Genomic DNA, 72,089 nt, shown 5'->3' on the forward strand with positions numbered 1-72,089 from the left:
TCAACCCACCTTCCTCCAAGGGGCCCTGGTGAGGAACAGCCAGGAGTGGAGGCAGGAGACTCTGCTGGTATATAAGAATAAAATTACTTTTTGTTTTGTGTTGAGGGTCACACCCGGCAGTGCTCAGGAATTATGCAAAGATGTGTGCTCAAGCATCACTCCTGACAGCGCTTGGGGGACCATATATGGTACTCAGGATTGAACATAGGTTTGTTGCATGCCAGGCAAACACCCTACCTTCTTGACTATAACTCTGACCCTATAAAACTAAAATGAAAGCATGTGGCAAAACTCTCCACAATCTTTATGATTGTTTGTTGTTTGTTTGTTTTCTGTTTGGGAGTGCTGGGGACAGAACCTGGATAGGCCAGGTGCAAAGCAAATGTCTCCCTGGACCCCACCCCAAACCCTGTACCGTCTTAATGGGATGGTGAAGATCTTAATGTTTTAGAGACTCAGAGTAAGGAAGATCAGAGTCAAGAACTTGACTTTGCCAACGCTTATCAAACCGAGCCTTAAAGTGAAAGTTGATCCAGGTGACCCATATCTCCAGCAGTGGCCCCTGCGCTACCTGAACACCACTCGCCTCAGCAAAAATTTGAGTACTCACCTAAAAATTTGACAGAAAAAATTGACAGTATTCACCAGTACTGTCAGCACTGTTCTAGCAGCAGAGATGCAGTGAGGACCTGGCCAGAGGTAAAGCAGAGAGGACACAGTTTCCCTGTGACACAAAGGAGCACAGGTGAGACACAGTGAGGAGCTGCAAGGACAGAAAAGAGGAATTTGCTGAACATGTCGGCATCCTGTTACGTCTCTTCATGACTTGTCAAAGGTAGCAAATGCTATAGAGTGCCTATGTTATTTTTTAATGATGTTTTAACTAGTGATGTGTCTTTGAGACACAGGGTCCTTCATAGACAATAAGGAGTGAGCGGGGAAGGGTTTTGATTCTTCATGATAGTGTCCTTCTTAGGAGAGGGAGGGACACCAGAAACCTCCCTGTATGTATGCCCACAGAGAAGAGGCCACATGAGGACACAATGAGAAGATGGTCATCTGCAAGTCAGAAAGAGAGGCCTCACCAAAAACAACCATGGCATTAGTTTTGAGCCTTTCGATCTGTGGGAAAACCATTATCTGCTGTGTTTGCCTCCTAGTCTGTGTCATATTGTGATGGCACCCTGGAAAATTTAGAATAAACTAAAAGGTTGAATAAATGTGCTGATCTTAAGCATATCTGCACCTAGGAGACAGTGGGGTTGAGTTGTAGACACCACAATAAAGCAAATGTTGTAATAAAGTGAGTCACATCACATCAACCTTTTGGTCCATGAAAGCTATGTTTGTGCAAGTCCATACTCTGGTAATTATGAAAGAGGATTAAGACTAAAACAACCATGTCTATGCCTTAATTAAATATGCCACAGAGATACAAAGCAGGCGCAGGCCGTTGGAGAAATGGCATGCCAGGTACAGGGTGGACACAACCCTTCCATTATAACAAGGTATATAAAGGTTGTCCTAGAGTCTTTAGTTCATGGAAAGGGTTTGGCAAGCATGATCTTTCAGGAGAGACTGCTGAAATATCACCTGTAAAATATGGAGGGATGATAATACGTAGAGGTGGCCAAGGGATGAGCGTGGAGAGGTAGGACCTGTCACCAAGAAGCTACCTTTGAGATAGCAAAATTCACAGCCTTGAGGCCACCTCTTCATTGAACTTTGATGTCCAAGACCCACAGGAAAGTTGGATTTATGAGATTATGTCTTGGAGGAGCTGGAGGGTTCGATACACAGATACACCCATCTTTGGTGGAGAATTCCTCAATCATCACCTTCAATCCTCAGTACTTCTTGAGCAAAGTCCCTGCACTTCCGATTCCTTCTGGATCCAGACCCTTCTGGATTCTGGCCCAACACTGGCAGTTTGCTATGGTAGTGTTACCATAGGCAACCCTCAAGGTTTCATTACTTGAACTTTGCCTTCCTGGGCCCCAAACTCTGTTTCGGTCCTCTTCCTTTTCAACTTTCAAAGCTACTTGAGTAGATATGGGTAAGTGGGAGGTAGAGGCCAAAGTAATTTTACATGTTAGGATCAAGATACTGAAGGATATCTCAACAACATAAACTACAGGATACCCTGAGGTACAGTGACTCATTATTTTAAATTGGGCAATAAATTCTGTGGAGCTCTGGCAAGGGTCAGGAGCATATCTCTGACTATGCCTTGGGTTTTTGATTACATGTGTTGTTTGTCTTGCTTTGCTTAGCTTGATTTTGCTTTTGTTTTTCACTTACTTTGGGCATAAAATGGAGTCATTAAGAAAAAAATGACTCAATAAAAGTAGCAATTTTTTATTGAAGATCCGGTGATATTATAGATACTTATCAAAGTATAATCATTTATACTCATCTCCAGAATGGTAAGTGAATTCTTTTAAAATGCAGCTGTAGAAATGCATGACACTTCTAAGGGAAAAAGGTAAAGGAAAAAAAGAGGGAAGTAAAGAAAAATGGCAGATGTATTATTGTTAAAATATTAGTTAGATTACACAAGGATCCTAAGGAGGGGTGGGGGAAAGAGGCAGCCTAAGAATTTGGGAAAAATTAAAGTAAAGCCATATGGTATCCAAAAGTAGAGAAATTTAGAAGGAAGATTCAGTACTTGTCAATGGTAAAGAAAGAAAGGAAAGAAAAAAAATATATGCCAAAATTGGCCATTAGGGCATTGTTGATAAACATAACTGCATATTCAGTATAATCAGAATGGTTCAGCTTCATTATTTATATCAGCTGGGGTATGCTTGAATGCCAAATGAAAAAAAAAAAGATCTACATGGAGGTTAGTGTGTATCTGAAGGAAACATGGAAAAGAGCTTATTGTCAGTAGGTAGAGGATAGATAGGGAAGGAGTGAAGGCTCAGTGGAGAGAGAGGGAGCTAAACCCGGGTCACAGCCAGACTGGCTGACTTGAGGAAGAAGAATATGCTCTTTGCTCTAAAATAAAAGCAGGACAGATATAGAAAGAGAATCATTTTGCAGGACAATGAGGAAGTTCCTGCCCGAGGGATTTCATTGGAGCAATACCGAAATGAAAACCACTTGCTGAAGTATTTAGTTATAATCTACAATTTAATCGCCTTCTGCAAATATTGGGGGATGAATGGGCAATATATCAGCGACATGTTATGAAAATGGAGTTTTTAATCATCCCACATAAACCTCTTTCCAAGAAACAATGTTATGCAGCCGACTTGCCAGGGGAGAATAAACAAACTGCTTATTCAGCACTATGAAATATAGCATCTTTTGAATATTTCATGGCAAGTCTTCAGGTATAAAATTTCAGGAGTTGAAATCTGTGGAGTAATAAGAAACTGGAAAAAAACAAAGGAAGGAAAATTATCAGCAATATGGGAGTGGGAGGACAAATGATTCAAATAACCAAATTACAGAAAAGAGAAGCTTTTATGATGAGATTGGAGTTGGAGGTACAAGCGCACACACACACACACACACACACACACACACACACACACACTCACTCACCCTTTGACATTTCTATTTCTATGTAAACACATAAAGTCCCTAATAAAAGTTGCCCAACACAGATCACCTAATGTGACTTGAAATCAATCACTTGCTATTCTAATCCTATGATTGGGGAACCAAAATGCCCCCTAATCAAGTTAGAAGCATTTTTTAAAGAATATTTCATCCACTTGTTCAGTTACCTAAAATAGTTACTTTTTTGAAGTTACAAAAAGAAGTGGAGAGGTGGGGACTTCAACTCTCTAACTTCTTCTAACTTCCTCTAACCTTACCTAGAAGGCATTGCAGTATCTATGGAAATTATAAAATACCAGCATCACAAATCATCGAACCAAAATGAAAACCTGCCAGAGAAATTTCCAATGACAAGAAGGCCAATCTGACCAGATTAGGAGAACTGTCAAGGCAAAGAAAGGACAAAACTACTTTGCCCTTCACCTGCTGACCTCTTGAGGCCTCCCAGAAGCCCTCCACCTCTCCTTCTTGCCCACCCCATTCTTCACTGAGCCCACCTTCTCCAGGGAAGAGTAATGTTGCAAGGATGTCAGAGAAGCAAGCTATGAGAACTTTGCTTGAAAATAGAAAAATTCTGACTGTTTTACTAAGCCAATTTTTTATTTCATTGCTCTCCAGTTGAATTGTTCTTTGGGGTTCTCTCTCCTCTCATACTCACATACACGTCTCTTCTTAGATATCTAACTTAAATCTTAGAAGATAAGTTAATGACCTTCCTAAAAGATCAGTGACTCTTGAGTAGAATTCAGGAGAAAGAAGGTAATGACAGAAGGGCACTTTGGCCTGGTTTGATTGGTAGACTTTAAGTTCAAAAAGAAAGTGAAATTTCTCTCTCTCTCTCTCTCTCTCTCTCTCTCTATATATATATATATATATATATATATATATATCCAAATCCACGTCTATATATATAGGCTGTAGGGATAGCACAGTGGTAGGGCATTTGCCTTGCGCGCAGCTGGCCTGGCCGAGCCTGGTTCGATTCCTCCGCCCCTCTTGGAGAGCCCGACAAGCTATCAAGTGTATCTTGCCCTCACAGCAAAGCCTGGCAAGCCAACTGTGACATATTTGATATGCCAAACACAGTAACAACAAGTCTCACGATGGAGATGTTACTGGGCCCGCTCAAGGAAATCAATGAACAACAGGAGAACAGTGACAGTGATATAGATATATATATTTTTTAATTTATTTTTTCCTTTTGTTTTATTTTTGGGTCACATCTGGTTGTGCTCAGGGCTTACTGTTGGCTGTGCACTCAGGGATCACTCCTGCCGGGCTGGGGGACCATATGGGGTGCTGGGTTGGAACAAAGGTCAACTACATGCAAGGCAAACACCCAGTTAGCTCTACTATCTTTAGCCCTACATCTTTAACTTCAAACAAAGTTTGTGGAATTCAGGTCCCACTTCCCCCACAGTGTGTCTATGATTTTCTTAATTCCTATGAGCTTTAATATTTTTGATTTTCTATTTTAGTAATTTGATGGTTAGTTTAAAAGGAGATAAATTAGTTGTTTCTGAATAAGCAGTAGCATATTTTCATAAGATTGTGAAAGTTATACAAGTTAAGTTTTATAAAATAAATGTTTTCTCATTTCAAAAGAATATCACAGGAGTCCAATATGTAACTAAGTGGCAGAATAAATTCTGTCTTTGTTTGCGTGTGTGAGCCTCTGGGTTCTCTACCTAGCACTAGAAAAAGAAAAGGGAGGAGAATGAGAAGGGGAAAAATAGAAGAGAAAGAAAAATAAGGAAATAACATCACATAAAACCATGCCTTGGGCTAGAGTGATAGAAAAGTGGGGTGGGCATTTGCCTTGCACGTGGCTGACCCGAGTTCGATTCCCAGCATCCCATCTGATTCCCCAAGCAGTGCCAGGGGTAATTCCTGAGTGCAGTGCCAGGAGTAACCCCTGAACATCACTGGGTGTGACCCAAAAAGAAAAAAATCTTTGCCTTATCTGCATTTTTATGATATAAATGCTTGACAAACATATTATTTGACATTAAGAAAGAAAAAGTGAGAAATGTGAGTATAGATTTCTCTCTAATCCCAACTGCCAGAATGCAAGAAGTGATCACTCGATCACTTGATATCCCATTACTCATCGATTTGCTCAAGCAGGCCCCAATAATGTCTCCATTTATCCTTGTATCATGCTAGTGTAGCCCAGTGGTGTCTGCTCACTCCAGGAAGATGAAGAGCCTCAAACAGATCATCCAGGGTCTTGACAAAGAAGACTGACCATCTTGTAGGTGAGTGGCCATGCATTCTTTTGACATCATGTGGAATCCAGTCAGTAATGACTCTTGTCCAGCAGTCATCTCCAAATCGCATTACGTGTCCAGCCCATCTGATTTTTGACACCTTGGCAAATGAGACAGCGTCCCTGATTCTTGATCATCAACGATGGTTGGAACTACAGATTCCTTCTCTCACTTGAGTGAAGTGTGATATTCTAAGTATAGCTCTTGTGATTCGACCTGAATAGCGTTCTCATCCTGTTTTTGTAGGGTCCAGGTCTCTGAGGCGTATGTTAGTGCAGGAAGAACAGTGGAGTTGAAGAGATGTGCCCAGAGCCATTTGCTCTCAATCTCTTAGCTTTTTCTTCGATGCTCTTGAAGGCAAGAAGTGATAGTATGTTTGAATTACTATTTAGCCAAATTTTCATAAAGTTGTAAAACATTCTATATGTTCCTGTCTACTGTGATTTTAAAATTAAAAAAAAAAGATTGAGCACACTAGACTCTAGAGAAGAAAGATGCAAAAACTAAAATAGCTAACTAGAAAATATGATATTTTATTACATAGGAATGAACTCCGTGGATCTCCCAAGGGTGATTTATATGAGGTGAAAAGGAAAGAGAAGTCCACTTTCTCCAAATCCACGTCTGACACTCCCTGGGAACTAGGAAGGCTAGTACTTATAAAGTCTGTAATGAGCAGCCTCTAATCCCCTTTACAAGTGTTCCTGGTCAGGCATATATGCAGACAGGATTCTCTCGGTATCCTGCTGGGTTCTCTGAGAGTGAGAACTAGACAATAAGAGGTCACACAGCCATGAAAGCGGCCGCGCACTTCTGGGAGCTTGGTTTTATAGTCTCTGGATCTTGGTCGTTGATGGGGTTACAAAGCAGTTGATATAACAGTTAGTTATAGCAGTTCTCAATAAATATGATAATAAAATTCCAGATGTCTTTAGCAGGAGTCTAAGAAAATTCTTGCATGGTGTCTACTATTAGAAGTCAGACTACAGCTGAATCTCACGAAGACAGTGTTTATGAGAAACGGTCTCATTCCTGACATTCCATTCACTCTCAACAGAATGAACATCTCCGAATGCAATAGTTATATGTACAGAGGTCGAGAAGTCAACATGACGAACGACCTGGCAACTGAGTTGCTCAGGAGGAAGAGAGTGGCTTGGAACGCCTTCAAGAGTGTTGAAGAAATTGCTAAGAGGACGAAGAACCTCCAGCTCTGGGCTTATCTCTTTGATTCCACTGTTCTTCCTGCATAAATATACACCTCAGAGACCTGGGCCCTACGAAAACAGGATGAGAACGCTATTTGGGTCTCCCAAAGAGGAATCGAAAGAGCTGTGCTTGGAATATCACGCTTCACTCAAATGAGAGAAAGAATCTGGAGTTTCGACCTCCATCGACAATCGAGAATTCGGGATGCGACTTCGTTTGCCAAGGCATCAAAAATCAGATGCGCTGGACACATAATGAGATTTGGAGCCAACTGCTGGACTAGAGCCATTACTGACTGGATTCCATGGGACATCAAAAGATCGTGTGGCCACCCATCTATGAGATGGTCAGACTTCTTTGTCAAGACCCTGAATGATCAGTTTGAGGCTCTTAGTGTTCCTAGAACGAGCAGACGCCATTGGGCTACACTAGCACGCAACAGGGATGAATGGACACGTTACTGGGGCCCGCTCAAGCAAATCGATGAGTAATGGGATGTCAAGTGATCAAGAGATCAAGTGGTGCCTACTATCATCTCCCAAAATTATCTCTTCTGAAGGATCCTACAAGATGAAGATTGTCTTGAGAGTAAAATAACAAGATCAGAACAGAGGATTAAATCTCAGCAGAACTGGGTTGCTAGTTTATTTCTACTGTGTATAAAACCTGCAATGTTGGAGGGGTGATATGTCCTTCTAATCTTCTAATCTGCCTAATTCCATTGAAGTATCAAATAAGACTAATATTTATGCTTTAGTCATTATTGGACTTTGATAGGTAAATAATATAATAAGTCCTAAGCCAATACTTGGGATGGAGATTTTTTTTTAAGTCATCTCTTTGACTTGTGGATTCCACTTTGGATGTGCTTATGAGAAAAACAAATTTCAGGTCACACACATCATAACTAGACTCAATCACAGAACCTTCATATCAATAAGAGTATTGACAGAGAGAAAATAGATTTTATAGGAAGGCCAGGCCCACTAAAAGAATCTCCTGGAATGGGCCAGCATCCAGATTGGGAAGTGTCCTCAAGGTCCTTCCTAAAAATTGTAAAAGAGTTACCTTTTCTGCTGGGGGTTGGGTGTGGGGGAACACAACACCCAGCAGTGCTCAGGATTTATTTCTGGTACAGAGTATCCTGCCCCCGCGCCTGGCTGTCCTCACGGGGGCCCCTTGGAGGGGAGCGGTTTGAGTTTTCCTCCCCACCCCAACCAGAGCTCTGGCAGCCGAAGACCTTCAGAACCAGCCACCACCATGCTGAGACCACTGTCCGCACACTTGAAGGTACTGGTAGAGGAACAAAGGCACGCGGGTCCCGGGGCTGAGATCTCCAAGCCTACTCGGATCGGGACTGAGCATCCTTCACCCAGATCCTCCAAATTCCAGTAGGGGGGGGTCACACCCACCAACTGGCCCCCTGGCGCCGTGTAATTCACGGCCGAGTGACATCTTATTATCTCATTCCTACTTTGGACAAACTGGCAGGCTACCGAATGTAACCTGCCACACGGCAGAGTCTGGCAAACTCCCCGTGGCGTACCCAATATGTCAAATACCAGTAACAATGATGGGTCTCATTCTCCTAAAGAGCCTTGAATATAATCTCAGGGCTAGGATGAAGGAGACGTTACTGGAGCCTGCTGGAGGCAAACAGGATGGTACAGATCATGATTGTGATCATGACAGCTGGGGCAGGGTAGGATCAAGCCTGAGTCATCCCCCTGCAAGGTCAGAGAGTGCACCTTCAGCACTATCTCTCCAGGAGGTCATTTCCATAAGAAAAGCAGCATTGTCCTGCACTGGTTCTGGTGGGCAAAGGTTCTTTTGCAATTTAAAATGCTGAATTTCCGTATGCTTAACCTCCAAGATACTAAAGTTCTTCTTAAACAAATGCTCCAGTCAGGGTCAGCAAGTATCAATGAAAGGGTAGCTGTGTATCTGGAACCCCCCTTCCAAGCTTCTATACTTTTATTGCTGTTTCCTTCCCAATCAACTCTAACCTTAGTCTTCAGACCCACAGATAAAAATACAGAAGGCAAGTGTTGAAAAGAGTTAATGATGAGCTTTTATGTCTCGTCATATTTAGAACCCAATATTTTGGGGGTAGGTGGCGGAGGAACATAGAGCCAGGAAGAAGTTTGTAAAAAGAAAATTCAGGATGGTGTGGCTTTGCATAGGTTCTTACAGTTCCGAAGATTTCATATATATTTATATGAGACGCAAAAAGGCTTGAATTTGAGATACTGAGTAAGGAAAACAGAGAGATCATGATAAAATAAAGATGGGTGAGCAATGGAGGTAGTTAACAGAAATTAATGATGAGTGACTGGTAATATAGAGTAAGATCCTCAAAATTCAGTATGCAGAATTTTTATTAGAGGGGTTTCATCCCCATGGTTAAAATCAATGCTCCTTTTCACTACTATTTGCTACAATCCTCTGAAGCCTTTCTACTAACTTAGATTATGATAAGAAAAAGCCAGGTTCCTATTGCTAACTGATTTCCAAAAAGCAGCGCACAATTCCAGGAGACATCCAGGTGGAAAATGCTTGCTATAATTGCCCAATTTGGTCAAATGAAATGAATAATCCTGAGAACAAGAAATGATCTCTCTTCCTCCATGCTTCTCCCCAAATTTAGTATTTATCTGTTGCCCTTGCCTTCCAGGTTGTCATTCCAAGATGATAAGAACCTTAATTACCTCTGTTTGATAATTCAACTGCAAAGCAGAGGAGTCTTTTGTTATATGAAAATTGGCATTATTATGGAGCAAATTGTTGTGGGATTTGCTGTGTTTGTGTTCAAATTAGAGCAGTAAATAGAAAGATCCATCTAGGCAAAACTGAATTAGTGATGTTGAATAAGTTCCAATACTCCCCTACATTTGAAATAGAGGAAAAGGAATCAAAACAAAAAGCAAGGAAAGAAAAGATGATAGAAAAAAATAAATAGACCAAACTGCACAGTATTAAAATTATAGCTTAAATGCAGAAATATAAAAGAGGTTATGATAAAAGATTACTATAAAAACTTTGCTAACATGTTGGAGAACCTAGAAGAAACTGACTAGACACCTACAACATCGCAAGACTGAATATTTAGAAATTTAACAACCTGAAAAGACAAAATATCACGATCACAATCATCCTGTTGTTCGTCGATTTCCTCCAGCAGGCACCAGTAACATCTCCTTCTTCCTAGCCCTGAGATTTTAAAAAAGCCATTTCAATGCTCCTTCAGGATTAGGAGAATGAGACCCATCATTGTTACTGGTATTTGGCATACTGAGTACGACACGGGAAGTTTGCCAGACTCTGCCGTGCGGGCAGGATACTTTTGGTAGCCTGCCAGGTTCTCCAAAGGAAAAATAAGATAAGATGTTTTATTTTCCACTTCTGGGAGCTGGGTTTTATAGACTCTGCGTCTTGGCAATTGATGGGACCAACCTGGCACTGGTGGCAGCTGGTGGGTGTGACGCCTATGAACTGGAAGAGGGGGGGGTCTGGTTGGAGAAGGCCCAGTCCCAATCCGAGTAGGCTTGGAGACCTCAGCCCTGGGACCCGCATGCCTGGGTTCCTCTGCCAGTTCTTTCATGCATGAGGCCCGTCCGGACGTGTGGAGAGTGGTTCAAGACTGAATATTTAGATATTCAAGACTGAATATTTAGAAATTTAAAACCTGAAAAGACAAAATATAAGTAAGGATATTGAAATAGTTGTCAAAACTCTTCCCAAGAACAATATAGGTTCGCCAATGCATTTAACCAAAACTTCAAATATTTATTATCTATATTTCTCAAGCTCTTCCTAACTACCAAGGAAATAGAAATTAGTCCTAATATCTTCTATAAAGCCAACATTGCACTAATCCCCCAAACAGGCAAAGATACTAATTTTAAAAAGAAAACTTTGTATCTATATCTCTAAAAACCATCAATGCAAAGACACTCAGTAAAATCTTAGTGAATCAAAACCATACACCATGATCAATTGAGCCTCCTTGTAGGATTATAAAGATGGTAAGTCAAATGTTGTAATATACTATATCACAAAAGCATATATAAAACTCAGGATTTGATCAATTGATGCAAATAAATTTTTGACAATATTTAATATCTATTTGTGATTTTTAAATACCCTTAATAAAAAAGATAGAGGGAACAAATCTCACATAAAAAACACATATACATAAATATATACATATACGTGCATATATATTGTCCATATATACCATCACCCCACAACCAACCAATATCATACTTAGTGGTGAAAATCAGAAAGCTTCTAAGATCAGGTACATAGAAAGTTTTCCCCTTTATTAAGTATAGTTAGGGAAATCTTGATTTAACAATCAAGCAAGAAAAAGAAGTTAAAGGCATTCAAATTGGAAAATAAGGTCTTAAGATATTATTATTTGTGGATGACATGACATTGCACAGAAAATCTTAAATATTCCATTGAAAACCTTTTAACAACAACAAACCAATACAGCACTGATGCAGGCTATTGATCAACACACAGAGCCTGTTGCATTTCTATATTCAGGCAATTAACTAGAAGAGAAATTAAAAGACAACTTTATCTAAAATATTTTCCAAAAATATCGTAGGTTAAAAAATAAGTTGGTTAAAAAATCTATACATCAAAAGCTGTAAAATTACATTTTAAGATTCGTTAAAAGAAGGTGGGAAAATACCATACCAACATTCATCCAGTGAATAAAATTTAGAAATAGTACGTGTGATGCAGAGCTAATCTAAATTAGGCTCACTGAAATCATCTCTGCATACATCACATCAGTCTCATAAGGGTAGAAGAGCATTATAGAATTTTTAAAGAAAAATATAAAGGATCAAGAACATCAAGACTTTTATTTTGTGCATGTTTCTGAAGTGAAGGTAACAGAAATCTAAGATCTACATGACTCATAAAGTACATCACACATTTTGTCATTCTAGAAAAATTCTGTAAAGTGTTTTCAATCTAACCAAGATGTGGCACACAAATATGAGAAATTTGTTATAGAGAAAGACTATTGGAAAGAAGTTTATAAACAGTTACACATAGATTATGTCATGAAAATAAATTGGTTGAAAAATCTATACATCAAAAGCTGTAAAATTACATTTTAAGATTCGTTAAAAGAAGGTGGGTCCAAGAACAGATGACTGGTTAAAGAAACTTTGGTACATCTACACAATGGAGTACTATGTAGCTCTTAGAAAAGATGAAGTCATGAAATTTACATACAAGTGGTACAATATGGAAAGTATCATGCTAAGCGAAATGAGTCAGAAAGAGAGGGATAGACATAGAAAGATTGCATTCATCTGGGGGATATAAAGTAACAAAGTATGAGATTAATACCCAAGAATAGCTGAGATCAGCACCAGGAGGATTACTCCATAACTTAGAGGCCAGCCGGGTATCCTAGAGGAAAGGGCTATTCAGATAGAGAAGGGAGCACCAAATAAAGGATGTTTGGAGGATCCTCCCAGGAGGGGAGATGCATGTCGAAAGTAGACTATGGACTGAACATGTTTGCCACTCAATGCCTCTTTTGCAGACCACAACACCCAAAAGGAGAGAGAGAACACAGGGGATTGCCCTGCCACAGAGACGGGGGGATGGGGGGATGGGGGTGGGAGGGATATTATCCATGGTGGTGGAAAATGGGCACTGGTGGAGGGATGGGTATCTGATCATTGTATAATTGAAACCAAAGCACAAAAAATTGTAAATCTACAACTTTAAAAAAAAATAAAATAAAATAAAGGGGAAAAAAAAAAAAAAAAAAAAAAAGAAGGTGGGAAAATACCATACCAATATTCATTCAAGTGAATAAAATTTAGAAATAGTATGTGTGATGCAATTTGAAAATTGTAAAGATAAAAACAGTTATAAACTTAATTTAATGACAATAATTGTACTTGAGGAGAAATACTTTAATAAAAAAAGTACATGCATAAATCTGTTATAAATAAAGTTAAAAAGAAAAAACCTGAGAGACAGATACATAGAGCAAGTTTTGCCCACATATGCCAAATGTCTATACAGAAACATTTCTCCAAATGTATTAATTTCTTATTGGATTTCATAAAGAAAAATTATATGAAGAAAAGTAAGAAGGTAACTCCTAACAGAGTTCAAAATTGAAATGTGATTCTACATAGCAAAATATCAAAAACATAGTTAACTTAAAGGAAATTTAAAAATCAAACAGTAGGCACAAAATGGTAACATGTGCACTTTGATAAATGATTTATATCCCCTATTAAACAGCAAAACACTAATAGGCGATAAAACAGATCCATCAATATTTTTTATATAGAGAGAACACACCAGATTAAAATATAATTGTATAGCTAGTTGTAAACAAATGTAAATATTAGATAAAAATATTTTGTGATATCATCTCCAATTACATAAAAGTTAAGACTCAAAAAATGTGTGTAAAAATAATGTTATATTGGGAAAATGTAAAACTTGCAGTAACAATTATGTGCCAAATATCATTTTAACAAGATATTAGGATAAAAATTCTTAAGATTACAAGTAGAAATTAATAGCAACAACACAGAAAAAATTAACATAAATATAAAGTATTAAAATAACTTTATTTACGAACCTAAATTGAATTATGTTTAAGGCAAAATATATCATTTGCAAATCATGTAATTTCTCATAAAATACACATAAAAATAGATTTTATAGGGCCAAAGAGGCAATAAAACGGGTAGAGCACTTACCATGCACATGACCTCCTTGGGTTCAATCCAGATACTCCAGATGGTCTCCCAAACCCTGCCAGGAGTGATCCCTTAGTACAGATCCAGAAGTAAGCCTAGAGCGTTGCTAGGTGTGGCCCTACAGAACCAAAACCAGAACAAAAATATACATAGACTTTATGATCTTAATAGAATAAAATGGGAGGGGGACAAACACAAGCCTTTGGTCCAGCACAACGAATAAAAACATAAAAAACAAATCTACGAATGTTTTTCAATCTCCAAAAGTAACTTTGTAAATGAAAAGATAGAAAAACTTCAGACCATGGCACTGCATATGGTTCTCAAGTCTCTCTAGGAATGACTCCTGAGCACAGAGTCAGGAGTTGCCCTTAAGCACTGCTAGGTGTGATTCCAACATATTCTACCTCCCGAAAAGAAAAACTGCAGATGTAAATTTTAGAAAAAAAATCTTAAGTTTTATAAATATATTCCCTAAAATATATCTTAAATAGATGACCAGACGTTCCCTAACTTATTTGGCTTTTGACCCACCTGAAATCCACCTTCTTTAAATAAAGAGGTAGAAAGTACTCTCCCCTCCCCTTCCATTTATACCCAACGATTCTACCCTCTCACCTAGATCCTTCCAGAACTCCAGCGGGAGCACTTTAAGAAAGACTGAGAACTAGCAATGCGGTAAAACGCCAAAAAGTTCTACTCCAGGTATTTCTATGTATTTCTCTGTTCATTTCCCCAGAATGTCCAATTATCCCTTGCGTCTTGCTCTACCTAAGGAATTCCCTTTGAATGTTTTCATCCTGACAAGACGAAAATTTCAAGTTCCTTCTTAAACTGAAGATTCCTAGATGATGCCTTCCTGACTATGATTATTCTAGAGCCACTTTCTGCATTACTGTTTTCTGCTCAAATACTGGAAATGCAATGGTTACACTGGATGCAATCTGAAGTCGCCGCCTTATTTGGTACAGAATATATGAATGCATATAACATATTATATAGCACTATGTGTAACATATATATAAAATCACAGATTCATGAATATACATACATATATGCAGATACACATATACACATACATACATATAAATAATGTATGTCCTAGTTAGAATATAGTACAGTTAACTTTATCCAGTACTATAATTAATTAAAATAATTTTCAAACCATTTAGATTAAATCAAAATCCTAATTTAAATACAGAAAGATAAATAGAATTCATTAAATATCTTTTTAAGTAAGTAAGTAAGTAAAGTCCCTCCCGTTGATCATCGATTTGCTCGAGCGGGCCCAGTAACGTCTCCATTGGAGACTTTGTTGTTACTGTGTCTGGCATATCGAATACTCTCGGTAGCTTGCCGGGCTCTCCGAGAGGGGCGGAGGAATCGAACTCAGGTCGGCCAGGTTGGCCGCTTGTAAGGCGAACGCCCTACCCGCTGTGCTATCACTCCAGAGCCTTTTTAAAGTGATTAAAATTTATTTTTTACTACAATATATTGCTTTTACTACTATATATTGTTAAAGTTTATGATACTGATGTACAAACTATTGTACCAGATTAAACTATTATTTAAACCTACAAATCATCTTCATTGCTATTGGCGGAAACAGAGATATGTTCTAAGACAAAGACACTGAGAATTGTTATTGTTTTCTTCATCTGTCTAAGTGAAACTAGACATGAGATAGAAATAGGTACTCCTCAAAAGGCATTATTTATACATTATAACTTTAATTAGAAAACACAATTGAATAAAATGAAAACTATTAGAATTAACAAAAAGGTAATGTTTGGGAGAGGTAAAGGTAAAGGTAAAGGCCCTCCCGTTGATCATCGATTTGCTCAAGCGGGCCCAGTAATGTCTCCATTGGAGACTTTGTTGTTACTGTGTCTGGCATATCGAATACTCTCGGTAGCTTGCCGGGCTCTCCGAGAGGGGCGGAGGAATCGAACTCGGGTCGGCCATGTTGGCCGCTTGTAAGGCGAACGCCCTAACCGCTGTGCTTTGTTTGGGAGAGTGGAATAAAAATTTGAGTATCTTAATTTACTACATGCTAACATGTTTCAGTGCTAGAAAATATGTCAAAATAGAATCCATTTATAATAGCAAACACATAGGAAACCCAATGTAATGAGGTGTATCAACATTACCAAGGGACATAGAAAATATGTGAATAAATAGGAAATTGATCCACATTATTTTACTGCATAACTGAATATATGCAATCTACTTGGTTATATCTAAGATGTTTAATGCACTCCTAATTAATGCTGTATTAGAATGTTAAGGGCAAGTTTATAATTCTAGTGTTCACCTGAAAATTTTCAATATTACAAATAAAACTAAGAAGAAAAAAAAGAAGTGTATACGACGTATATTTAAAAGTCCACCTGTGTAAAGCTATGAAAACTCAAGATAGGACACAAATAGACAGAGAATGTGTTGATGCTTAAACAAACAAAAGAGAGATAATAATATCATCCTGACATACCATATAAATAATTTATCCTAGAATAATCGATTGACTGAAAAATCACACTACATGAACTGAACTGAAATAGTCTTAGGAATGTATATATATGTTTTTTTTTTTAAAAAGAAAAGGAAGACATGATAGAGTCAGCTATCTATCTTGCTCAAAATAAAATTGGGTAAATGACATTTAAAATCAGCAGATTAGACTGCTAATTTTTTTGTTTATATCTTAAAACGTAATGTCGGGCATCTACCTTCCAGAAGAAACTTTTTTGACTCTCTCAGTAGGTCCATGAGACCTTTACCTCGAGGTAAATATAAAGAAAGGCATGCATGTCTCTAAGAGATTCTAAATTCAACTTGTGTCTAGGGTTAAAATTCATACACCCCCCCTCAAAAAAAAAGAAGAAGAAAAGAAACCAAAAAAGCAAAAAACCCCAAACCGCGCACTACCTTTAACCTGAAATCCAAATCCAAAATTTTTTATTTTTATTTATTTTTTTAATTGAGTCACTGAGAGATACACAGTTACAAAGTTGTTCATGATTGGGTTTCAGTCCTATAATGTCCTAACACCTATCCCATTACCAGTGTACATTTCCTAACACCAATGGCCCCAGTTTCCCCTTGCTCGCTCCTAAAAAAAAAAAAAGTTTTGAACTAAGATAGTTTTATTGAGGGAAGTTACAAATTTCAAGAAAGGTGATTTCCCTAGAGAAAAAGAGTGATGAAAAGTCAGAAGTAAAAGTAAAGTAAAGTAAAGGCCCTCCCGTTGATCATTGATTTGCTCGAGCGGGCCCAGTAACGTCTCCATTGGAGACTTTGTTGTTACTGTGTCTGGCATATCGAATACTCTCGGTAGCTTGCCGGGCTCTCCGAGAGGGGCGGAGGAATCGAACTCGGGTCGGCCATGTTGGCTGCGTGCAAGGCAGACATCCTACCGCTGTGCTAAGTGAGTCCAAAAGGATCTGAACAACCCCTGGGTAAGGAAAGAAGAAATGCTTTGCACCCAAGGCTGGATGCTAGCCATCCCAGAGTGGAGTGCCAAATTTCAATTTGAAAGGGAGCTCCAGGGGCAAGACAAAACCGGGAAGTATATCTAATGCAGAGGAGTTAAGTTCAGCTTTGCAGTGTTCCCTCAACAGATCAGTGGTTTAGAAAAAAAGCAACAGGGGTCCAGGACCCATAGTACAGCAGGTTTTGCCTTGCATAGGGCTGACCCGGGTTCAATCCCTGGGACCCCATATGGTTCCCCAAGCACCACCAGGAGTAATTCCTGAGTGCAGAGCCAGGAGTAATCCCTGATATTCTGAGTGTGAGCCAAAAAGTAGAAGAAAAACAAAGAAGAAACAAGGAAACAAAGGTGGAGGATCTCAAGCACAAAATGGTGTCTAAGGAAGGTATAGAATGCACCAAGACCAGGATTGTCAACAAATACTGGGGGGGAAGCTTGAGGGGGGCCAAAGGTGGCCTGGGGGTGGGGTGGGGGTTCATGGCCACTTAGGTGATGGTGCCCTGAAATGACCTTGTGCATCAATCCCCTACACTGAAACACTACTGCAACCTTTTTATGTAAACTAGAATTTAAATTTTTAATACTACTATCACTATCACCCCGTTGTTCATCGATTTGCTCGAGCGGGCCCAGTAACATCTCCATTCATCCCTGTCACGTGCTAGTGTAGCCCGAAGACTACATGTTGGGGGCTCTTTCAGGGTCAGGGGAATGAGGACCAACATTGTTACTGTTTTTTAATAAGTAAATAGAAATAAGAAGAGCAATACACAGGGAGTCAACAGACACATAGAACAACCCCCTAACAAAGAAAGCCTGTCTTCATTGAGTTTGGGGGTCCAGTTAGGTGGCCCTTGGAAACACTGGATCCCCAACCTGGAAACTACTAGAACTCAGTGCCACAGTGAATTCATAGAGTTTATGCTCTTCATATTTACTTATTTGGGAGGGAGTAGTTGGAACACACAAAGCAGTGCTCAGGGCTTACTCCTGGCTCTGTGCTCAGAGAGAACTCCCGTTAGTGTTCAGGGGGTGATCTGTGCTGCCGAAGATCTGACCTGGGTTTGCCAAGCAAGGCAGGCATCTTCTAAGGAAGGTGAACATGCACAAGTCTCTTCGATGTCAGACTTATTTTTTCACAGGAACTTGGAAGCTAAAATAAGCTTTCCTCAAAGTGATATTCTCTTTATTCTCATCTGCACTTTCTAGTCTTTCTTTATAAGTTCTTTGCAATTCATCTTCATTTTTGCTTTTTTCCCCCTCACTTTTATTCCATCCTCTCACTTTTTCAGTGCATTTCTGTAGCTCTTGTTTCTGTCTTCATTCTGTTGTGTTTTTCATTCTTTTTAATGAAATAAATTTTGCTTTAAAAGAATTTTAATGAATCCCAAGGATCATCACTTGTATCTCTTGTCATCCCGTTGATCATCGATTTTCTCGAATGGGCGCCCACTCTCATTCGAGTCCAAGGATTATAATATGAAATAATACATAAGCTAAAAAGATAAATAACCAAGGAAACAAGTCACGGTTGGGGATCAGAAGCAAAGAGTCCTAAAGAATTGCACTCTTTTGCCTTGCAGTCAAAAAATACTGAAATTATTGAAATATAATATGATTAGTTTAACATATTTAAAGAAATAAAACACTGATTTATTGTCTAGCCAAGGAAGAATAAATTATTCTAGACCAGGAGATATTATAAAGAAAACGCCAGAACCTCTAGAAATCTAAACTTTATTATTAAAATTAGAAACAGTGAATGAATTGAATGGCATATTATATTCAGTTAATGAATTGATCAAACAGAAGAAGCAGAAATGTCTAGAATGCAATATGGAGTCAAGGTGTTAAAACCTGTAAAATAAATGCTTATGTGATCATTTAAAGCTAGAAGTACTTCATTTTCCCAGAAGAAAAAATTAAAAATTAATGGAGGGAAAATTTTTAAAATATTAATGGGGCTGGAGCGATAGCACAGCGGGTAGGGCGTTTGCCTTACAAGTGGCCAACATGGCCGACCCGAGTTCGATTCCTCCGCCCCTCTCGGAGAGCCCGGCAAGCTACCGAGAGTATTCGATATGCCAGACACAGTAACAACAAAGTCTCCAATGGAGACGTTACTGGGCCCGCTTGAGCAAATCGACGATCAACGGGAGGGCCTTTACCTTACCTTTACCTTATTAATGGTCAAGAATATTCTATGACTGGTGACCAGAAACTTTGTATCAGAAACCCTAGTGAAACACAAAATAAGGTCACACCTAGAAATATTTTCTTGTCCTTCTTTCTTTTTTTCCTCCTTCCTTCCTTCCTTCCTTCCTTCCTTCCTTCCTTCCTTCCTTCCTTCTTTCTTTCTTTCTTTCTTTCTTTCTTTCTTTCTTTCCTTGTTCTATTCCTCTGCTCCTCTTGGAGAGCCCAGCAAGCTACCGAGGGTATCTCGCCCACACGGCAAAGCCTGGCAAGCGACCTGTGATGTATTCAATATGCCAAACACAGTAACAAGAAGTCTCACAATGGAGACGTTACTGGGCCCGCTCGAGCAAATTGATGAACATCGGAGGACAATGTTTGTTTGTGTTTTCTTTCCTTATTTCATTTTTTGCTCAGAGATACTAGGGCTCAAACCCAGGCCTGCTGTGTGCAAGGCAAATGCCCTTCCCACTATACTATTGCTGTGACCCTAGAAATATTTTCACAAATCAACAGAACTCAAAGAAAAAAATAAACCAGTATTTATGTCAACATAAAGGCAAGTTACAATTATTTTAAGATACTACTCATATGTCAGATTAACAAAGCAGAAATATTTAACAAAATACTCTGTTGACAATGTAAGTTAGACCTTGGACATTGTTGATGGGGACAGAAAGTTAACCTGGTGGGAGGGGTTTGTCCATATCAAATAAAATTTAATCATATTCTGTGGTCTAGTAGCACTATTCTAAGAGCCAGTCCTCAATGATATACTTGCCAAAATATTCTGAAGTCTTACATAGGGCTATAAATTCAAAGCGCAATTATAATAGAAAAAAAAAAAAACAAGAATTCACATGTCAATCCATAAGAAACAAGTGAAGTAATGTTGGTACATACATACTCACATAGCAAAGAATGTTGCACATCTATTTAAAAGAATAAGGGGCTATATTCTACTATAGAATAATCCCCAGGATAGTTTGTTTGGGGAAAAGTCGGGGTAGTATCAAGTTGCATAAGAAAGTGTATATTATAATTTCATTTATCTACATCTTTAAGAAAGGTTTTAAAAAAATAAGCTGAAAGCCACACATGCAGACAGCCGTGAAACATGGGATTCCTCTCTATATCCTGCTTGCAGACTTCACCTTGGACTCAAGTACATATTTTAAACAATTACCAGACAAAGATTAAATTTAAAAGTAATTCTGAAAAATGGAAACATTATGTGTAGATAGTACAGTTACTTATGAAAACCCCCCAAATAGCCACATAATAGAATTTAAAAGAATATTCAGTAAGTTTTCCAGGTGTGAGATCAATAGATATGAGCAGCAAACAGAAAAGGACATATAAAATGTGATAAAATTTATGTAGCAACAAAATAATATAAGCCACCTAGGAATAAATCTAACCAAGAAGTATGTGAGACCTCTGTGCAGGAAAGTAAGAAAAAAGAAAACAACTAGCTAAGAAATGCATTATTCACCGACAGAAAAACTTATTACTGCTGAGTCAATTTTTCCTAAATTGAACTAAAAACTCAAGCAAGGTCTAATTAAAATCCCTATAGACTTGGGTATGTTTCTTTTTCTAACTTTGACAAGATAATTTATAAATTTATATGGAAAAGTCAAAAAGCCAAGCTAAAAAAATGCAATGTTTCCTACCACATAAGAAGATTGGTTTCAGGGTTAAAAAGTCAGACCGGTGGTGTGTTGGAAAAATGGTGGACAGATCACTGAACAGAGACCAATGCTCCAAAGTAGAAATACAGGTGTACTTATGCAACCCAAAGGACACCCACCATCCACAAGCTCCTCAGTAAGAGGCCCTTTGGTAAGTTGCACTTCATCAAAACGTTCTTAATGATTCCTTCCTCAAACCAAACACAAAAATAAAATCTCGATAGGATTCAAGACTCAAATGTACTTTCAATACTATAATGTTTTCATAAGATGGTGCAGGAAGATATATTTATAACTTTTGAATAGAAAATGATTCTTTCCATCAAACACTAGTGCAAATCATGACAATAAAGGTGGAGTGATTCAAGTGTATAAAAGTTTAACACGTTTTTTCTCAGAGAAGGCAATAAAGGCGTAAAGAGGCAACATAAAAAGATAAGCCATGAATTGTTGAGGATATTTGCAAGATATGTAAGGATCAAAAAGCCTCTATCAGACACTGCTGATCCAGTAAGTACATGGACATAATAGGACAAAGGATCTGAACAAAGAAGAAAAGTAAATGGCCAACATACACCACAAATTAAAATCACAGTCAAACACCATTTTCACATTGGAAAAAAAGTTAAGTAGTTGGGTATGTTATGCAGCAAAGTGAACTGACTGAGAGACAAATGGAGCTTAAAGATAAAGTTCATTTTTATTTCTGAAGGCTGGCTTGAAAAAATCATGAATGCTCATTTATTATTTTTCTTTAAACTGCATATATATATTCATGTGTAGAGTTGCTGCTTTAAGTACTATATAAAAATTTAAAACATGTTTGGTTATATAAAACAAAATGTTAGTCTCTCCACCATATTGAAACATATAGATCATTAAATTCTAAATTGCGATTTTAATGGATAAAAATATTTATCTTCACTACTATTCTAAGCTGCAAATATGAAAAATAACAAGGTAAAAGTTTTTATCTATGAAATTAAAATTTTGTTCTTATTTAAGTGAAATTGCCTATGGTTGTTGAGATGCTGTTTGTAAGAGGGGAATGGTGTAAACTTTCCAAAAGTAAAGTAATCCTGTGATTATTTTTATTAGTCCTAGGACAACATTCATTAGCATAGGAGTGTTTCTTACAGCATTAAATAATATTAGAAATGTTTGAAAAATATTGAAAAACATTTAAAATCTCAAAATTTGGGGAGGAGTTAATTATTTCTGATAGGGCAAAATAATAAAATAATTGAAAACATTTAGGAGTCATAAATTTGTAAAATATTTAATGTTAAATACATATTCATTTTTATAGTAGAATGAATATCGCTATATTCATGAATACATAACATGAATAGTAGAGATAAAGAAATTCTCCAAAAATGATTATAAGTTTAATTATGTGGACTTGCAAAAATATTTGCATCTAACGGATATATAAAATACATAGAAAAATAATAAGAGTGCACAACTGCCATCATTTTAAAAAATTCTTTTAGTTAGGGAGGCCACACTCTGTTGTGGTCGTGGCATGGTGTGGTTCTTGGGATTGACCCCAGTACTACTCTAGGAAGAGTTTGTTCCCCAGCACTTTAAGCTAGCACTTTGGTCCCTACTATAATATTGGGATTTGAGACATACACAAGCAGTTCCCACAGAGCTCCGAGAATCCTTCCGACTGATTTGAGAATAAGTAGACAGATGGTTGAAAGCTGGAGACCAAGGATGTGTTGCTAGGGACATCAATGATACCCTGGCAGCTCTCAGGGTCCTCCAAACCACCATCACGGATGCGGGCATGGGGCAAGCAGTGTCAGGGATTCAACCAAAATCTGTTTGCCTGTGCCTACATGCACTCCAATCCCATATTATCTCCCCAGCCACCTAAAATCTTGACCATTAGCTCTGAGTGATTATAGCTTAAATAATTGGATCATTGTCCCCTAAAATTTTCTGTAGATTTTTTTCTATGAGAGATGGTGTTATTTTTATATTCCAAGTAAAAGGAGTTCACTTAGATTTAAATTTAAATGTAATGTTTTCAATGGGCTGGAGCAATAGCACAGCAGGTAGGGTGTTTGCCTTGCAAGCTGCCAACATGGCCTACCAGAGTTTGATCCTCCGCCCCTTTTGGAGAGCCAGCAAGCTACTGAGAATATCGCGCCCGCACAGCAAATCCTGGAAAACTACACATGACGTATTCGATATGCCAAACACATTAGCAATGTTTTCAATGTGCAGAAGGCTTTACAAATGCATTGTGTGATGAGTGTGTTTCAGAGTCTCTTCCAAGTCTATAGTTAGGGTGATGGGTAAAACTAGCTGAGAACATGCATGGTTCCAGGCTAGAGATATCACCATCCACAAGAGAGATCTGGGGGAACTGGGAAAGAAAGAAAGCTGTCCTCTGTTGTGGGTACTGAGGAGTGTCTACAACAATCTGCTGGGTAGACATTTAAGTACCAGTATCTTCCAGTGAAAAAGCATGGACCTTTCCATTCTCTGCTGCATGGAAGCATGTATGTGAGGTTTTATTCAAATAGGAAATACAGTTTCTTGGGGAATGTCAATCGTTAAACTAAAGAGTTCCCTTCCCATTGTGGACAGGTATCGCTCCATACATTTAGATGATGTCATTTTTTTTTTTTGCTTTTTGGGTCACACCAAGCCAATGCTCAGGGGTTACTCCTGGCTCTGCACTCAGGAATTACTCCTGGCGGTGCTCAGGGGACCATATGGGATGCTGGGAATCGAACCTGGGTTGGCCACATGCAAGGCAAATGCCCTACCCGCAGTACTATTGCTCCAGACCCTAGATGATGTCATTTTAAATTAATCCTTTAATCAGAAGCTATATGTATTTGAAAGAGCACATCCAGTGATGGCCAGTGTTTAGTCCTGGCTTGAAGCTCCGGATCACTCCTGGGTTACTCAGCATTCATATGAAATGCAGGTACCTGAACTGGGGTGCAAGGGAAATGCTTTAACCCCTGTAATATCTCCCCAGTCCCAGGAATCTATGCTTTTGAAATTGATAGCTAAAGAAAGTCTTTTATCCTTTAAGGAATAGTATTTCTACTTTGACAGCTATAGGAGAATGACTCTTAAAAATACTTTTTGCAATAACTTTATGCGTTAAGGGAAAATCATATGTTAATTAAATGTGCTAATCAGTCCTGGTGGTTATGAGAAATCTAACATATTTTTATATGTATTAGAGGAGAATAAACAGCTCTAAGGTGACAAATATCCTCAGGTTAAAAATAGAATTAGCCCCTTGTCACCGTGAAAGAAGAGCATGCTTGTTTGGTGAATGCAATGGGAAAATAATTCGAAGAATGCACCATAGGGAACTAGCTATTCCGAAAAGGTGGGTTCCCAGCTCTTTTCATCCAAGGGGGTCTGATTAGGAGACTGTTCTGATGAATGCATTGTGATAAGGTATGTCAGGTCTGAAGGCTGAGCAGTTAGGGAATCTCAGGGAGGGAAATAAAGAGAAAGTACAAGTATTTGACAGAGTAAGCACAACAAGTCAGAAGAAGAAAGGTAACTAACTACTAGGTGATCCCCTCATAGATGGGGATCTTATAACGGTGCTTATAAAGAAGCAAAGTAAGGGAATAAACAATACCAAGTCCAAACCAATGCTTGGATTCTGGCCCCAAAACTGAGATTTCTAGAGGAAAAAGGGAGAGAGTCCCAAGGATGGTGATGGAGGGAGGTTGGTGCTTGAGTGTGGGTGTGGGACAGTATCATTTCTCTGAAGTGTGAGCCCTCCACCCCAAACACAGTCTGGTAAGCCAAAACTTCTCTTTATAAAATAGAAAGAAATCAAAAATAACAAGCCATGGCACCATTCAGGGGGTGGCTTGAGAATGGCTTGGGAATGCCACTCTCTATTCCTCAGAGGAGTTCTAGCATATAAAGAAATTGTGATGCATGTTGAAAGTAGACTATAGACTGAACATGATTGCCACTAAATGCTTCTTTTGCAGACCACAACACCCAAAAGGAGAGAGAGAACAAAAGGGAATGCCCTGCCACAGAGGCAGAATGGGATGGGGGAATGGGGGTAGGAGGGATATTGGGATCCATGTTGATGGAAAATGGACACTGGTGGGGAATGGGTATTTGATCATTGTATAACTGAAACCCAAGCACAAAAATTTGTAAGTCTACAACTGTACCTCATGGTGCTTCACTAATAAAAATTTAAAAAAAAAAAAAAGAAATTGTCCCAGCCTGACTCAGGTATCCCCAGTGGAATTCAAATTCTTGACATTTATCAGTTAGTCTCTTAGGATAAATTCATTGCAGCTTAGGGCTATAGGAAACAAGCATGGCTGACTGGCAGGCAAAAGGGCCTGAACCAGTGACAACATGATGGGCCAGAAGGGACCAGCGAAAAGATCTGTGGAGTGGAGAAGAATGAGACCCCTATGTTCCTTCTTGCTGTTATAGCCAGCCACAGTCCTGAGATGCAGAGATGACAGCTAAGATTGGAAGAGATGGGTAACTTGGACAAAAGAAAACAATGTCACACCAACTATGCTACTCCCTGAAGCTTTGATCTGCACAAAGACGATCAAGATAGCTACCTTATAGGTTTGGTTTGACCATCAAGGAAGATTATGTACTCATACATACTTCATATGCTGTAGGCTCTTACCTCAACATGCCACACTCACTATGATTTAGGGTGGAACAAGGATCGTGTTCTAAGTAGAGGCAAAAATGAATGCGTAAAAACCCAGGAGAGGGAGGAATCTTAACTGTGCAGCAAAAGTCTAGAGCAAAAGTCTAGAGTCCAACCACTAAATACAGGAGTCCATCTAAAATTGGGAAGGTTTGACAGACACAGCATCTGTATCCTAGGTTATGGTTCCCCTCTATTTTTCTTCTGGCTTAGAGTTGAGGCTTTAGACCAACCTTCACAGAAAATTAAGAAATACATTCTCAGCCAGAATCTGGAAAAAACCTGAGTGCACAAGAACAGATGACTGGTTAAAGAAACTTTGGTACATCTACACAATGGAGTACTATGTAGCTGTTAGAAAAGATGAAGTCATGAAATTTACATACAAGTGGTACCACATGGAAAGTATCATACTAAGCAAAATGTGTCAGAAAGAGAGGGGTAGACATAAAAAGATTGCATTTATCTGGGGGACATAAAGTAACAAAATAGGAGATTAATACCCAAAAATAGCCTAGATCAGGTACCAGGAGGATTACTCCATGGCTTAGAGGCCAGCCGGGCATTCTAAGGGAAAGGGCATCTCAGACAGAGAAGGGAGCACCAAATAAAGGGTGTTTGGAGGATCCTCCCAAGATAGAGATGCATGTTGAAAGTAGACTATGGACCGAACATGATTGCCACTCAATGCCTCTTTTGCAGACCACAACACCCAAAAGGAGAGAGAGAACAAAAGGGAATGCCCTGCCACAGAGGCAGGATGGGATGGGGGAATGGGGGTGGGAGGGATACTGGGATCCATGGTGGTGGAGAATGGGCACTGGTGGAGGGATGTGTATTTGATCATTGTATAATCGAAACCCAAGCACAAAAATTTGTAAGTCTACAACTACCTCATGGTGTTTCACTTATAAAAATTAATAAAAAATATAAAAAGAAAAAGAAATACGTTCTCTGGAAATAATTTTCCTTTGCTCCTTTTTTGACAATTAAATCTTGTTCTTTATGATATTGAATATAAAATCATCTGACCATCTTTTCCACAGACCTATTGAGCTCATGTCAATATATTTGCATATTTTAATATAAAATAGGATGACATATCTCAAATTGAGTTGTTTAAAAAGAGTCATATACATTTTTAAATAATTTTAATATGTTGTATATACAACAGATGATGAGAAATTTATGTTTCTATATGGCAGGTACTACAGAAATGTAAAAAATATTTTATGGAACAAAAATTTTCGTTATAGTTATATAAGTATGGCCGTAGCTGAGACTTAAATATTTGACAAAATTTGAATAGTGCTTTTAAAAGACCTCACTTATTATTTAATCCTCAGTACATCCCAGAAGTAGTTATTAATCTGAGGCAACTAAAAATTTGGACATTGAAATAAACCACTAAACATTGGACAGCTGATACGTACCTAAATCAGAGCACAAACCAAACTGTCAGACTCCCAAGCTGTGCTTCTTAGATCATGTCCTACTGTGCCATTTGTAGAAATTACTTTGAAATATGTATTCATATTCAAGCAGTTTTATTAATAGTTCATAACCTAAGACACGGAAGGCAGAGGACTGAGCAAAGTGGTGGAAGCAATAATTCTCACTGTCCCTACTACGTTGAAAGAGCAAATCCTTTATTTGATGCCGTCTTTTGTCCTCATCCATCAGCCTCAGCATGCTCCATCAAGCCAGGCAGCTATTCCGAACTTAGGTCTGCACAGTTTTGTCATCAACTTCTCAGCTATGTCTAATTCCACAGGGCGACTTAAGATTGTCACTGATGTGCTCTCTGCCCCTTTGTCTAGAATTTATAGTAACTGCGAAGACGTCTCTGGACTCTTGTTACCATGCACAGCAGCTCTAACTCTGCCAAGTATTTGAACCCTGACTCCAAATAAAAGATAAATATTGTTTCGTTCTCTGCTTTCAAATATGCACAAATTCAAGGGCAGGAAAAGGGATAAAAAGGCAAATTCATGCAATTATTGGGTATGAATCATCCCCTGTGTGAAACTAAGTATATATTAATTATTTTTCCTAGATTATATGATTGTTTTTAAACATCAAAAGAAGCATCCAGTTCACTAGCTTTGTTTTACAGATGAGTTGGGAACTCCTTGAGTCTGATCTATCCCTTATCAATTGCAAATAATTTCTCCTCAACAAGCCATCCTTGTTGCTAAGATTGATCACTTGACTTCCCTTTAAATGTCGATTTGCTCGAGCGGGCACCAGTAACGTCTCCATTTGTCCCTGTTGAGAGCTAGTGTAGCCCAATGACATCTATTCGTTCTAGGAACACGAAGACCCTCAAACCAATCGTTCATGATCTTAATGAAGAAGTCTGACCATCTGGTAGGTGGGCAGCCACACGGTCTTTTGACATCCCATGGAATCCAGTCAGTAACGGCTCTGGTCCAGCGATCATCTCTAAATCTCATTATGTGGCCAGCCCATCTGATTTTTGACGCCTTGGCAAATGAGATAGCATCCCTGATTCTTGATCGTTGATGGAGGTCAAAACTCCGGATTCTTTCTCTCATTTGAGTGAAACTTGATACTCCAAACATAGCTCTTTCAATTCCTCTTTGGGAGACCCAAATAGCAATCTCATCCGTTTGCTTAGGGCCCAGATCTCTGAGGCATATGTTAATGCAGGAAGAACAGTGGAATCAAAGAGATGTGCCCAGAGTCAGAGATTTTTCGTCCTCTTAGCTATTTCTTTGATGCTCTTGAAGGCGTTCCAAGCCACTCTCTTCCTCCTGCGCAGTTCGGGTGCCAGGTCATTTGTCATGTTGACTTCTCAACCTAGGTACACATAACTGTTTCATTCGGAAATGGTCGTTCCATTGAGAGCGAATGGGGAGTCAGGAACGAGGCTGTTTCTCATAAACATTGTCTTCTAAGATTCAGCTGTAGTCCTACCTTTCCACACTCATGGTCGAAGTCAGCCAGCATTTGTGCTGCTTGGCTAATGTTTGGTGTTATTAAAACAATGTCATCAGCAAAGCGGAGGTGGTGTATATGCCGACCATCTATCTTCACGCCCATTCCTTCCCATTCCAGTTGTCGCATGATGTTCTCGAGGGTGGCACTGAAGAGTTTCGGTGAAATGGTACCCTGCCGAACCCCTCTCTTGATATCAATGATTACTTCTTTGCAGAATGGTGAGATCCTGGTAGTGAATCCATAATACAGCTCATGGAGGATCTCGATGTATTGAGCTTGAATGCCCTGATTGGCTAGGGCTTCCATGACCGCTTCCGTCTCAACAGAATCAAAGGCCTTCTTTAAATCAATGAATGTTAGACAGAGCGGCATCTTGAACTCCCGAGAAACCTCAATGAGCTTGGTTATGGTGTGGATACGGTCGATGGTGCTGAATCCTTTGCAGAACCTGGCTTGCTCGCATGGTTGTCCTTCATCTAGTGTTCTGCCAATCCTATTTAGGATAACTCAAGTGAACAACAAGTTGCTAAGATTAATAGTTTTAATATTATTCATGTCACTTCCTTTTTTCCCTGGGAAATATTCAGTACTGTTGGTAAATCCTGCCAATGCCCACGTAATTATAATTAGAGAAAAATATTGACCTATGAAAACTGAAAAGTTTAATAAGGATAAAAGGTGTTATCATCTAAAAGAAATAGATCTGTAGCACTGTAGCACTGTCCTCACGTTGTTCATCAATTTGCTCAAGCGGGCTCAGTAACGTCTCCATTGTGAGACTTGTTGTTACTGTTTTTGGCATATCGAATTTGTCACGGGGAGCTTGTCAGGCTTTGCTGTGCGGGTGAGATACTTTCAGTAGCTTGCAAGGCTCTCCGAGAGGAGTGGAGGAATCAAACCTGGGTAGGCCGTATGCCATGCAAATGCCCTCCCCACTGTGCCATTACTCCAGCCCATAGATCTGTAAGACATGGTTAATTACATTGACTTATTAAGAGTGTGCCAATCAAGAAGGGAGGTGCCTTCAATGTCAGCCTAGAAAGGAAAAGTACTGGGCTGATAGTGATGGGCCAAATGGTTGAGAATATGTTTATACAGAGGCAGCCTCAGAGTTTAAGAATCAGAATTACATAATCCCCTGAGCACTGTGGGGAATTATCCATTGTCCTGAGTTGAGAGTAGCCACTGGCACAACTGGATATGACCCTCCAACCTAAAAAAATAAAAGTATTTCTAATATATATGAGTCTTATCCAAAAAATAGAGGTACTTGACCAAACAAAAATCGAGTCATTATTCCTATTGTGAAAAAGAAACGTCACCTGTGTCAACCTTGTCCTAGTCAACATTTGAATGATCTAATTCATGTCTTGATTTCTTGATCACTAAGCAGACATTTTTTGTTATATTTGGCTTTTTACATAGATGAATCTACCCAGAGAGAATGTGCTACTCAAGCCAATGCATTTATTTTAACTCCCATGACAGATAGACTTCAAGCTCACAAACTGAAATGTGTTAGGATTCTCATTTAACTCTCAGTCTTGTGGATTCTATTAATATAGTTCTGATCTTGAAAGGCAGATTCCTCTCAAGGTGATGACAAAATTCATTCTCTAAGCTTTGGGAGCAAAGATGAAATTACAACTTGGGGCTGAGTTCACCCAGATTGTCTTCTATAATCTGACAAAACTCTAAAGGCTATTTCTCAGCCTAATTTTTTCTATTAATTTTATAGAGATATGATACCCAAAAGTTCAGTGTAAGGCCAGACAAGATAATATTATAAAAATATCTCAGGAGATATTTTTAAATGTGACTAACATTTAAAGCAGCAGTGTTTGAGTCAATATTAACATTAACATTAGTAGACTTTACTCAATCAGTGCAAGAATTAAGGCAAAGATGAATGTTTCTTAAAGAAATAACAAAGTTTCAGCAGTATAACTTCAACTCTTTACTGAATTCCTAGATTTTAGACTGTTCCACATATTCTAAACTTGCAAACATACCCCACCCCCTACAAAAACACATGAGTTAATTTCTTAAACTCTTTTTAACAAAATTATTTTTTCCATTTTTATTATAGTTTTGGTAACCTGGTTGCAAGAAAAATACTCTTTGTGTCTTTGATGGAGGATGTAATGGCACCTTCAACACTTCCAAAATGCCCAATCTTGCCTTTCCCACTGTCTTTATGCCACTCTTATTCACCTCTTTCTTCTCCCATCTCACAGTATGACTTGGTAATTTCATATTAATTTGTCTTTATTTTATTGTTATAGTTTTGTTAATAGGGTTGCAACTGTGTTTAAATGCATAGTATTGAAGTACAAACTGTTGCATGTCACCACCGTACAAGTGCCTGTGACACTCCCCCCTTGGTCCCTACGTCACCTCTGGTGTGATCTTCCTTTTTCACCCATCCCTCCACTGCCTTTTGGAGCGATAGCACAGCGGTAGGGCATTTGCCTTGCACGCAGCCAACATGGCCGACCCAAGTTCGATTCCTCCGCCCCTCTCGGAGAGCCCGGCAAGCTACTGAAAGTATTTCGCCTGCACGGCAGAGCCTGGAAAGCTACCAGTGATGGATTCAATATGCCAGACACAGAAACAACAAAGTCTCCAATGGAGACGTTACTGGGCAAATCGATGATCAACGGGAGGGCCTTTACTTTTACTTTATTTTTATAAAGTGGTTCACAGTATCTGATTACATTTATTATTCAAACACCAATCCCACCACCATTACACCTTCCCACCATCATCTTTCAGATATTTCTATCCCGAACCCCAACCCCTGCCCCAAAACAGAACCAAAATAATTTATTTTGTATTGTTATGAAAAAACAAAAACAATGAAAATGCTCCAAAAAGTTTTCCTGAGAGGTAAATATGTGAAGATTGTTGTATTTCATCCAGGGACCTTTAGGCCCTTCTAGATTACTAATATGTTGTTAAAACATTGAGCCTTGTGTGCATAGATAGATATAGATTATAGAAGATATAGATATAGATATAGATATAGATATAGATATAGATATAGATATAGATATAGATATAGATCTGCAAAAACATATACCCCTCTAAGATTCGTTGCCTTTTATTCTAAACTGCATCAAATGTGGTATGCCACTCTTGGAATCTGAGAGGTATAAGGCATGAGATGTCACAGCCTCGCAGTTCAAGAATCGGTTCACTCGTGGGTGAGGCTCGGCTAAAGCATGTGAAGAGCAGCTGTGAGCATGGTGGCAGTTGAGCTCTGGAGGTTTTTGGTGGCCAGGTTTGAGTCCCTTGGTGCCTTTTGAATTTTTAAGTTTTATTTTAGACATCATGATCTCCAATACTATTAATGGCATACGTTAAAATTCCAGTAGTGTAAGATAACACAGTTTTTGTCCTTCCTGCATAGCCTCAGGTAGTTTAGGTTTATTGGGTTGCTCCCATCACAGTGCTCCCATTCCTCTGTTTTATTTGTAACTTCTTTCTTCATGCTCTGTTTTTCTCTTCTCCCTAAGTCCTTTGCGTAGTTTACTCAGAATGGGAAACTCAGGGAGACTGGGGCAGGCGCGTGGGGAGAATGGAATAAACGCAACTGAATGATCAACCGGCTTGGCCCTCATTTCCTCCACCGTCTGCCTCACAGCTCGGGCCACCCTGGCTGGGGGAGTGGTCCTGGCCCACCCAAACCCAGGTGGCTAGGGGAAGAGCCTCCTCCTGGCTGCTCCTGGAGGTTTTTTACACAGGACCTCACTCTCCGCCCTACTGTCTGCCTCCTTCCACCAGTATCCCCATCCTCCCTCCTCCACCCCATCACATCCCCATTACTTTTTCATTGAAAGTTATGGTCTGAAATAAATAAGTTTAAAAAAAAAGAAAGTTATGGTCTGGGTAGTTTACATAATTATCTCCTTTAGTCACCAGCCTTGTGCTCCAGAGCCTTGACCTCTGCTACTGTGTCATTCCAGCCACCCTCATCACTTCCCCACCACCCTTCCTTCTAACCTGTCACTCTCGGATCTGTGGTCCAATGACCATGGTTTCTTATTGCTTGATACTGCCCTTATTCACCCTCGATTTGTCTTTCTGCATAACGCAGATGGGTGAACTCATCCAATACGTGTTCTTCTGCCTCTGGCGTTTGCTTGGCATTGGACCCTATAATTCTATCCAAGTTGTCTGCTAGCATATATCACACATGTATACTTAAACAAAAAACACATATATTTGATATTACACACATTTATATATATATATACTTCCTGAGGCATATTAGATATGCCAAAAACAGTAACAACAAGTCACAACGGAGATGTTACTGGTGCCCGCTTGAGCAAATCGATAAACAACAGGACAGCGCTACAGTGCTACATATGCACATACAGATATACAATAAGGTTCTGCTTCTCTGGAGAAGCCTGGCCAATGTGCCCAGCCTCAGTTTCCCAATATGGCCCCTGAAAATATCAAAGTTGATTGTTCTCTTAGCGTTTTCATGGAGTCAGAATTCAGAGCAAGAGTCTGTTTTCATCCCAAGCAGACAGAAGGATCTCCTTCAGTAAAAAGTGAACATAATCTCTGATCTAAACTCCTGATCGCATGCTTTGGAAATAAGTTGATAAATCAGTTATTTCCAGACCTGGCATTTGTATTGTGCATCAAACCACTAATTCTTAGCCCTCCAGTGATAGGTGTTGTATTAGCTTGCAGCTTGGGGGTCTTGCTGGCACCAGCCTTTCAGCATTTGATCTGAACATGAAATTGTCTCATCTCACATCTCAGCCTTAGGCATATATACCTGCTGGGGTATTTTTCCCGAATACTGCCTCTTACCTTTAAAAGAAAAATAGATGCCATTTCAAAGTTTTTCTTAGATGCCCTTAGGGATGCTTTAGGAAGGAAGGTACTACTAAGCAACCAGTTATGCTCTTCAATAACTTTTCGATTTAGTCTGGAATTTTTACAAATTCTATTAGCTTTGGACATTTTTAGGCAGTGGGGTTTGTTAGTTAATCTGCTAATTGGAATAGATGGAAAAAGAACAAAATGTTAAATCATTCTTCAAATTTCAAAGCAATCACTCTGTAACAGGTTTGTATAGAATTAGGCTAGTTTCCAAACTCTTTAGACACGATAACAATTAACCCTCTTTAACAGAATCTTCTCTTGGCTAAATTTCGTCATTAGTCCAAACCCAATGTAGCTTCATGCTCCTGTGTGCTTACTTGCATGGTTATGAGTCTGCCTTACCCATGCAGAGACAAGGTTTACAGATTTTTGAGTATTACTCTTGAGACAAAACTGTATTTTGAAATGGTTAACCACCAACATATTTATTTGCAAGGAAAAGAAAATGGAAATAGTGACTCTTACCCCAAAGCGGTATTTCCCATATACTTGCTTCGTGCATGTCCTAATCAATAAGAAACAAATCATGATGCCAGCTTAAATAAAGCCTGTGGGGCCCCTTGCCTTTGTTTGCTCTCCATGACTAAAACAAGTGACATTGAACTTTCCCCTGCTCTCGTCAAATGTTAATCCACCAGAAAAAAAAAGAGAAAGTAGGTTTAGTTTGAAGTGTGATGATATATAGGAAGAATCTAGGCATTGATTAATGTACTTACTAATTCACCGATCAGACCTTTGGTGACAATACCAGGTATTTATGTGAATTGGCTAAACGCTAACCGCATGGTGCTAACAATCTTTCTAATCATGTGGATGACATTCTGTCTGAGAGATGTCAAGGACTAAAGTAAAATGTAGATCACCCTGTCCATCATTAACAGACATTTTCATGTAAGTGAAAATAAAATTTCTCAAGAAGCAGAGAAAATTTTAAATGGTTCGTTGTCAAACAGCAGTCACTGGTTTGGAACTGCATTATGTTTTGCCATTGCTATAGCAATTCAGAATCTCTTGACCATATCCAGCAATGTCTGACCTAAACCCTCGATGTTTAGTGCAGAATAGAACCTTCCTTGCAACCACCACTCGGAAGTAAGTGGACAGTTAGGAGGTATTCATCACGAGCCTACTTATTTGGGTCTTGAAATTACTGTGGATTGCTGCACAGAAAGTATAACAGCTGGACTCTCCCCTCAAGAGAGCCAGTATTCAAAATCTCACATGAACATAGAGCATAGTCCCCATGCCTGGAAGACAGAAAAAAGATTGATTAAATGCATTTCTGGAGCCATCACTGAGATATCACCTGACACAAGACAGTGCTTATAACCTCAAAATCCCTGAGCTGCTTTCCTAGATTTAGCCAGAGCCGTTCCTATAGTTCACTTGTGCTTATAGAAGCATTCACCTGAATTCACAATTTGCTGTGTGTCTCCTACACCAGGGCGAACTTGAGTGTTTTAGAGGTCAGGGCTTCCAAATACAATCGGGACTCATTAAAGCTGTGTGAAAGTTGTTGGCGTGAACAAGATTCTTTACTCAGGTCTAATTCTAATCTATACATTTAACAGCTGGTAGGTCCAGACTGCTGGGGCCTTTTTTTTTTCCCTATACAGGAAAATTAGATTCCGGCCATGCAAATGGAAGTTGTTGGTAGTACTTCCTAGGGACGTAGGTAGGGTTTTTCACCAGGAAAGCAGAAATGGAGTTTCACTCAACAAACTGGAAAGGATGTTCTAGTGATTCTTCATAGTCCTGCATTGTGTAGACAGCTGGAGGATCTCATCCTTCTGCGGAATCCCTGCCACGTTTTAAAAACATGTGGTAGTCAGCAGGACAGAGATGAAAGTCTGAACCATAGAGGAATGAGCCAACTTAAACCTTAAAACAAAATATTATTTGTAAAATTAAAACAAAGAACTCATTCTTTTAAAATATCTTAGAGCAGCACTTAGTAATATATCACCATAGATCAAATTGTCATGCTGCTGGAATTATAATATATGTAGTACAGCATATATTATATCTAATACATACTATATAATGCTCGAGCAATAGCACAGCGGTAGGGCGTTTGCCTTGCACGCAGCCAACATGGCCGACCCGAGTTCGATTCCTCCACCCCTCTCAGAGAGCCCGGCAAGCTACCGAGAGTATCTCGCCCGCGGGGCAGAGCCTGGCAAGCTCCCGGTGACGTATTCGATATGCCAGACACAGTAACAACAAAGTCTCCAATGGAGACGCTACTGGGCCCGCTCGAGCAGATCGATGATCAACGGGAGGGCCTTTACTTTACTTACTTTACTTACTATATAATAACTCTCTCTTCAGAGAGTCTGGCCACAGTGTTCTCAACGCTTTATAGGTTGAGGAAGGCACCCTTACCAATCTACTGGAAAGTCCACTGCTGTATTAATAGCTATGACAATCTATCCCTTGTACTTTATTTTTTTCTTTTTGAGTCACACCTAGCAACGTTCGGGGGTTAGTCCTGGCTCTGCACTCAGGAATTATTCCTGGTGGTGCTCAGGGCACTGTTGGATAACACTGGGTTGTCCTTGCTGCTCCTGCAAGGAGCTTAAGGTTTATTGAGTTACTCCCACAACCGTGCAACTGAGGCATACTCAATTTCACCAGCTACTAATAATCCTAAATTTATTTTCTCTTTCCTTTATGTCATTTTCATGGTGTATTTAGGAGCGTCCTTTTTGTATAGATACAGGAAGAGAGTTGATGCTATGCTATGTAACATGGGAGTTAGTTGACTACAAAGTAATATTTATGCCTGGGCATCCATATTTACTTGACTTAAGCCTCACTTAAGTCCTTAGTTCCTAGCACTCTAAGAGCAGGGTCCCAAAGAGGGACTGATGGTACCCAGGGCAAGTTGTGAGCTACCTTGGCATTGAAATGGGTCAGGCCAAGCAATAATACTTAACTATAAGTTAAGAGCGCGGTCATGGACAAACTGTCATGACCCAAAAAGAGGTAACTGAATAAGGACCCTGCTGGGGTTAGGAAAGACTAACCTGACCTGAGGACTGTGGTCTGACATATATAGTGAGATGTTCCCAGGAAGAGCCAAACTTTAAGCTTGATATATCTCTTACTGTGTTCATACAAAATGACATTGCTAGAAGTATTATAGGAAATAAATTTATTATAACTGTTTAAATAGATTACTAGCTGAGGAAAAGATAAAGCAACACCCCGTGGATAGAATCCCACCCTTGGGAGGATCTCCTAGTAATCTGAAATAATCTCCTTAGACGAGATTTTGTCCTTGAGTTAGTCTCCCAAAGCAGTGGCCTTTACCTCTCTTTGCTGTTATAATGTTCAACCCCAACTTTGTATCCCCACCCTACATGATTTCTATAAAACTATGTTGTAAAGGGTTGGGGGAGAGGAAGGAGAAAGGCTTGTGGGAAGAAGAGACTTGTAGCAGAGACCTGTGTCTGGCAGAGATGATATATAGCAGGCAGAGAAACTTGAGGGAGGTCGACTGGATTCTGGGAAAGAGATTCTGACAAGGAAATAGTGAAGACTAGACACTGAAGACTAGATGTTGAGGACGAGAAGGTCAATGACAAGATGTTGAAGACAAGGAAGAAAACTGAGACTTTGGAGACTTTGAGGTCTGTGAGGAGACTGTCACTGTCACTGTCCTCCCGTTGTTCATCGATTTTCTCAAGCAGGCCCCGTAACATTTCCATCGTGAGACTTGTTGTTACTGTGTTTGGAATATCGAGTACGTCACAGGGAGCTTGCCAGGCTCTGCCGTGCGGGCGAGATACTCTCAGTAGTTTGCCGAGCTCTCCAAGAGGGGCAGAGGAATCGAACTCGGGTCGGCCATGTTGGCTGCATGCAAGGTAGACGCCCTACCCGCTGTGCTATCGCTCCAGTCCGCGAGGAGACTAGGATAATGGAACTCAGGTGACTGAGACTACAGTATACAGTGCTACAAGTCTCATTCTCAACAAAACTGAGCAGAATTTCCCCCACACCTTCCAAAGGTTTTTAATTCTCCTCTTTAGAAGATTATTTTTTCAGGGATGAGGAGGGAGTTTGTCATCTTTTACATTATTTACTTGGAATTAATTTAACTGTAGAATTTCTGATGAGACCATCGTAATATTTTTGCTTATGGCTGTTCAGGATTTATATTAAAAAATGACATAATGGAAACTTTCAGTTCAATAGAATTACAAAAAAAAAAAATCTCCGAAGAATTTGGGGATAACTGTTTCCAGATTAGCAAGGCATTCTTCTATGATAAGGAGCTAATAGTTTCATTACTGCGAGTGGGTGTGGTGTTGGAGTTATGTTCATGAGAAACCAGTATGAATGGCATTGTAAACCAAAAAATAGAGTCGTAATAAAATATTTTTAAACTACCCCAAAAAAGATGTGATACAAAAACTTACTAATATTTATCTCAATGATGCAAATCACAGTGACAAGTAGTGCCAGAAAAACTGAAAGTGTAAGTCATCTAAACAAGTGCTCCAAAGAAGCTGGTGCAGAGTTTTCCTCCTGCATGTACATAAATTGCTGTCACTGGGACAATAGGAAGGGTCTCTGGGGCAGGACAATCTTACTGTGCCCTTGGAGATCTCTAGAATGTTAACAAGATCACTATTGTCCTCTTTTCAATGAATGTTCTGGTCTTTTGTGTGCAATGGCTAGAAAATCCCATGACATTTTGTGAAGGTTGCTTGTGTGTGTGTGTGTGTGTGTATGTGTGAATGCTTGTGTGTGTGTGTGTTTATTCACTGTTGACTTTATTTAGACAGATAACAATAGCAATCTGTAGGGTTCATTAACATACATTGAAATTTAGGAGAACCATACCACAAAGAATGAATTCTCCTGGATATGTAAACTCTAACACAAATCACATTTAAAAACACAGCACAACTGGTTTGACATTTGAATAAATTAGCCATCGCCTTTCAAAACATTTTCTGAAGAATGGCCTCCATACCTTTAATTCCTGGCCTGTCTTTTTCCTACATGTCTGTTGATTGGGCTTTTATTGGGATGTGATACTGGCTATCCCAAGTTTTTTTTTCTCTTTGGAAGCCCCTGTTGGACAAGAATTGATGGTGAGCTTCCAGATCTCCTAAGCACTATTTGGGAGGGCATGTTCCCCCACAAAATGGAAGAACAGTCCATAATAGGAAATATCGGGATATATTTCATGTTACTTCATAAAACTTTTGTTTAAATTTTCTATGTGGGTGGCAATATGACATGCATTGCTTGCTATAGATTATGAAGAAACAATTTTTAATGAAAGGTTCAAAACAAACCAATGGATAGTTTAAATATCTTCCCACTGCCTCTCTGGATTCCAAGTTTCATCTTCTTGTTCATTAGTTCTCACTGGTACCAGGCTAGGTCTGAAAACATAACTTTAGAGGGAGAAAATTATATTATAAGCACTACAGTGACATTTGCTAACTGATGATTAGAAACTTTAAATCATATTAACCTGTCTATAATGGAAGAAGCAAAAGATTTTTAACAGTTTGCTTTTCACTTAACATTTGGGTTTCAGTTTTTACGTTTAACTTTTGGGTTTCAGCTATGTGTTCATTTCAATCCTTTATTTCTCTCTGTCTGCTGCCTGGTGGAGAATAAGTAGGTTAGAATGTAACATAAGATTGGCTAGCTGAAGTTTTTATCAACACCAGAAATTCTTTTCTATTGATCATGGACTTTGAATATTAATGTCATTAAGAATCTATTTTGTGAAATAGATTCTGTGTTAGGTATAATTTGGGTTTACATACTATAGGAAAGAGTTTTGACCTCTTGAAAATGGTGATTCTATAAGAGTACTAAATAAATTGGCCAATGTTTCTCATAAATATTCAGAAGATGGATTTCTGATCAACTGTATACTAGAATATTAAAATGTCAGCATGAGTTGTTCTTTTGTTTTGTTTGTGGGGAGGGGCCATCACCATAGCTGTACTCAGGACTGACTCCTGACTGTGCACTCAGGGATGACTCCTGAATGTTCCACACGTGGTGTTACATGTCAAGCCAGGTTGGATGCATTCAAAGCAAGTGCCTTTCCCACTGTACTACCTCTCCAGCCCAATATGAGTATTTTTTTTAAAGAAAAACTCGTAGAAATCTGAATGGGAGAAAGCATGTGTGTATGCAAATGAACTTAGCTTGATTCAGAATTTCCTTCATTTCTGTCCATTGTGCTGCAGTCCCTTGAATACACTTTGAGTTGTATAATTGTGCAGATACGCTATAGTGAAATTAACTTTGCATCAAAAAGAAAGTCAATAAAGTCTGAGTCAACAATGCAAATCATGGGGATTTTATTTTAAATCAGGAAGAAAGGAGCATGGAAACTATTTTGTAAAATTCCCTTGAAGCGCTGGTGCTTCCTATCATCCAAGAGGCAATGGAATATGTAAAAAAAAAAAAGTTAAAATTTCATCCCCACTTCCCCAAACTTTCCCCCCAGATCATCTTATTTTTCTGCCTGTGTGAAACACTACAGTGTGCAGCTTGATTTTTGATATTTGATAGCCCAGGCCATATTTATATATACATATATATAAATATATAAATACAAAAACAGGAGAGCAGCAGTACTGGTAGATGCAGCAGAAGCTGGGAAAAGCATTCGTAATGCCCGCCTGTCATTCACCAACTACAAAACCAAGATGACTGCCCTCCGACATCATGATGGATCTATCACATCTTCCAGAAGGGCAATGGAGAAGATTATTCATGACTTCTACTCAGATCTCTTTAATAGCCACGTCCACTTGCCCACATACCACATACCACATGATGGATATGCCGTTCCCAATGTTCTCCCTTCCGAAATCCAACATGCCATCTCGTCGATAAAGAAACAAAGAGCACCTGGCCCAGACAAGATCAGACCTGAACACCTGAAGAACTTACCATCAGTACTCATCAATACATTGGCTTGGCTCTTCACAAGCTACCTGTCTGAATGCAAGTTTCCATCTCAGTGGAAAACCAGCAGGACTGTACTACTATACAAGAAGGGAGACATCCACAACATTGGCAACTATCGCCCAATCTGCCTATTGTCTGTCGTCTACAAACTGTTCACTCGAGTCATCCTGAATAGGATTAGCAGAACACTAGATGAAGGACAACCATGTGAACAAGCCGGATTCCGAAAAGGATTCAGTACCATTGACCATATCCACACGATTACTAAGCTCATTGAGATTTCTCGGGAGTTCAAGATGCCGCTCTGTCTAACGTTCATTGATTTAAAGAAGGCCTTTGATTCTGTTGAGACGGAAGCGGTCATGGAAGCCCTAGCCAATCAGGGCGTACAAACTCAATACATCAGGATCCTTCGTGAGCTCTATTGCGGATTCACTACCAAGATCTCACATTCTACAAAGAAGTAATCATCCATATCAAGAGAGTGGTTCAGCAGGGTGATACCATTTCACCAAAACTCTTCAGTGCCACCCTCGAGAACATCATGCGACGACTGGAATGGGAAAGCATGGGAGTGAAGATAGATGGTCGGCAACTACACCACCTCCGCTTTGCTGATGACATCGTTCTAATAACACCAAACATAAGCCAAGCGGCACAAATGCTGAACAACTTTGACCGTGAATGTGGAAAGGTCGGACTACAGCTGAATCTTAAGAAGACAATGTTTATGAGAAACAGCCTTGTTCCTGACGCTCCATTCGCTCTCAACGGAACCACCATCTCCGAATGCAACAGTTATATATACCTAGGTCGAGAAATCAACATGATGAATGACCTGGCACCTGAGTTGCACAGGAGGAATAGAGCGGCTTGGAATGCCTTCAAGAACGTTGAAGAAATAACTAAAAGGACAAAGAACCTCCAGCTACGAGCACATCTCTTTGATTCCACTGTTCTTCCTGCATTAACATATGCCTCAGAGACCTGGACCCTACGAAAACAGGATGAGAACGCTATTCGGGTCTCTCAAAGAGGAATCGAAAGAGCTATGCTTGGAATATCACGATTCACTCAAATGAGAGATAGAATCCGGAGTTCTGATCTTCGTCAACGCTCAAGAATCAGAGACGCTGTCTCATTTGCCAAGACATCAAAAATCAGATGGGCTGGACACGTAATGAGGTTTACAGACAACCGCTGGACTAGAGCCATTACTGATTGGATTCCACGGGACATCAAAAGATCACATGGACGCCCACCTACAAGATGGTCAGACTTCTTCGTCAAGACCCTGAATGATCGGTTTGAGGCTCTGCGTGTTCCTAGAACGAACAGATACCATTGGGCTACGCTAGCACGCAACCGGGATGAACGGAGACGTTACTGGCACCCGCTCGAGTAAATTGATGAATAATGGGGATTAAGTGATTAAGTGATGTATATATATACATATATAATAAGTTTGTGTATAATATTATATAAATTACATATAAAATAACTATAAAACACATTTATTGAAAATACATAGATACGTATATATGTGTGTGCAGTAGGGCGTTTGCCTTGCACGCGGCCGACCTGACCAAGCCAGGTTCAATTCCTCTGACCCTCTTGGAGAGACTGGCAAGCTACTGAGAGTATCTTGCCCGCGTGGCAGAGCCTGGTAAGCTCTCCGTGGCACATTCGCTATGCCAAACACAGCAACAACAAGTCTCACAATGGAGACGTTACTGGGCCTGCTCGAGCAAATTGATGAACAACGGGAGGAAAGTGTTTCTTTTGTTTTTTATGTATATAAAAAATACACATAAAAACAAGTCTCTAGTTTTATCTCAGAAAATCAGAGCCATTGCTACTGTATTATAAATGTTACTATTAATTCTCTGGCATGGGTTGCCCTCCGGATTCCTCATTTTAGCTCTTTCTTTTAACACACAAAGCAGCAAATTCCTATGGACTGACAAATCCGATCTGCCTCTGCTGACTCTCTAATTAGGTGCTGGTAGACTGGAGTCAAATATCTACCAGCAAGCAGCTGTGTGGCCACCTGACCCCAAAGGTGGCAGCTAACATCTTCCTTCCTCTTGCGTCCTGGTACTTTGCTTTCTCTTTCTTTAGCTGGTAGGCACACATTGTGATTTCCTCACAAATAGCCTGTACCACAACAAGAAAATATTTAGGACCAAATATAGCATAAGATGAACAAGACCTTCACAGTGAAAGTGATGCAGACAAGTACAATAGGGAGCCTAGAGTGAAAAAAGGGAAAGGTTAATCTACTAATTAATCCACTCATAACTTTAAGAATATTCCTTATGAAAATTAATAAAGTCACCTTAGAATTTATATGAAAAAAATCAAAGGAAGGAATACTCAGGACAAATATTTTTAAAGAGCAAAACTGGAGGATTTTCTATACAGTCAAACATTTAATTAACGAGATACATTCTGAGCAGTAGGTTATTAGGCAATAGAGTCGTTGCGCAAATGTCATGGAATGTAATTACGCACACCTGGGTGTTACAGTCTGATTCACACCAGGTTACGTGGTACAGGGTTTTGTGCCCACCTTAGCATATAGGTGTTCTATCTTTAACCAAACCAAATCAATAAGAGAAATGTAAAAAAAAAGAAAAAGGGGAGAGAGAGAGAGAGAACTTAGAGAAAAATCAACAGCATATTAACAAGCAACTCGGACAATAAGAAACCTGGGTGGAAGTTAAAAATGTGTTAGAAAAATTGAAAGCAGAAGCAGCAAGTGAGAAAAGACAGTGGGTATAGCCGTGCAAGCAGGAACTGATCTAACTCTCTTTAAAGAAATCTAGTAACATTGAAAACAGTCCAATTTAGGAATAACCTGTTGTCAAGCCATTTTGATTCAAATGACTATCTCAGAGAATCGTGTATTTTCTTAAGAAAATCTGCTGATCTATTTAAGCTTGCTCATTGCCATACAATTTATAAAAGAAAGATTTAAAGCAATCAGTCTTGGGATTGGAGAGAGAGAGAGTAGAGATGAAAACATTTGCCTGTGTGTGATCCTGGAAGCCCCAGACCCGCAGAAAGTAGTTGGGTGAGTCTGTGAGCTGCAGACACCAGCCATATCCCTTCCTATGGCCCTTGAGTTGAACTGCCTATCCACGTGGTTAAATGTCAGCAGTGGAAACGGGGGTTTCCCACTCCTAAGCACTATTTGAGAGAACCCAAAATAATAGCAATAAAATAAATGAATGAAATAGCCTGTCTTGTAAAAGATGCCACCATTTCTTTTTCACAAATTTGAATATCCCATAGCCATGTAAATAAACCAATGATACATGAACATCAAACTGATAATCCTAAAAATCTTAATATTCAGCGAGGAATTATGCATGATGATGATTATCATAGGTCAACATTTGAGAAATTCAAAACAAATTAATAGTATACACTAATTCTGAATACATAAAATTTTAAACAACACATAGAACAGTATGAGCCCTATCTTCTTGAGTAAGAGAAAGGTAGAAGAATAACAGAGGTGAACTTTCACTTTAGGATCATCTCCTCTAAATTATGAAAATAAATAAAGGAAATATGGCAATATTTTCATAACTATCACTGCCTAATTTTTTCTGTAAACGGTAATCATTTGCAACAGTTTTCTGTGTAACATTTTTAAATGGTAATCTTTGCTTAATAAAAAGGACAGAGAAAAATAATACTTATATTTACTTAGAAATGAATGTCAATATAACTCTGATACACTCAGAAACCATGGGATATGAACTAAACAGTATTCAAGAAAAATTTAGTGTGTTTCAAAGCATGCTAATGTGACTTAAAATTAAATTAACTAATAATCAATGTAATAAGCATTAGCTTAAGGTATTAAATGAACAACAGCAAATGTAACAGAACTAAACAACCAAAGCAGAAAAGAATTACATATAAAAAAGCAAAGGATAGCATGCTCTACCTTGAAGACTCAAGTTTTTTAAAGGAATGGGAAAGTCACAATCTAAATCAATACTTAATTATCATATCCAGAGCATAAAATATGTGAAATAGCCTCCACCTATTCTGCAGAACCAACATCCAGTGTACTTTATTATCAAAAAACTCAGCGCTCTCTCTCTCTCTCTTTCTCTCTTTCTCTCTCTCTCTCTCTCTCTCTCTCTCTCTCTCTCTCTCTCTCTCTCTCTCTCTTTCACACACACACACTTTTAAAGTCAATATCACTTGGCTTTGTACATTACGGTAATCAAAACCTAAATGAAATATAAAAGAAATCCATTTAGCAATGAATTGAAAGAACATTACATCATAGCCCTATAATTTCTCTCAGGACATGAGATTTTTTACCGAGCCTTTACTCTCAGCATATTCCAACCCTTTCCTGGTCCCTCAAGCCCTCCCAGTCATCTCTGTCTGTCTCCCTATGCAATTGCTTATCAGTTATCAGTCACCCAAGTTAGTCTCACTTTGAAACTACCAAATGTGGCATTCACTTTCCTGACAGTCAAAATAAAAAAGGAGGAGGGGAATTAAATAGGTCACTTCTCTTCACTGATTTGATAAGTATATATAGAGACATGCCATTATGATGTTTGTTGCTTTTATTGGAGAAACATTGCATCCTAGCAAGTACGTTTCAGAATTTAGTGTCTACGTTTTATTCCAGTAAGTTCACTACTGAAAGTCTAATTCTATCCTTCACTAAACAATAGCCGCCTTCCACCTGATTTCCTTTCTCTCCCTTTTCTTTTGATAACCACAAACTGGTCTTGCGGTCTAAAAGTTTCCTTTCCTGTAGTTTTTCTGCAAATGGCATGAATGCAATCATAGAGTGTTTGTGTCTGATTGATTTTACCAAGCATAATTCCCTCTAGGGCTATCAACATTGCTGCTAGTAGCAGGATTTCATCTTTAGAGAGAGAGTATTTCATTGTGCATAGAAATCTTTTGTCAATGAGCACTTAGGTTGCTTCCAGCGCTAGGCTATTGTAACTAATGCTGCAATAAACAAAGGGGTCATATGTCTCTTTGAATTAGTGTGTTGTATTTTGTAGGTAAGGACCCAGATGGGATCGCTGACTCAGAGGAAACTTCTATTTTAAGTTGCTTGAGGAACTCCCTACTGCTTTCCAAAATGGCTGCACCAACTTGAGTTTCCATCAACAGTCTACTAAGGTTCTCTGCTCTCACTTCCTCTCCAAGATGTATTTCATTTCTTTTTGGATAACAGCTATTTTTACAGGTAGAATATGGTATTTTATTCTTTTTTGTATTTTCCTACTAGCAGTAGCACAGCGGGTAGGGCGTTCGCCTTACAAGCGGCCAACATGGCCAACCCGAGTTCGATTCCTCCGCCCCTCTCGGAGAGCCCGGCAAGCTACCGAGAGTATTCGATATGCCAGACACAGTAACAACAAAGTCTCCAATGGAGACGTTACTGGGCCCACTCGAGCAAAATCGACGATCAACGGGAGGGCCTTTACCTTTATCCTACTATGATGATCATCTCTTCTTGAGCCTAACGGCCATTTATGTGCCATATCTGGGGAAGTGTCTGTTTAGAATCTGTCAATTTATTAATTGAGTTGTTTGCATCTTTATAGTAGAGTTTTATAAATTGTATTTTTTAAATATGAACCCCAGGCTGGGCATATGATGTGACAGCATCTTCTGTTCAGTAAAATGTCTTTCTGTTTGAATAGTGGTTTCTTTCTCTCCACAGAAGGTTTTTGGATTGATGTAGTCGCGTTTAGTTCTTTCCAATTTTGTTTCCTATGTCATTGGAGTCAACCTCACAAACAGATCTCGAAGACTAATGTCAAGGAGTACCATGTCACATGTTTTTCCTGTGTCAAGGAGTACCATGTCACCATGTTTTTCCTGTGCACTCTATTTCAGTTTTTAATATTGTTGATTTAGTCTCAATATACACTTTACTATAGTTGATCTAGTTTTGTTCTTTGCATGTGCCTGACCCATTACCCCAACCACTCTTTATTTGTTTCGGAGATTGCATGCATCAGTACATAGAACTGTCCCTGGCTCTGTGCTCAGGAGTGATCCCTGGCAGGGCTCAAGAGTCATCTGCCATATGCAAAGCAAATGCCCTGCTCACTGTACTATCTCTCCCACCCTATATTTTATATATTTTTTCACCAGGAAAACTTACATTTTAAGTTTTAAGTGGGGATTCAACAGGGATCGACTGTGTGTAAGGCCTGGCCCTCGCTGCTACGTCTCCAATCCCATCCCAGCACCATTTATTGAAGCATATTTTCCTGATCCATTTTAAGTTCTTGTGTCTTTCTTTCATAAATTAGTTGTATGGGGTTATTTTTTAATTCCATTCTCTTGCCATTGATCTACATTCAATTTTTATTCCAATACCATGTTGTTTACAATTTGTTGCTTTGCAGTATAGTTTGAATTCAGGAAGCATGGTATCTACCTTTTTTGTTCTTTTGTTTCTCAGAATGCCTTTCCTATTCAAGGTCTCTGATAGTTCCTAATAAAATTCATTTTTTAGTTCTATTTCTATATAGAATAATATTTACGCTCATATACAGATTGTATTTCTCTGCATATTACATTGAGTAAATATTCATTTTAGCAATATTAATTCTTCCAATTCAAGAGCATAAAATACCTACTTCTTTATGTATTCTATTTCTTTCAACAATGTCTTAAATTTCTTAGTATACAGGATTTTTTTCATTTCTTCAGTTAAATCTATCCCAAGGTGATTAATTCTTCCTAATGCAATTTTTATAGAGTTGTTTAACTAAGCTACTTTCTGCTAGTTTGCTATTTACATGTAGAACATCAGTTTTAATTGAGACTAAAAAAGCTTTAGACAATGTTTCACATTTATTTTAGGATAAAAATTTTAAAAGCATAAACTTAGAAATGAATCTAAAGAATGGAAAGGAAGAATAATGCTAAACATTTTAAGATTATATGAGTGTCTTATATAATAGTACAAACACTAGCAATGGATGAGACATCCAATTCTTCAGTAGTAGAATATATTATCAAAATTAATATTTATATTACTATAACAAGTAATGTTTTTCAGAAAGAACATGTTTTTCAAAAAACGTTTTAGTATAATTTTATTTATATTTAATAAAGACTTAGACTGGAGTCTTGTCACACGTTTATTAGTCATTTTTGTATAGTGCTGCAAAGCGCTTCCTATATTTCTTTGGATTCATCAGTGTTTGTATATACTCTTAAACTATAGTATAGGTTGGAGATGTATTTCCTTGTTATTTATTTCTTTTGACTTTACTTGTATTCCTCTTGAATCACATCTATTTTATGAAACCATAAAAACATCTATAGTTAAATCATAAATATTTATTTTATGCATGTTTATCAATCTTTTCTGTGTAGCTTTAAAATTATGAATTGTGGTTAGAAAGAATTTCTCACTTCATTCTAAGGCATTATTCCATAATTTTTCTTAGGACTTTGCTGATTCCTCTTTTCACATTTAATTATTTAAAATATAAGTTTTCCTGGTGAAAAAATATATAGAATATAAGGTGGGAGAGATAGCACAGTGGGCAGGGCATTTGCTTTGCATGCAGCTAGCCTGGGTTTGGTCCCCTGTACCATAAATGGTCCACTGAACAGCTCCAGGTGTGATCTCAGCATGCAGAGTCAGTAGTGAATCTTGATCATAACCAAGTGTGTTCCCAAAACTATTTGGGGGGAGTTTGGGTTCAGTTTTTTTAAAAAAAAACTTTTAAATTATCACTCATGTTTGCAGCAGCATATACTGATATCTTTACCCAACAGTTTATGATGTGATTGTGTCTTATTTCTTACATTTTCTGTATGTTCTAAATCTTATTTAATTTCTACTTCCATTCTATATTATATAATGACTGACACATACAAAACATTCTTTTTTTTTTTTTTTTGCTTTTTTGGGTCACACCTGGCGCACAGGGGTTACTCCTGGCTCTGCACTCAGGAATTACCCCCGGCAGTACTCAGGAGACCATATGGGATGCTGGGAATCGAACCCGGGTTGGCCGCATGCAAGGCAAATGCCTTACCCACTGTGCTATTGCTTCAGCCCCACATTCTTATTTTTGACTTCAAGGGGAAAAAAGTCATTTTAAAAAAGTGTAGGATCAAATTTTACACTAAGAAAACCTAATCAGAGTGATGCTTTCCCCTTGTAAGCAGTCTATTCAGAGGTTCCTTGTCTCTTGTTTAGAAAAATGATTTGGCTAGACTGGTTTTCTTTTTCTAGATCTCACTGGTGTTCATTTTCTATGGTGTAACTTTAAATATATACATACATATGTGAATGTAATTTTTTATATTTGCATGCATTATATATAGTCATTTGAGTATAGTAAAGTAAAGGCCCTCCCGTTGATCGTCGATTTGCTCGAGCGGGCCCAGTAACGTCTCCATTGGAGACTTTGTTGTTACTGTGTCTGGCATATCGAATACTCTCGGTAGCTTGCCGGGCTCTCCGAGAGGGGCGGAGGAATCGAACTCGGGTCGGCCATGTTGGCCGCTTGTAAGGCGAACGCCCTACCGCTGTGCTATAGAGAATAAATATACCATTGAAATATATTTTCATTTTTGAAAATAAGTTTGAATTATATTTTCAAAGATTTTCTTTATCTCATTGCCTTTTTTATGTAGATTCCAGTTGTGTTGCACCTTTTTCCACCTTATAGCATATTTATAATGCTCTACCTAATTATTTTATGGATTTTCATTTCATCTTGATTGCTATACAAGGCTAAGTTCCTCTCTGCGCCTACTATACTCATATTCTCCTTTGAATATTTTATTATTCCTCATATCTGTGCAGGGCAATCTCATTCTACTATTGTTTTCTTTATTTATCACAGTTCATATTCCAGCTTTCTATATTATCTCACCATCATTTTTTTATGTGTTTTTCTGCCTTGCTATTATTTTTGTTCCATTTAAAGGATTCTTTAAAAGTGGTAAAATCTTAGTATTTCGCTCTGGCCCTTGGAAGTATTTTGTAGAGACTGTTCCTAGGGGTGTTAGTACTTTTTTTGGTACCAACTACCCTACAGTACCTATGAATCCAGACTATGACAGCTCCTTTTTATAAATCTTGACCAAGTTTGCTCAGACCTTACACACTGAAGTGTCACCTCTGTACTTCTGCCCAGTTTCCTTGTAATTCTTTCAGGTTCTGCAAATTTTGTTTTAAGCCACTGATAATGGTTTGTTAACTTAAAGTGTTGCCTACACTCACTTACTGGAAATATACTTTCTCTTAGACTTTCTTTTGTTGAACTCTGACACCATAAGATCACAAGGAATTAACTTATATGATTTCTGTACTAATTTTAATAAATTTTGAGCATTTCACTTTAATATCTAGCATTGAAATTTCCAAATGCTGCATTTTAAGCTGAATACAATATAGTACATACTATAATACAACAACACAACAATGCTATAGTCTACTCCCTAATCTCAGTGAATATTGAATTAATATAAATTATATTTTTTATTACTTGCAGTTATTATTATTATTAATATTTTGCTATTTTAATATACCCAGGACAAATTTGTACATGAAGCTGCCATTTTCCGGACGGGAGATCAGTAAGTACTCTGGCTGAGACTCTCTGGTTTAAAACCTAGCTTGAATATTGAATAGCTCTGTGATATTTGAAAAGATACTAATTCCAATCATCTTCCTCTCTAAAATAGTAGAAAAAATGTTTTTTATACTTCATGAGGTTTATGACATTATCACTTGAAGGCCACGTAGCCCACTATAGTTAAGTTAGGCAGAAATAGATTGGTTGCTCACAATTGCCACTCCCTGACACTGAGATTATACATCCACTTGTTTGTCATAGTCCCAGGGAAAATACTCCAGATACTTTAGACTTAGCTATTTGACTTGCTTTGGTAAGAAGTTACTGGCATGACAGCACAAAGGTGATTTAAATGTGATTTCTACATGGACATTTACCATGTCATAAATATTTCAAAAATGAAGCACATCTGAACCAGATTTTGAACACGACAAGTCTTGCCAGCCTACAACCTGAATCAGTCCTCCAGTCAACTGAGAATAAAAGTGAAAATGTTTGTACAACTTTAATTCCTCAACCACAAAAATCACACGTCAAACTTTGAGACAGACAGTCCAGCATATCTCTCCATCATAACATTTTATATAAATTTTTAATTAAATTTGAAGGCCTATAATCCATTAGAACAATGTTCATATTATAAGTCAGATTCATGATCAGTTTTAAATCATTTAGAAACTATTGTCAATTAGTCTGACTCATATTGAAGATAAAATTGAACACTTCCATAATTCTAACGACTGAAAAAAATGAATCATAGTGAATGAAAAAGTAAAAGAAGTTCTCTTAGAATGTGAAGAAATGAAGATACAATTTCCCCTCAAAAGCATCTTGCATTCTTTATTGGAGCATCACCACGTATAAAGAGGGTACTGTTTGTGAAAGAGTTTATCACCACAAATAAAGGTGGTACTGTTTGTGAAAGAATTGGTCATGTGAAGGCAGAACATTTAGAAGTGCCTGATGGTGACTGTCTGATTGGTCTTCTAGTTTCTTATCTCAGTATTTGAGAGATTAGAGAATTGCACATAAAAAACATTTTTTCACCACAGTAACTCATTAGAACAGGGGAATTTGAATGTAACACAATTTTATGTGATAAAGTTATGACTTACATTGTTTTCAAAAGACAAGTTTTTTCTGAAGAAACCAAAGAGAACATGACAATTTTGAAATTTAGAATTCTAACAACACAGAACTCTCACATTTACATATATATATGTATATATATATATAAGACAGTATGTGTGTGTGTGTGTGTGTTGTGTGCGTGCAAAGCAAAATCTACTGAAAGAGTGGCACTAGAGATTATCAGTATAATCACTTGGAAGGCAAAAGAAGAACTTGTTGGACAAAGAATCAAGAAAGAAGAGTAAGCCCAGACTTTAGAAAAATTACTACAGTGTGATAATGGAAATTTATACTGCATCTCGCTTTAAAAGAACAAAATGATCAGCCAAAATTCTTGGTCTCTACAAATCTGAGCTGCTTTGCAACTTTTTATTTTGTATTGCCAAAAGCGTAGCAGTGCTAGCTGCGTTAGGATCAGATGCTGACATCACACAGCAGCAACCCAAAACTCCTCTGTTATCTGATAGAAATTTCACATTTGGGGTAACAGTAAATTCAAGATAATGCGTGGAGTCTAATGCACTTCCGCTAAAAAGCACCAACCTCTTGCTCCTTTGTAAGTATTCAGGGCTACAGAAAAGGTTATGTTTGCTGCTACTCTCTGGCGTCCTTAACTACTGACATTTTAGGAAGTCTAAATGCACCGTGCCTTGGGACTTCTTTGAAAAGGGGGCTTTAAACGTGTAAATGGTTGTCGGTACAACCTCTATTTGACTTCTGACTATCACCTCCAGTTTCAAGGGGAACAAGTTTTGCTGTCTTTGCAGAGTCCTTTGAAGTGCTCACATTTCCTTGGGGAGTCCATATTCCATCTGGCAAGACCATCATTGTAATTTGTCAAAGTAAGAATTGTGCCACCAAAGCACGTGTTCGAAAGAAACAGAGAGTATTGTCTGGCTGCCTTGTCTAGCTTCAGCACATTCAAAAGCCTTCAGCACATGAACCATCAGCTGGACACAGATAATGGGTGACGGTGAATAGAAGCTCACGCCGTGGTGTATCGCAGGAGGGTCCATTAGAATAGAAAATAGATGGGGCTTGCTCTACGCCAGAGCCATGATCCACCGCGGAACATTAGCGTAAGGCTCTAGAGGACTATCTTAATCTTCAGATGCAAATCTGTGCTGAGAAAGCAAAAGAGGGGAGCTTATCTCCTGCACAGGAGAGGGGCCCTGTCTTCCCCAGCTGTTTGTCCTTCCTTCCACACCCTCCTCGCTAAGCTGCGACCTCTTTCATGTCAGTAGCTCCTGTGGCTCCCTTGTCATCGAGGCTTCTCTAGATATCTAATCAGTCTACAGAAAGTACTCAGTCCAGATCAGTATGGTAACTCCTAAAATGTCATTTTGTTTTCTTAGAAAGTTTGAAAAATATTATAACATGTCACTAAGTTCATTAAAAGATGCTAATTCTTTCCTCTGCATCAACGGCCATAAACGGAAAAGGGAACAGAGATTCTTTTAGGAAATTTTCTAGATAGTTTTCTTAGTAGAGTTGATTGGGGTTTGTTGGGAAATTCCCCTCTGAGTTCTTCTTGGGCTGAGCATGTCATCAGAGCCATATTAAACAGGCTAATAAAGCAAAGGTGGATTCAATACAGCATGTATGGAGAATATTCAAGGAAGTCCATTCTAAATAAAAATAGTCAGTACCAGGATGTTTGTACCATATTCAGGGATTTGGGCATTAAGGAGAGAGAAGTGGGAAGGGCTTCATATTTATTCTGAGAGCAAAAAGATGAGTTTCTCAGATAAAGAGAACAATGTTCACTTATAAGAATATCCCCTACTGATACCTCCAAGAGACATTCTTCTACATTATAGAAAAAAGGAGTCACTGGTCATTTCTTCTATTAGGAAATAGACAAAGGACTAAGATAAGGATGAGAACTGGAGGTTGGGCACACCCACTGGTGCACAGGGATTCTTTCTGACTCTCTGTTCATTAGCTAGCCTGACTGTGCTGAGGGCTTACTCTTGGTTTAGTACTCAAGGATCATTCCTGGCAGTGCTCACGGAACCATTTGTGGTGCTGTGGGTCAAATCTGGATAGGCAGGATGCTACCATGTTAGGGCATTGACTCCTGTGTACTTTCTCTGGCCCAGTGACAAGAACTTCTTCTCAGCGCCTAAGATCTCCACTCTTCTTATCCCGACAGTGTCTGCATTCCTAAATAATGGCAGATGTTCTTCCTATGATCCATGGGGACTTGACTGACCCTTACTTCCTCATATCAAAGTGACACTGATTGAAAGGGGCCTGGATCTGGCCTACTGATAAAAGTCTCTTTAACCCTATTTTCAGGGGACCAGTCCCACCCTAACATTCTAACTATGGAATAGGTGGGGAATAATTTTTTTAGCTAAAGGTCACCTGGCCACAGGTCATTTATAACATCATTCATGGCCTATACCATACAGGCAGACAGGTAGCATACATCTCCCTTGCCATGGATCAAGAACTACATGAACCTTGATGGGCTGGTATGCCAAACATTCCACATCTTTGCTGCTGAGAATTCCCTTTCTTTATCTCCTGCTTCTCAGAACTCATGCTCCACAGACTTCTCATAATAGAAACTCTCTTTCTGACACTTTTATTTCATTTAATCATTGAGACATATAGTTACAAGCTTTCATGTTTGAGTTTCAATCAAACAATGAACAAACATCCATAACACGCATCCATCCACCAGTGCAGATTCTCCACCACCAATGTCCCCCGTGTACCCCCTCTTTCCAACCCTCCCCCTGTCTGTATGGCAGACAGTTTCCTCCATACTCTCTCTCTCCTTTTGGGCATTATGGTTTGTAATAAAGATACTGAGAGGTTATCATGTTTGATCCTTTATCTACTTTCAGTACACATCTCCCATCCCGAACGATTCCTCCAACCATCATTGTCTTAGTGATCCCTTCTCTATCCCAGCTGCCTTCTCCTCCAGTTCATGAGACGGGTTTCCAACTATGGGGCCCTTGTGTCTAATGGCCAATATTGGGTGTCAGTCTCATATTATGTTACTTTATATTTCACAGATGAGTGCTGTCTTCTATGTCTGTCACTCTCTTTCTGACTCATTTCACTTAGCATGATACTTTCCATGTCTGACATATTTTTAATAAAGAATAAAGACCTACAACTTCTGAAATCAAGCTGATGGAACTCTCCACCATGAGGTCACTGACGTGAACTAAACCTGAGGAGAAAAGTTTTCTCTCAGCTGTGAGATGTTCGATGGATGCCAGAAGTAATCTTGCTGCCAGAATGCGGCTCAGGAGTTTCTCTCTGTACAACATACGCCTCCATCCACAGTGAACAGGACATCTGTCTGACATTAAACATTTATTTTTATGATTTCATATAAACAGTGTCGACTAATTGAATTGAATGGCCATAGACGATAACAGAGCAAACATTTATTCCACAACACAATCGTGTAAGTTCATGGTCAGGAAGCCTAAGATCATCACAAATTAAGTTCCAAGTTGAGTAATAATATATTTCTTGTCGCTCCACCTGTTTTAATCTTCTTCAGGCTGCAGGACCAAAACGTCAAAGACTAGAAGACTAAAACAGCAGAAGTTTGTTTCTTTTCATTTCTTTTCTCTAAGTTTTCTGGAGTCTGAGAAGACTGGGATCAAGGATCCCTTTGGCTTTATTCCTGGTGAACGCTCTCTGCCAGATCTGAGGTGGTCACATACTTACTGATGTGTCCTAACTTCAGGGAAAGCAAAGAAGAGAGGAAAAGGGAGAGTGAGAGAGAGAGAGAGAGGAAGAGGATGGGGGGTAGAAGCAGGCCACAAGAACAGCTGTTCCCCAATTCCTGCTGAATTAGGACCACGCCTTTGCTCTCAGTCAATCGATCTCAACTCTTTGCAAGTTCAGCCGCCATTAATAAGGGAGAGGGCTTCCGTATGAAACCAAAGGGGAAGGCTCATAATTGAGTCCATAGTGGTCCCTTCGCCCAAAACAGAAAATCTTCTAGCTCTGATAACCTTTCTTGGAAGTAAGTGGCCAGCTGAATTGTTAGTTCTTCCAGATGGACAGTTCAGCTGTCCTGAGAAAACATGGGAGGGGTCCGAGAGATGGTTCCATGGCTGAGCACATACTCTGCATAAAGAGGCCAGGCCCAGGTTTGATTCCTGTACCACTTGACCCCCACCCCAAGCAACTATGAGGATGACCCCCAAATAGCTCCTGAACACACAGGGGTATTTTCCCCATTATCCCCCTTCCCCCCCAAAAAAGATAAAACAGGAGTAACCAGCTAGGAACATCTCATCCCATCAACATTGAACAATACCCAAAATAGAATTTATGTAGACTTTGGGTCTCCAACTTGTTTGGAGCCATCCAGAAAACCTGAAATATGCATTTTCAGTCCACTGGATAATGAAAGCTCATGAGATAAGTATGGGGGTAGGGGCATGTACCAGAGGGCAGGGGTCAAGGAGCGAGACAGGCCTCAGGGATGAAATAAAAAGAGATCAGAATGGATTGCAAAGACTGGAAGCAATAGCCTTCATCTGGACCCAAATGGATCTCTGTACATAGAGCAACCTAAGGGCACCAGTTGCAAGCAGGCAGTAGTGTGCTTTTGTTTTTCTCATTAAAGGAATGCGACTATTAAAAGGCATTCCTATGGAACCATTTTTACAACACTGGAGGTCAATAAGATGATCAAGTGCATTTCAAAGCAGAAGAGACCCCTCTCTTCCCTGTCAGGATGGACAACGTTCTTCCTAGTAGTGGAAGTTCACTGTTAGTGTAACTTGTGGTTGGAGAAAAATCCTTCTGACCTGAATTTCATGCAAATAAAGACTCCAAATGGTAGCAGTATAGCCAAGTATATTCATTTTGGCTAAATAAAATCTCCACAGCAGCAACTGCATTTCTCTAATATAACATTTAACTTACACCAAAGTAGAAGAATCCCCAGAGATGAACTAATTTTTGAGGAAAATAAAAATCTTTTAAATGAGACATTTCCCATCTTTTCAATTCCCCCTTTGCCATCATAATGGTTTAATAAATGCCTATTTATAGAAATAATTAAACCCTTTTCAAAATTTCTGGATAGTACATTTCTTCCTCGTTCGTTTCTCCCTCAAGTTTTCTCTATTCATTTTTAATATGGCTCTCTTTTATACAAATACCAGTGGAAGACATTTATACTAAGAGTCTGTCTAAAATTTATCAGTGCCATCCATGAAAGTTTAAACTGCCACCTTTGGTGATTAATCAAATTTGCTCTAAATGGGATTAATTTGGATGAATGTATGAAGAAGATTGTCGGGCTGCATGTCCCTCTCCTTGTCTATATCCTGGTTGGTGTTTTTTTTTTTCCTGAATTGAAAATGAAGCTGAGCTATAATCTTGTGTGGCAGATACTGGATCCTTCCTTTGATAAACATCTAAAATGCTAATGAATGTAGGCTCAGGCTCTGAAAGAACCAGCAAATGGTTTGACAAGAATCTGGAGGGTAGAAAAACGAAGAACTTTCTGACTTAAAAGAACTCTTTTTGTTCACATTTGGTATTGTTTCCTACAGGAAAAAAGAAAAAAAAATTTGGGGGGCTCCACAGAAAAACAGTGAAAATTCTGCTACATCAAAATGCGGAAGCATGAAAAACTGATGAGCTTTCAGATTGTCCTCTTTTGCATGCAAATCATATCAGAAGTTCTCATTAGCATAAATGCATGAGCAACTCTAAATGCTTTTAATTTCCAATCTCAGCCAGCAGAGGAGTAATTTGTCACTGTCAGGGTGAAAATCTAAAAAGGAAAAAAAGGAGAGAGAGACGGAGTCCATGCTAAATTGGAATCATATAAATTTTTGATTTGCTAATTGACTGATGCTGTAGTTCAATCAGCTGCTTTGAAGGTGTAAATAATTCAATGTACAGTCAGAAATAAAAGCATAATGTGCATGTACTGAAGGTATGTTACATTCCATACAGCAGGACATACCTGGGGAACATGCCTTTTTCACAGATAGCCCCTTTAGTCAAATTATAAGTCTTTTGAAAACAACTGCACTCAGATAAACCTATATCAAAACAAAACAAAAACAAAACAAAAAACCTCTCTAATGCCCCAAGAGTTATGAGAGAGACATTAGAATGGGGGTGGGGGTGGGGGGGAGAGAGGGAGTAGAATCAGTAATCTTTTAACTGTGAGTAACCCACCAGGTTACAGAGAAGTTCTTCTGAACCACCCAGATTAGATGTTTACTAATGCAATCATAAAGAGAAAAGAGAGAAAGCATCAAATAAAAATCTTACCTCATTCCTGTCAATTTTCAATCTCTGTTTTTCCTGCATCACCCGCTTGAACTGTCATGTGCAAAATGTATTTATTACAAAGATACCTTCTTAGTGTTGGCATAATAGAGGTACTTTAAACTATTTCCGAATTTCTGACTTACTGCATCAATGTTTTATCTAGTAATCTGCAGTTTATTTAGGAACCATCTGAAAGCAGGAAGATGAGGAAATTGCTGTATCCATGCTTGGGCACTCCAAGGACAGCATGATCCTGAAGCCACAGAGAAAATGCCAGGTCCCAGGGGAACTGGTAGTTGAAATTAACTTTAAACTGATCACCCTGATGAGAAAATACAGAGGGCGCATATGTCAACATTCATGGAAATGCAGATGAGCTATTTCTCAGTCTTAAGATATAGACATTAGTCATCATTTGCTATATGTACTCAAAGGTCCTGAACCAACGTACACACCTAGAAACAAAAAAGTTACAGAACTAAATTCCGCAAACTTGTTTCATCACATAATAGATACATCAGAAAGGAAGAAGAGACAGCTGACCTGCCTACCTCCTTCTAATCCCCATTTACTTCTTTCTAGATTCTGACTCAAATCCTGCTCTACAAGCCTGTTCTTTGGCAATGCTTTGAAACAGTCACTCTGGGTTTGTTGAGAAGGGAGGGAGGGGGTGTTTAACTTACAATCACATAATACAAATACAGGAAGTCTTATGCCATACGTGCTTCAGGCTACGATTATCAAACAGCCTTGTAGGAATCTATTTCCCTCTCCTGATTCCATGCTGGCACCTTGGAGGAAAATATAAACAAAAGCGTTTCATATTTAGTTCTTGAGCGTTAAAGGTCAAGTCTTAAGAATCTGAGTTTTCCATCATAAAAGTTATGTCAGAAAGTCTTGCGTTTCAACGAACACAGGATTGAATAAATCTAGTGTGTTTGTTTCCAACCCTAGATGAAACCATGAAAAGTTAGAAATAAATAATCAGAGACAAAGCCCAGAGACTAAATCTGCAGATAATGAAAAGACTGTAACTGTGTTATATAGAAACATCGAACTTGGGAGAGGGCAGTATGCCCAGGGATACGGCTTAATGGAAGGGCATTTGCTTTGCATGCCTGTGTACCTGAGTTCAATCCCTCGGTTAGTGTGTTCCCTGCACAGCATAACCAAATATGAGACCCTTGTAAAACCACCACAAATGTTACTCCTGATACCAATACAACAATTTAGATCCACAATATACAGAAAGCTACCCTTACCTATAGTGAACAAATAAGAACACCATTTGCATTGCTAGTCCATCGAGGAAGCTAAACTATGATTTTTCAGCCCCACAGTGGCCCAGACTAGATTATTAACTCATACTTTTGCCTGCACCCCCACTTTAAGTCTCAGCAGAGAACACCTATTGTGTACTGCCTAACTGATGAGAAGGGTGTATCCAGCTTCTAGTAGCATCTTCCCTGCCCAGTGCCCAGGACCTCCACCAGGGTCTCACCTGGCTGATGTCTCTTTCCACTCTTCTATTAGCCTTGAATCTTTGCCAAAAGTACACGATGATGTCCAGTGCCCTTGAACAGCAAGGGCTCGACTATTAGCCTTTGCTTCATCACCTGGAGGGTCTTAGTGTCTATCTACTCAATGGAGTCCCAGTTACCCAGGAGAAACACAGCCCCTCCTCCTGGGATGGGGCGCAGCAGAACCTCCAATTTCAAGAGCTTAGGAAAATAATGCTCCATGTCCTAATGGTTCCTGGGGGTGAGAGGTTTAGCCCAGAGTCTTCCTCGGCAGCAAGCATTGATTGAGCACATACTATTGACCAATGTCAGAGGTGCCTCAGATTTTCCACCCATTCCTCAGGGTGACCTCAACCTTGCAGTCCTTCCATCCTCTTCATCTTGATAAAACACAAATTGCCCCATCAGTGAACAGCTGCTCCTCTCAAACAGTAATTTCTCCCCACTCCGAGGACCGTTGAGCAACTTGTCCCCAAACTCACTGAACTTCAGCTGACCTCTGTGCGCTTGAGCTCTGTAAAAATTCCACTCTTCTTCTCCTCCCAGACAGAACATTCCTCCCTCTTCCTGTGGAGTTTTGAATAGTCTTCCACTGCCCTGGGCTTCACGGGGATTTTCTTCCACATGAGTCTAAATACTTCGCATGTTTTATTTAATCTAATTTTCCTGACCACTCTCCAAATGGGGGCTACTGCAAAGCCTGCTTTAGAGAGGGAGGAGAATTGGCATGAAAAACGTTCTTGGAGACAATGTTCAGATCCCCTGACAAGCAGAGGAATATATTGGACTTGTAATATGATGTGAGGGTTTTGTGACCCCATTACGCACAATTTGGTTGGATGATTCTTTGTGGGTCTTTTCAGCATTGGTTTCACATGTTAAAAAAAAACAAAGCATCTATTAGTTGTATGATTTAAAGAGTGTCCAGGAAGACAAATTTCCAGAGAAAGGAAAGATCCCTTTTGTTTTCTCGGCAACCACATCCCATCACTGCTGTGTATTGAGCTCATGATTAATTAAACTTTACAAGCTTTCTTTTACATAAATTGTTTCATGTCCTCCAACCTGGGCGCATAACATTGATTTTTCAAACAAACTTCAGCACCTTATATTTAGTCCCTGATAAATCTCACGTTCTTTGTTTTACGTGTTCCTTACAAACTGGTGCTGGATTTTTGACTCTTTTGCTCAATCTGTGAGTTTTCTCTCTCATAATTACCATCTGCAATTTCACCCCTGGCATTTCAGTCCTAAAATCATGTGACTTAATATAAACCCAGAAATCCCGAATGGCTTCATGAGAGATCTCTTGCCCAGAAGTGGTAAAACATTAAAACATTCCCAGTGTGGGGCTGGAGCGATAGTATAGTGGGTAGGGCATTTGCCTTGCACGTGGCCAACCCGGGTTCAATTCTCAGCATCCCATATGGTCTCTCGAGCATTGCCAGGAGTAATTCCTGACTTCAAAGCCAGGAATAACCCAATGTATTGCCGGGTGTGACCCAAAAAGAAAAACAAAATCCCAATGTTATTCTAAATTGACTCTCCATCCAATAGTCCCTAGAGCTAACCCTACACTTTGTGGGAACAAAATCCTGTGCCAGATTCCCTAGGAAATTGTGCCTGTGTTGTATGACCTTCATTATGCAGCCCAGAATATTCTAAACACATCTCACTGGAATCAACAGATCCATAAAACAGTTTCTTGGGGCAGGGAGAAAGAGGGAATGTGAGCCATTGTGACCTTATAAATAGCCTCTTAGAGATGGACTCGAGGTGAGAGAATTAGGGAATACATCATGAGGACAGCAGCCTTCTATATTAATAACAAAATAGTGTTTGCATTAGTTTTAGAATAGGCCTCTCTCTTTTATTTTGGAAGGATTTGGCATGGGAAGCACTGAATTGGATTTATATGGGTGGATAGAACAGTGCAGGTTTGGAACAGCTGAAAACTTCTTTGGTATAATCCTCTTTGAAAAAAATCAATATTTTAATTATTTCCATTCTTCTAGAACCACTTCCACTCTCTGGGTCTTCTCAGAGATCGCCAAAGCAGGTGTTTGAACAATCAGGAACAGCCTCATGATATAATCTTGGATCCTTACACATGTGATTCCTGCTACAGGATCATGATATTTTCTGCCTACCCATCTCTTTTCTACCTTGTTAGATTATTCTCATTTCTCAGTAATCTGAGAATTCTCTCATCTAATAGCCTCCCTTGATCTCTCTGGGTCAGGTCCTCCATTCACTGTTCTATGTGGCCCTAAAACATGGCACCATGACATGTACAAAATATCCCTTTGAACCTGGTTTATTTCCACTGTGGGGTGACATTCTTGACTGCAGAAACTGAGAAAACCATTTGTCTGCTGATCATTCCAGCAGATGGCACATAGTAGATCACTGTATCACTGTCAATATCATCCTGTTGTTCGTCAATTTACTCAAGCGGGCACCAGTAATGTCTCTATTCGTCCCAACCCTGAGATTTTAGCATCCTTTCCATACTCATCTTTCCCAACAATTGGAGGCTCTTTCAAGCTCCATCAGAAGCTTTCTTTGTTTCTTGCTTGCTCCAACTGTCAATTTTAAAGGCCTTTTCTGTGGTTGCTGTTATTGTTACTGGTTTTGGCATATCGAATACACCATGGGGAGCTTTCCAGGCTCTGCTTATGCAGGCAGGATACTCTTGGTAGCTTGCTGGGCTCTCCAAGATATATAGACACACACATATATATAATTTATATAATATATAATATATATACATATATATCACACTGTCACTTTGTCCTCCCGTTGTTCATCAATATTTGCTCAAGCGGGCCCAGTAACCTCTACATTTTGAGACTTCTTGTTACTGTGTTTGGCATATCGAATACATCACGGGTCGCTTGCTAGACTTTGCCGTGCAGGCGAGATACTCTCAGTAGCTTGCCAGGCTCTCCAAGAGGGGCAGAGGAATCGAACCCGGCTTGACTGGGCTGGATACGCACAAGGCAAATGCCCTACCACTGTGCTATTGCTCATATATATATATATATATAATATTATATATTATATATATAGTTGTTGTTGTTGCCTACTGTCTGAACCCCAACAAATACGGTGTGGCAATTATGGAAAATTGGCTGGAAGTGTCTTCCAGCTGTGCAGTCCAGAAAGCGACCCAGAGCGTGGTGGCGGTTGGGTAGTGGAAGTTGGCTGCCGGGACTGGGTCCCTTGGAGTGGGGATGGCTCTCACCCGCCCCCCTCTGGAGCATCCCAAGTGAAAACAGCCTGGTGCAAAGTCCAGTGGCATGGTTATGGAAGCCCCATTTTATGCTCCCTTCTGGGAGAAGCAGCCATTGAGTTCTGGAGGGTGGCCCATGAGGAGATTATCTGGCACCAGCAGAGAGTGGCTTGTGGATATGACCCCTGGGGAGACTGGGGAAAGCAGACTGAGGATCTCTCACCAAATATATTTGGTGAGAGGGTGGGAGGAAACTGAGGTGCTCAGCAAGAGGACTACAACACATATTTTCTTGAATTTACAAATAACCCTTTAATTTAATAAACGAGAAGAAATAGATGAAGTAATTAGAAATATTACACATGTTGGGAAGAAGAAATGGTTCTAGACAAGAACCATTGGTGAGATTCACCAACTATCTCACATGGAAGAAATTTGGTGAGTATTTGAGAAATGAGTGGATAAAGAGGTGAAGGTCAATTTTAACACATAGACAGCAGGTTTTGTATGATTCCTTCTCTTTCTTGAGCTTGGGTTTCTTTGAAAATATTTGCTTCCTGGTGTCTTCCCATTCAGAGGATTTTCCTTCATACAACAGGCTCAGTGGAACTGGAGTTGAGGGGCTGTGCTTTCCCTCTGTCATCTGCGAACTTTCTGCCATCTGCTCCATCAGAAGCTTTCTTTGTTTCTTGCTTGCTCCAACTGTCAATTTTAAAGGCCTTTTCTGTGGTTGCTGGTGTTGTCCTTGGCATATTGTAAAACTCAGTTCCTTCAGGGCATCTCCCTCTAGAAGTCACTTTTAAAATTCCCCACTCATGTTAATCAAGTTCTACTCCTTCACATCTTGTGAGTGTGCCTTTCCAAAACGATGTCACCAGCTAGCACCTAAGCAGTCTCACTGTGACGTGTCTTATTTAGACAATCTCCCTTTTCCTCTCAGCTGGATCCTCAGTAAAGGTGTTGTTAGAATTTTGTTCCTAGAAAACCTGGATTTGCATTCTTCTAGGTGGCCTTGATTTATCAAATACCCATATTTTCAATAGATATTTTGAATTATTTTTCTAAACTCTGAGACTAATAGTGCCTTTCTCATCTAGGACCATTTCTTTCTCCCAACATTTATAATATTTCTACTGACTTAGTCTATATTTTCCTGTTTGTTAAACCAAAAGATTATTTGTAAATTCAAGAAAACATGTGTTGCAGTCCTCTTACTGAGCACCTCAGTTCCTTCCTCACCCTGCACCCAGGTAAAACAACTCTATCTACCCAAGAATTGCACCTATTCAAGCATCCACTTTTCTCATGCAATTACAATCTCTTATATAATAGCTGTTTATTATGAGAATACTCCACCAGGCAGTTTTGTTCCCCTGGGGGATATTTGGCAATGTCTAGAAACATTTTTGATTTTTACTACTGGGGGGAGTTGCTACTGACATCTAGTGGATAGAGGCCAAGGATGCCACAACTAAGAATCATCTCATCTCAAATGGCCAGGAAGTGGATGTTGGGGTCCTTTGGCGATGGAAGCCCCATGAAGACAGGAGCCAGGTTGTTCATAACCACTGTGGCATCCCTGAGATCCAGCACAGCACCTGGCATTACTGGGGGGATAGTAAATGTGGCATGAATATTCATGCTAAACAAAGGTCTACAGGACCCCTGAGCTCAAATTTTAGAACCAAAAAGAATAACTTTTTTAAAAGTCACAGACTGAAACATCTGCTCAACAACCACCATTCAAGACCCTGTCAATAGAAAGGTCAGCTCAAAATCTGAAGATAGAGAAACAACCAGGTAACTTCATGCACATTTACCTGGGACTTTGCTGGTGAAATTCCAACAATCTGGGCATGGTTGAGAATTAGGAATGTGAAGGTAGCCTTATTTACAGTATCTTCCAAGTTCTATAGTGTAATCTGCTACCTTCAAATGTACTACGGGTAGATAGTACATATTAATCAAAGAAATCCACTACTTAGGCTAAGACTCAATCAGAAAGATAGAAGACCATGGATGATAAGGAAAGAAACTGTTAAGAATGTTGAAGAACTGTGTGCAGGTTAGCCCGGTGATGGGCAGAAATGATGAGGGTAAAGCATACAGTTCTTGAATATTCCAAATGCCATGATTCTTTCTGGTTCTTTGGCCACAGGAGTACGTTGGCCTTCTTGGAAATGAGTAGAAAGGTTAGAAAGTTATACCACAGGAGAAACCCTAGAGCAGGTAGAAAAGGTGTTTGATGGCTGTATCATATATCCCTGGACAAGTGATGACTGTATCATATAGCCCTGGACAAGGATGAGCTGTATTCTTACAGTTTTTCACTAGAGTTTTGGTTGGGGTTTTTTTTTTTTTCAGTGTTTTTTTCTTTTTTCTTTTCTTTCTTTCTTTTTTTTTTTTTTTTTTTTTTTTTACTTTTTGGGTCACACCCAGAGATCCTCAGGGATTACTCCTGACTCTGCACTCAGGAATTACTCCTGGCCATGCTCAGGGCACCATATGGAATGTAGGGGATAGATAGGGCATGCCATGCCCAGGTCAGCCACATGCAAGACAAATGCTCTACCTGCTGTACTATCACTCCGGCCCCTTAACTAGTGTTTTTCATTGAATACAAACCTCATTTTCTGGAAGTGGACAGATAGTACAGAGAGGTAGACCAATTTGCTTTGCATGCAGCTGGACCTGATTCCATTCCCGACTACATATATGGTCCCTGGAGCAGTGCCAGGAGTAATCTCTAAATGCAAAGACAGGAGTAATTCCTGAGCACCACCAGTGTTGCCAAAAGAAAAACAAAAAGAAACAAACAAACAACAACAAAAACACGTCAATTTCCCACCACAGTGAGGTGCTCATTAAAATACGTTTTATGGATCTTTCCTCCATGTTTGCCTCATTTCTTTACTACTGCACAGCACGCCTTAGATCACCTTTCAAACTAGTTTTTCCAAAATCCCTCTTGGAGGGTCTGCTTTCAGTGAAATGCAAATTAATACAAATTCTGAACGTCTTTCTTTTTTGGTTTAAGAGACATCCCCTAATGAGTTTCAAGAATATAATAGCTATCTTATACTTTGCCAAAAACTCAATTTCACTATGGGTTCTTGCAGAAAATATAAGATAAGATTGCAATATTTTTCCAGCGCCAGTCTTTTCATTTTCCTGAAGCTTATGGTCTATAAATTGTCTTCCCGTGATGAGGGGGAATGCTAGACAATAAAAGGGCAGGCATCATCTTTCTCCTAAGCATGACCACTAGCTATACACCAGATCTTGACAAAGTGGTGAAGGTCAGCTGGACCATGAAGTGTCCAGTTCTTGTAGAAAATAACTAAGTTTATGTAAACTTCTATAAAGGCTAAATTAGATCAAACCAGCCTAGACTTCTATGTTTCCCCATACGTGACTTGTATCACTTGTCATCCCTTTGATTGTGGATTTTCTCAAGCAGGCACCAGTAACATCTCCATTCATCCCTGTTGCGTGCTAGTGTAGCCCAATGGCACCTGCTCGCTCCAAGAACATGAAGAGCCTCAGACCATTTGTTCAGGGTTTTGACGAACCTATCTAGTAGGTGGGAGGCCACGCGTCCTTTTGACATCCTGTGGAATCCAGTGGGTAACAGCTCTAGTCCAGCAGTTGTCTCTAAATAGCATTACATGTCAGACCCATCTGATTTTCGACGCATACATCTCTCTGTACAATTATTTTTTTGTTCATTTTTTGTTTTTTTAGTTTTGAGGGCCATACCCAGTGATGCTCATGATTTTCCTGACTCTGACTCAGGAATCACTCCTGGAGGTGCTCAAGGGACCATCTGGGATGTCAGGATTTGAATCTGGTTCTGCCATGTGCAAGACCAATTCCCTACCCTCCTATCTCTCCGGCCCCCTGTACAGTGGTTTTATCAATACAGCTATTTGTTTTTCTTACACTTCTGTGTTAAAAAATAAACTAGTAATGAGTCAGTACGCATCATAAAAACTCAGGTGGAGTATCCAAACAGCTGAAATTTCCTTGTTCCAACTATATAGCCAAAAAATCAGAATTAATTTAACTAGTTCTTTCAACTATAAAATATCGCCAGGAAAACTACCACCACTGAGAAGTCAGTGGTGAAGGCTAGGTTTGAAAGAAACTCTTAACAATGACAAAAATCCATGCTTATCCTAGTCTATTATTTAGTCCTTATTTTCTTTCTGACTTCCTGTTTTTGAGGCAACAGCAATCCTAATCATTTATTAATCTAATAATAGCTGACTGAGAGCAAAGCAGTCGCAGTGGTAACTGATGGTCCAGGAAAATGTGTATGACAGAGCTGTTGACCCAGCACCAGAGAATCATCTGCTTTGGAGATCAAAGGACATTCTGGCTGAAAGAAAACAAGGGCCCTCTACAGAGTGAACAACCCGACTAGAAATAAATAAAATGCTGCTTCCTTGTGCTTCTGTCTTTTGTTTCATTTTCATTTTGCTGCCACATCCAGAGGTTCACTAGGTAGCCTGTTATATGACCCACCATACTTTCCAAATAAATATTGGAGTGATAGCACATCAGGTAGGGCGTTTTCCTTGCACACGGCAGACCTGGGTTTGATTCCTCTGGCCCTCTCGGAAAGCCCTGTAAGCTACTGAGAGTATCCTGCCCACACAGTGGCAGAGCTTGGCAAGCTCCCCATGGCATATTCGATATTGCAAAAATAGTCTCACAATGGAGACGCTACTGGTGCCCACTCGAACAAATGAATGAACAATGGGAGGACAGTGCTACTATAAAGGATATATGTTTTGTACTCATATGCCAAAAGAATCTATCATACATGTGGATTAGGAATCAGAAATTAATTTAAAAAAAAGCAGCATAATTATGTGTGTTATTTTGGTTGTTGGTTTGGTGGTTACTCTGCCATGTTTATGCGCTACTTCTGAAGGAGTAGATTAATATTTGTTTTTAAATTTGGAGGTTTTTGATTTGGCTGTTTTGCTTGTTTGTTTTGGGTTCACATGCTGTGGTTGTCAGAGCTTACACTTGGCTCTTGCTCAAGGATCACTCCTGATGGGACTCAGGGATCATGCATGGTGCCAAGGATTGAACACAGGTTGGCAGCATGCAAGGCAAGCAACTTATAGGCTGTATTATCTCTAAGTTGCTTCAATTTGGGGGGGGGGGTTCTGTTTTTGTATTGAGGTCACACCCAGTGATTCACGGTGGTTACTCCTGGCTCTGTACTCAGGAAATTACTCCTAGCTGTATTCGGGGTACCATATGGGATGCCCAGGATCAAATCCGGGTCAGCTGCATGCAAGGCAAGCTTACTACCTGCTGTACTATGATCTGGCTCCCTAAAATTTGTTTTACGGTATCCTCTACTTTGTTGTTGTTGTTGTGTGGCTCAAGTCACACCCAGTGTGGTGTTCACAGGCTATTATGGCTCTGTCTTGGAGGTCTTTCCTAGAGGTTTCAGGGAAGGGCGTGGGGGAAATGGGGTGCCAGGGATGAACCCAGTCTTCTGCATACAGGAAAGCAAATGGTACAGCCCTTTGAGCTATCTCCTTAGATCATTCTTTTTAGAAAGTGACATGTATTGTAAAAGTTTGATTCTCTTTCTCAGAGTCTCCGATTAGCAAGTTCCTCTATGGGTGAATAATTCAACAAAAGATTGCAAAGATGTGTCCACTGAAAGAATACGTGTCATATTACTTTTATCTGAAAATTAGAGAAAGTAAACATAGGTTTTAAAAGGTAATGGCCAAGAATCAAATGAATGTAGTTACATTGAATTAAGTCATACTTTTCCTTAGATAACTATAAGCATTGTGTTTTATCTCTCTGGCTTCTTTTAAACAATGGTGAAATGTCCTTCCTTGCCAAGAAACAAAGCTATACTTTCTAACCACAATAACAGGAATAATATAAATGTTAAAATGAGTCTGATTTTTAAGTGCATCACTAGAAAATCATTTGAATGTAGAAGAGAGCTTTATATAATAAAAGAAATTCAGCTGTATTGTGTTGGATGGTGTCATATTAAGAATATTCAGATTCTCTATTTTGCAAAAGACTTTCGAGTCTTAATGGCATATTCTAATCATGCACATCAAAAATATTTTCCTTAATTTGGAGAGTGAAATTTGTTTTGCAAAACAAAAAAAAGAGAGCTCCCAATACAAGTAGAAAGCACTGTACATAGAAGAATTATTTGGAGATGCCCCTTTGTAATTGCACAAGATTTAATTTATAGTATCCATTTATTACTTCCCCTGTTTTGTTTTCTGATGAAAGTTTTATGCTCTGTAGAAATTCAATGCAATGACGCAGGTCTAGCATTATTTTTGGTTGTGCTGTGCTACATCCAATCTTTTTTATTTATGCTAAGCTATTGTTTTAGATGATTTCTAGTTTTTCTTCAATACTATGGCTCACTCTTGCAGAAATGTATGCAAATTCCTTTATTTTGTGAAAAATGGAAGGCAAAATCATGCATTATGCTGTTCTTGCAAAAAAAAATCATTAGCTCTTGCCAAAAGCAAAGCAGTTGATCTCTTGCCAGGCTATTGTGTATGATTACTAATTTTCTATCAAGCATTGTCATATGATAAACAGAATGGTCCTTCAATGATGCCAAAAGGCAGAAGATTCTTTGATAACTCAGCAAGACTATGTCTAACTACTTCCCAAAAGAGTGTTTGCAAGGAAACCACATCCATGGCATTTTTAGAAATGCCAGGGATATTAGCATACCTCGGGCAGTTTTAATTGTAACTTAATTAAACGATTCTCTCATTCACTAATTAATTATACAATCATAGAATGATAGAGTTGAAAGGGACCTTGAGAGATAACAGAATCAGCACCTACATCCTCTGTAGGGAGCATGTGCAAATGATTCCATAGCATGAACTAGTTTTTAGCTAGAATTATTTTTCAATCTTAGCAAGAAAAATTGTGTTCTTTCATGATCTAGTCCATGAATAAACCCCCTTCAAGTGTGCCCTTTAATAGCATTTTCAGAGAACACACCTGGAGCTCATACTCTGGGCCAGCCAATATTGTTTTCTTTCCCTTGGGAATCGTTCCATGTCTTGGCTAAATGTGCTCCTAACTTCTAATTTATAAAGAAGCACACATTTTAGTGAACTTTCCAAGTATCACTGACAATTACAGATTCTCTCATAACTCTTCACACTTCTCTCTGTCTACGAAACTCGTAGTTGAAAAGCACCAAAGAACAAAGAATAGCCTCTAACAAAATCCACCCAGGCTAATTTATGCAGCAAAGTAAATCTGCTTTAATGAACAAGGCATTATTCCTTACATTAATGGCATTGAAGGATAATTTTTTTCTTTTTTGGGGGGGTCACACCAGCGATACACAGGGGTTACTCCTGGCTCATGCGCTCAGGAATTACTCCTGGTCGTGCTCAGGGGACCATATGGGATGCTGGGAATCGAACCCAGGTCGGCCACGTGCAAGGCAAACGCCCTACCTGCTGTGCTATCACTCCAGCCCCTTTAAGGATAATTATACACAAGTTTTTATCAAGGAGAAGAGAGCATAAAGTGAAAAAAAAGAGCTCAAATTTTAAAATGGTAAAAAAAAAAGAAATTTTAAAACAGTCTCCCCAAGTAATGTGAATGACATAAACTTACATACTCAAATAAAACTGAAGATTTTCATGTTAAGTGAAATAGGTCAGAAAAAGGGCTAATACTGAATGACTTCACTCATCTGTTATGTGTAGAGAAATAAAACATGAGGATGGACAACATCAAACTATGACAAACCCTTCATTGTGGATTGCGAGGATTCCAAATAGGGAAGACCATGTAGGGGAAGGATGAGGTAAAGTAGAGATGCTATTGGGTGTTTGGTAGAGAGACTTGGAACTCTGGTGATGGTGAGTTGTGACAACTGTGTACGTAGATATCATAAACATTAATGTTACTCTCAACAAGTTACTTAAACTATAATAATAAAAACAATTTTAAAAGAAAGCCAAGGGTCAGAGAGAGAGAGTAAACATGCAGTCAACTTTACTTCAATCCTGGACCCTTCATGTGGCCCCCACAAGCACTGCCAGGAGTGAACCTTGAGTACAGAAGCAAGCGTAAGACCTGAGCACCATCAAGAGTAGTCCAAACACTGCCCCTAACAAAAATAAGAAGACATAAAAGAAAGCCATAGACTCTCACCCACACAAGGAAAATTCTAAGAAGACCTACCTTTCCACATCATAGTTCAAAAATAGAGAAAATAGCTTGAAAGCAACGCTGAAGCATTGTCCTCCGGTTGCTCATTGATTTGCTCAAGCATGCACCAGCATTGTCTCCATTGTGAGACTTTTTGTTACCGTTTTTGGCACATTGAATATGTCATGGGTAGATTGCCAGGCTTTGCCATGCGGGCAGGATACTCTCGGTAGCTTGCTGGGCTCTCTGAGAGGGATGGAGGGATTGAACCCCGGTCAGCTGCACGCAAGGCGAATGAATGCCTTACCCACTGTGCTATCACTCCAGTCCTAGTTTGAAAGTAGTTAGACAACAAAGGGGGACAGTGAGGTACAATGCAGAAAGAAGACTCACAAAGACCCACTCTCAAAGACCTCGTGAGAAGCCACAATTGCCAGAGACAGTGGAGAGTATCTTTATATATTGTAAAATTTAAAAGCTCTCAGTGCAAAATTTTGTCATGTGGAAAATATTTTTTCAGGGCTAGACCGATAGTACAGCAGGGAAGGCTCTTGCATTGCACACAACTGGCCTGGGTTTGATCCCCAGCATCTGATAAACTCCCCCCGAGCCCTGTCAGAAGTAATTCCTGAGTGGAATGCCAGGAGTAACCCAGAAGCATTGCCGAGTGTAACTTAAAAACCAAAATACAGGGGGCTGGAGTGATAGCACAGCGGGGAGGGCGATTGCCTTGCACGCAGCCAACTCAGGTTCGATTCCCAGCATCCCATATGGTCCCCCGAGCACTGCCAGGGGTAATTCCTGAGTGCAGAGCCAGGAGTAACCCCTGTGCATTGCCAGTGTGACCCAAAAAGCCAAAAAAAAAAAAACCAAAAAAACAAAAATACATACATAAATATAAATATACTTACAAAAGAAAGTGAAATAAAGACATTTTAAAATAAATAAAAGTCAACAAAATAAGTCAATGAGAAAAATGTGAAACATCAGTAATAAATGAAACACACTAGAAATGCTAAATATCTAGGTGACTTTTATCTCAGGTGCCATAAAATGTCTATAAATGCTTAAAATTAAATGTAAATAAAATTAACATTGTCTTATAAAATTTTTAGAGCATGCAGTTGTAATCTATGACAATGTTTATAAAGTACCAAAGGTAATTATGGGATCTATATGATTGTAGCTCTTAAAATTTTGTAGAAAACGGTACAATCTTACCTCAAAATAATTTTGGAAAGATTAGAAATACATATTGTTGTCTCTAGAACAACTATTTAAGAAACTGCAAAAAGGTATAGTTAGAATCAGACATAAATGAGATGCATGAGATATATCAACATGTTAATAAAACAGAATGTTAAAAATGTTCTAATAATAAAAATAGAATAGTAAAAGGCAAAAT

This window comes from Sorex fumeus, unplaced genomic scaffold, assembly GCF_029834395.1.
Source record: "Sorex fumeus unplaced genomic scaffold, SorFum_2.1 ptg000061l, whole genome shotgun sequence".
Lineage (NCBI taxonomy): Eukaryota > Metazoa > Chordata > Mammalia > Eulipotyphla > Soricidae > Sorex > Sorex fumeus.